Here is a 72,089-nt window from a genome sequence, read left to right on the forward strand (position 1 = left end):
GGGACTATATCTTGTCATTTATGATGGAGCATTATAATGTGAGAAAAAAGAATGTATACATTTCTGTGTGACTGGGTAACCTTGCTGTACAGTGGGAAAGTTGACAGAACACTGTAAACCAGCTATAATGGAAAAAATAAAAATCATTATAAAAATACAAATAAAATAAATAAATGAATTGTGTGGATACACACATTTCATCTCTCTTGAATGGGTTCCTTAAATGAATTGCTTGTTTACATGGTGAATTTATCATTAACTTCATAAGAAAGTGCCAAAACTTTTGCAAAGTGGCTGCATTATTTGACTTTCCCACCAGCGATAAAGGTGGGCTCCAGCGTCTCCACATCACCGCCTACCCTTTGGATTATTGCTCTTTCATGTTTCAGCCATTCTAATGAGTGTGGGGTGGTATCTAATGGTGATTTTTATTCGTATTTACCTAAATACTAAAAAGTTTATTTTCATATTGGCCCTGTGCTTATTTTTTGCACAATCTATATTCAAATAATTTTCTTCATTATTTCTAAGAAACTATCCATTTCATCTCATTTATCTTCTTTTTTTCTGCATGGCTACTATAAATTCCCTTATAATCTTTAAAATTTTCAGTAGTATTTGGTAGTAATGTTCACTCTTTCATTCCTGAATTTGATAACTTATGTTTTTAATTTTTTTCCCCTGTTAATCAGTTAAAGATTTGTCTATTTTGTTGATCTTTTGAAAGAACCATTTTCCTCCCATTACCTTCCCCTCCTTTTGTTCTATTTCATTTGTTTCTGCTCTAATTTTTAACATTTCTTTCCTTGTCTTGCTTTAGCTTTATTTAGCTCTTCTTTTACTCCTCCTTTAAGGTAGAAGCATAGGTTATTGATTTGAGAACTTTCTTATCTTCCAACATGTGTCTTAAAAGCTGTAAGCATCTCTCTATGCACTGCTTTAGCTGCATGGCATCAATTTTGATATTTGTGTTTCTGTTTTCATTCAAAGCAAAACATTCCTAATTTCTTTTGTGATTTCTTTTATGACCTGAATTTGGTAACTTGTGTCCTCTTTCTTTTTTATTGGCTAGTCTAGTTAAGATTTGTTAATTTTAGTTTCAAGTTAGTTTAAAACAACTTTTAGTTTGATTTTTTTAAAATTTAGATATGTGTTATTTAATTCCAAATATTAGAGGATGTCTCAGATATCATTCTATTGTTAATTCCCAAGTTCATTCCATCGTGGTTGAAAACATACTTCGTATGACTTCAGTCTTTTAAAATTCATTGAGATTTATTTCATGGCCTATTTTATGGTCTCATCTTGGGAAATGTTCCATGTGTACCTGAAGAGATGGTTCATTCCTCATTCATTAAATGGGAAATTCTACATAAGTGAGTTAATTTGAGTTGGTTGATAGTGTTGTGAAAGTCTTCTATAACCTTACTGATTTTTTTATGAAGTAGTCCTATCAATTACTGAAGCTTGGTTATTGAAATCTCCAGTTATTACTGTTGAATTGCCTATTCATTTTTCTGTTCTTTTATCACCTTCTTTCTTATTAAGAAAATATTTTTAGTGTATCCTTTTAATTCCTATGTTGTTTTTCTAAATTTTGTAAAGTTATTCTCTCAGTGGTTTCTCTAGGAATTATAAAATGCATCTTAATTTATCACAATCTCCTATAGATTAATACTAACTTAATTTTGGTGAAATATAGAAACTTTGCTCCAATATGGCTCTATTCGTTTTCTCTCCTTTAGCCTTTTATTGTTATATATACTACATCTATTGCTATCAGTCTGATAATACAGTGTTAATTATTGTAGCTTTATACAATTTTATAAAACAAAGGAGTTCCCATTGTGGTGCAGTGGAAACGAATCCTACTAGTAACCATGAGGTTGCAGTTTCGATCCCTGACCTTGTTCAGTGGATTAAGGATCTGGTGTTGCCATGAGTTGTGGTGTGGGCCAATGGCTGTAGCTCCAATTTGACCCCTAGCCTGGGAACCTCCATGAGCTGTGGGAGCAGCCCTAAAAACCAAAAAAAAAAAAAAAAAAAAAGTTAAGGCAAGAAATGTGAAGAAATGTGCTTGTGGAGTGTTTACTGTTTACCTCCCTAGTTACCATTCTGGCTCTTCATTTCTTCTTATAGATTTGAGTTACCATCTTGTGTCATTACACTTCAGGCTGAAGGATTTCCTTTCTCTCCTTTAAAAGCTTTTTTTTCCCTCTCCTCCCAAAAACTCCCAAAAACTCTTGACATGAATAAGCTTGTCAAGAACCTCTCATCAAGGGTAAATACAGACTTGGCCAAGAAGACTGGCCAGCTCTTAGCCTGGAAATCAAAGTCTCTCCCTAGGTTTAGGGGGAGCTTGATTACGACTAGATAGGAGAATTAAAGAACCCAAATACAAAGTAGGAACCTGATCAACAATCTATAACCTAGGTTTGGAAATGCTAAATTCATTGTAGAATCTTGTCATAATTCAAAAAGGGATATGTTTGCTTGTATAACTTGTTTTAAGAAAACAAATAATTCTCTGATTGATAACAATTCTGCCCTATTTGGTAACTATGAACAGACAGCCCATAGTTTATTGGATCAATTTGTACTGTACGTCAGAATCTCAAGCTCATGATGAAAATTTATACAAATATTGTCAAAGTATTTCATCCATACATCTAAGGCACCGAAACTGTATTTTGAAAAGCATACTTTGAAAATTGCCTATGTGAAGGTTTGAACTAAATTATGTATTAACCAAAAATAGACAAGACATTCAACAAAGAAAAGTGAAAGCTAAGTTTAATAGTGTGCTGCTTCATTTCTGCTTTGTTTATAATACATAAAACCAAGAATAAAAATGAGAGGATAATTGTCTTGATAAGACACAAGGTTCATTTCCCTGCATGGCTTTACTCGTAAAAAGAAGCATTCAGTGTTGTACCTTCACTTATCTGTGACTTTATCCATGAATGCCTTGCCTGGTACTCATTCTTTGAGTGCTGACTCTTATTATTAATCATTTTGAATATCACCATTACTGTTACCAAGGCATACAAAGGGTTTGTTTTTAAGTTTCAGGAGTTCTATTTTAAATCTTTTGCTCTACATTTTTCTTGGTGACACTTTCTTATTTCTTTGAAATTTATATTCCTCTCTCTGATTTTCTGAGAACTGTCATAAAGTATTTCATTTCTGCTAACTTTTCCATGAAGTTGGAGAGCTGTAAATATTTGTGAAGCTGAAGAGAATTCTTTCTTAATCATTTTAGACATTTCTATAATTACATGTATAGTGATTTCTCACTCACTTGACTCATTGTACTTAAGAAATATTTCTTTAAGGTTGGTGGCTGTGAGTCTCATTTTGTGGCAGGAGAAAAGAGTACACAGGAGTTTGACAGCTATTTTAAGAAATGCAAAAATTTTGTGTATGAGTCTGTGTGGGGTGAGCTTAAGGAAGGTTTTTCATGTATTCTGTTATATAAAGAGGCCAGGCCTTCCAAAACCGATGGATCATGGGTTGGCAACTTCTACCACACTTGTGGAAGAGGCTTCCAGAGCCCTGGGGTTGGATGGATATTTGTTGAGACAGACTTCCTTCTTTTCCTAGGGACTCCTTGGGATTTTGCACTAAGAGTACTCCAAAGTCTTAGTGCCCAGGTAGTCAGCTAAACTGATTCTTCCTGCCCATCTCAGTGCTTCATTCTGTCTTGTGGTAGATATTGCTACAGAAGTTTACAACCTACAGAACTGCTAATTCTATTCAGGCTCTGCTTGAAATAGGCCACTTAGAATCCTGACCCCAAGACCCCACCAATTATACATCATCAAACAAAGATACATTTAGCTAGGGAGATCAAGTTGTGTGTACATGATGTATTATTCACAGGGCTTCATAGACATTAATTTGTAGCCTGTACATTTTTTTTTTGCTAACAGCACTAGTTGGCTTCCTAGTTGGCAAAATGCCAGAGGATTGGTGACTTTTCTGAGAAATAAAAGATATGTATTCATTCAACAGATATTTATCGAACGTCTAGTATGTGCATCAAGTGCCATGTTAGATGCTGCATCTACGATCTTACACTAAACAGACATGTTCCACTTTCTCTTAAAGATTATAGACTTATGGGGGGAGATAATCAAATAATTACACAAGTAAATAATTGCATAATGTAGACATATATAGTTGTGTAAAGGTATAAAACCAGGGCCACTGGTCTGGTCTGGAGACCTAAGGAAGACTTCAACACCAGTGAGGGATCTGTGGTGGAGGCAGGTGTTCAGGAAGAGGGAATGTGGCAGAGGCCTCGCAGCAGAAGCCAGCATCAGATGAGCCAGGAACCCCCCAAAAGGGCTTTAAGAAAAACAAGGGACAGAGGTATAAGAAAAACAAGGGACAGAGGTATAAGAAAAACAAGGGACAGAGGTATAAGAAAAACAAGTGACAGAGGTGTAAGAAAGTGGGAGAAACAAGGGACAGATGTGTAAGAAATGAGGCTAAAAAGGCAGATAGATGAAGGGCACTAAAAGGTATAAAGGAGGTGGGTCTTGAGTAGAACCTTATAACTCAGGAAAAATAGTTTCAGAGTTCATATTTGTGGCTCAGCGGGTAAAGGATGCAATGCTGTCTCTGTGAGGTTGTAAGTCTGATTCCTGGCCTTGCTCAGTGGGTTGAGGATCCAGTGTTGCTGTGGCTGTGGTATAGGCCCCAGCTGCAGCTCTGATTTAGCCCCTAGAGCAGGAACTTCCATGTGTCACAGGCTCTAAACAGAAAAAAAAAGAAAAAAGAGAAATAGTTTGAATTTTGAATCATCAGGCAAATTCTCAGCAGAATTTCAATAATTGAGAGTCTCTTGAGGGAATACTAAAATTAGCAATTTGTGCATTTATGTATACGAATAAAGATATACCCCTAATATCCACAGCAAGGAAAAACAAAAAGAAAAACTTTGCTTTTTAATGTGGTGTTCTATTATCCATTTCCAAATGCAAAGCTAATTATTTGTCAAATTAAAGACTATTATTATCAGCAATATTATTACCACTTGAAAATAATCCATCACTTTGGTTGTAAAGCTCTGGTGTAACATTGGAGAGTACACTTTTTCAGATTCAAAAGTTGTGTGATAAAAACAGTTTGGTAGATTTAAACATTAGCTTTAGAAATATAAATATAAACAGAGCAAATACACTGCTTGTCCCTTGTTCTTTACTGCTATGGTTATTAGTTAGCACTAATGTTAGCAAAGTCTGAATACATATATTCTAGTAGGCATAGCTGTGTGATATCACCTTGGGATCCATAAGAACAGAAAAATTGGGAGTTCCTTTGTGGCTCAATGGGTTAAGGACCTGATATTGTCTCTGTGAATATGCAGGTTCAGTTCCTGGCTCAGCTCAGTGGGTTAAAGATCTGGTGTTGCAAGCTGTCACAGATGTATAGGTTGCTGACGGTGGCTTGGATCTTTTGTTGCCATAGCTGTGGCCATAGGCTGCAGCTGCAGCTCTGATTTGACCCTGTGTTGGAGGTAAAAAAATCAAAAACAAAAACAAAAACAAAAACAAAAGAAAAGTAGTAGAAATAAATTCTTGTCTTTAGCTGCAATGAAAGCTAAGGCAACTTCTATGGATGTCCTTGTTCTCATCTGTTGCCTAGACAAACTAGCTAAGGATGATTTTCTTTTAATGATTCAATGCAAGTAGTAAAGAAACTTCAATGTGACCCGTATTATTGCATCATTACATGGCAATTGGCCCTGATGTTTTTGATGAGTTTCTTTTGTCTTTAATGTGAATGCAAAATTTATCCTTCCTTTCTACCATTAGGGACATTGAGGACAAACCCCTTTCCTGTACCCCTACCCCCAATGCCACACTTGGAAGAATGACTTTGTAGTCATGGATGGGAGGACATGAAACGCCCTTTTCAGGAAGCCATAGCTAGTTGCAAGACTCTTGGTTTAATCTGGATGGAGGATGAACCAAGTGTCACATGAAAGCCTCTAATTTCCCCTGGTGGCCTGCATCCCACTGGTTTAGTTCAGACCCATTGGAGACTTTTGGACATTTGGGGGTAGTGTTTTGATGTGTCCCTTTTGTGGGTCACATACTTCCTCCAGGCGGCCTCAGGACACCGCCTGGAATGGCAAGATCTGATTCAAGCCCATAGTGAGCCTGTCTGAGATTGCCTTTCACTCTTGCATTTGCCCCCTCCCCCCACCTTGCCTTTCCAACCCCAACACAACCTTTGCCTTGTATTTAGTAACCAAGGAGCCTCATGTTCTGTCTTCGAATCCTGTGTATAAGGCACATGTATTTGTTGCATTCCACAAAATGCACTGTGCACACACTCCATGACAAAAAAGATTTTTGAGCATGTATCATGTGCCATGCACTTGGACAAGATTTTATATGACTTTTCAGTCAATTCTCTCAATAACCCACAAGGCAATATTACTATCCCTATTTTACAGATAAGGAAACTTAGGCAAGAAAGATGAAAGGAGCTGTCAGTTATGAGGAAGCAGGAGAACCCAAATTGAACCCAGGCAGGCTAAGTTCAGAGCCTCAACCCTTAACCACTTGACAATACTGCCCACTGAGCAAACTCTCTCTACTCCATCACTAATTAGTACTTACTGAGCATCTTAGCTTCTGCTTAATGGAAAACAGAACTCATGGAGCATAAAATCTTTCGGGAACTCACATTTGCACTTCTTTCAATAGACCCAAGGAGAAAGCAGGGATGACACAATGAAGGGGACTGCCTTTTCCAGTTTATAATTTCATGTGGTAAGAAAAGTGCAGAGCGGAGCAGGGTTGTGGAAAGGCCAATGAGAGGAATTGTGAGATAAAACAGCAAATATTGGCTCCAGATATATGCCCAGGAGTGGGATTGCTAGGTACTTTCATGTTTAGTTTTCTGAGGAATCTCCATACTGTTTTCCATAGTGGTTATACCAATTTACATTCCTACCAACAGTGTAGGAGGGGTCCCTTTTCTCCACACCCTCTCCAGTATTTGTTATTTGTAGACTTATTAATGATGGTCATTCTGACTGGGGTGAGGTAGTAACTAATTGTAGTTTTGATTGGCATTTCTCTAATGATTAGTGATGCTGAGCATCTTTTCATGTGACTATTGGCCATCTGCATGTCTTCTTTGGAGTATGTCTATTCAGATCCTCTGCCCATTTTTCAATTGGGTTGTTTGTTTTTTTGTAGTTGTATAATTCAAAAAGATACACACACCCCTATGTTCATAGTGGCACTATTCACAATGGCCAAGACATGGAAACAACCTAAATGTCCACCAGCAGATGAATGGATTAAGAAGATGTGGTACGTATATACAATGGAATACTACTCAGCCATAAAAAATAATGAAATAATGCCATTTGCAGCAACAAGAATGCAACTAGAGATTCTCATACTAAGTGAAGTAAGTCAGAAAGAGAAAGACAAATACCACATGCTATCACTTAGATATGGAATCTAAAATATGGCACAAATGAACCTTTCTGCAAAACAGAAATAGACTCATAGACATAGAGAACAGACTTGTGGTTGCCAAGGGAGAGAAGTGGTGGGATGGACTGGGAGTTTGGGGTTAGTAGATGTAAACTATTACATTTAAAGTGTATAAGCAATGAGGTCCTACTATGTATACGCAAGGAAATGTATTTAGTCTCTTAGGCTAGACCATGATGTAGGATGATATATATATATATCACTTTTTTGTACAGCAGAAATTGGCACAATATTATAAATAAACTATTTTTTATATGTATATATAAAATATATATATATATAGGCTCCATTTTTCCTTTCTCTGATGCTAAGATGTAGTACATAAGCAAACTGAGAAGAGAAAGTTTCAGAGTGAGTGGATTTTCTGTGGAGTTGTTCTAATGGAGAATCCATACGGGATGAAAGAAGGAGGAGGCCTGGGGTAAGGTCTCCATTGTGCTGGGCACCAGCACAGATTAGAGTAATTCAGGACCTCCTACATGCCACCTTTAGGTTGGGATCAAAAAAAACCAAGTGAGCAGCAAGAAGCTCATATCTGTTCCAGGCCAGATTTCAAGGCCCTTCTAAGTCTATGTGTCTATACAATTTAAAGACAGACAGGACAACCATTTGAACACATTCGTAAAGGCTAAAGACCAAGCCTGGTGAACAAAGGGCAGAGAGAACAGAGAGTTCCTGTTGTCCAATTCTACATAATTCCCTTTCCATATGCATGTACAATGAAAATGTGGGCAGTTATGAAAAATAGCATCCATCATTTTGGGAGAAATTGGGCACAGGAACTTCTGCTGGGGAGAGAGGTGGCAGGGGGGTAGGGAGCTGGCTGCAACTCATGAGGTAAAAGCTATGATTGTTCCTGGTGATATGCCTGCTCACTTGCCTGAATATTTCTCCTGTTATCTCCCTAGTGCTTATCTGCAATTTCAAATATCATTAAGATTTCCATGGTAAATTAGCTTCCAATTACTCTTGGTCTGTCTGAGGCCACAGCAATGTCTGCTCAAATGGGACTGTCAGCACCCTTTGTTGGAACAAGATGTAAACAAGCCATCAAATTGAATGTGGTTATCTTTGCCTTTCTTAGAAGCAAAACACAAAGATGGTGGAGATGGTATATTCTTACATGACTGTTATTGGCATCTGCCCAGAGGGCCCTTTCTGAGTAATGCTTTTGATGGCATTGTGCATTTCTGGGCTGGATACCCCAGGGTGAAGTCATCTTTTGATCTGATTACTGTTTACATCTCATGCTATTTTGTAAAGAATAACACTCAAGATATCTCTGGTCACTGTCCTAGTCATTTTCTCTAGTTTCTTCAAAGTAACTGAAAACAGTTTCAGGACTCCAGCAAGAAGAGTCATCAATGAATCTGAACTTGTTTCATGAGTAAGAGCAAGGAAACATCACAACCCTCTCTCAGGACAGCTGTATTAAGCTCCACATTTCACTCATGTTTCACCATGTTGTGGGACAGTTAGATGACCAAAGTTGCAGGAGACTGTGTTCCAACCAATGAGTGACTATAAGTACATCATTGACCAGGAGACACATTGTCATAAGCAAGAAGAGTGAAAGAAAGAAGAAAAAGGATAAAAGAAGGACTTTGTTAGTATGAAATAGAAACAAATGAGCATAGTGCTATTATAAAAGATTTATAAACCTACTCTTACAAATTTACTCTCAGTACTTTTTAAGGCTTGGACTTGAAATTTTACACAAAAACTTATACTATCATTCAATAATTTCATTCAGTATTAAAAGTGGAATTTATCCTTTTATCACATACTGGAAAACAAACATCACTATGTACACTTTTGGAATGTATCCTTATATATTCAGAATTTGTGATGAGGTAGGAGCTAGTCTCGAATTTTTCTCTCTGTCAAGGGACACACAGATTCCTCATTCTGTCTCTAAGCTCTTGAATATTACTTTCTCTGTTGGCCCAAGATCACTGGCAGTATTCTGAGGAAGTGGATGTGTTTGCTTGGGCTTCTTTGTAGTGAATAATCCATCTGTCAGCATCCTGGGGGATGAGGTGCTGAAAAGATGTGGAGAAAACAAGGTGAGATCAAAAAAGAGAAGAGGGTAGAAATGAGTCAGCTGTAGTGCAGCAGTAGACATAAGCAAGCCGTGGAGACCTCTGTCTTGTAAGGATCAGTGAGGTTTGCAGTATCACGAATTCTAGAGAGAGAAAAACAGGCACATATGAGCATTTGTTACAGGCCGGATGCTTTGTGTTTATCTTCCCACTTAATTTTATCACCAGAACATGAAAAGTAGTATTTTTAAAAATCCCATTTCATAGGACAGGAAATAAGCTCTGTGTAATTAGGTAACTTTCCAGGAGTTGCACACTTAGGAAGGGAAAGGAGAAGGTGGGATTTGAACTCACATCTCTCTGACTTTGACTCTGTACTCTTGTGGCAGGGGGTATTGTCCAAAGACGGACACCACAAAATCTCTCACCTCAGGACCTCTTCTACAATGGGAACTTGCAACTATTCCCTGGAGAAGGGGTGTCAAATTCCTCTTCTCTATAATTAGAGTTGGTGTCTAATTCCCTTCCTCTAGAATCCTCTAGAGATTCTAAAGGACTATTCTGCAACCAGTAGAGTAGGACAGAAATGATATTAAGAAACTGTCAAGGCTCAGTCAGAAAAGTCCCCAAATTTGGACAAAACTACAATTCAAAAAGATGCACACACCCATATTCACAATAGCCAAGACATGGAAAAAACCTAAATGTCCATTAAGAGAGGAATGGATTAAGAAGATATGGTACATATATGCAATGGGATACTATTAAGCCATGGCAAAGAATGAACTAATACCATTTGCAGCAACATGGATGCAACTAGAGATTATCATACTAAGTGAAGTAAATCAGAAAGATAAAGTCAAATACCGTATGATGTCACTTATATGGGGAATCTAAAATACAGCACAAATGAACTTATCTACAGAACAGAAATAGACTCCTGGACATAGAGAACAGACATATAGTTGCCAAGGGGTAGGAGAAGAGAGTGGGATGCACTGGGAGTTTGGGATTATTAGATGCAAACTATTACATTTAGCATGGAATGAGTTCCCACCATATAGCACAGGGAACTATATCCAATCTCTTGTGATAGACAATGATGGAAGATAATATAAGAAAGGGAATGTATATCTATGTATGATTGGATCATTTTGCTGTATGGAAGAAACTGGCACAACATTGTAAATCAACTATACATTAATTAAAAAAAAAAGAAAGAAAGAAAGAAAAAGAAAAAGTCCAAAGGCCATGCAGCTTCTGCCTGTCTCTTGGGACAGTCAGCTGCCATGGTAGAAGTCTGAGCTCCCTGTGGCACCATGTTGGAAAGGCTACCAGCCATGCCCCAAGGCACATGGGTGCATATTTGAAGCCATCTTGGATTGCCCAGACCAGCATAGCTTCCCCCCACCTCCCCTGCCAGGTACCACTGAGTGACCACAGTCAATACTCCCAGGAGCTGAATAGCCTAGCCAAGCCCTGCCCACATTCTTGACCCACAGAATCACGAGGTCTAATACATTTAAGCTACTTTTTTACAAAGCAGTAGTAACTATTTGCCCTAAAGTAAGGCAAATAGAGACATCGAAAAAAAGATCCCTACCTCAGTGCCTGGGGTAACTCTGACGGCCTCCTCCGAGGCTAGCTAGAAGCTGGTTGACAGTGATAAAAAAGAGTCTTCAGAAGGCTAAGTAAAAAGGACTTGGGCTGAGTACAAGCTGGTGGGGAGATTTAGACTAAAAGACAATGGTAAACAAAAGCTTACATCTTTGTAGTAACCTCAAATCTTGTCTCCAGTCACTTCTCACCTCAAATAATCTCCCCCAGTTCTAAATTTACACAATTACCTTAAATCAGCTCAGTCATTTCCCCCTTTACCTTAAAATACTCTGCTTACTCATCCATGTCAACAGAATACAGTCTAAATTTCTCACCTTGCCAGATTAGATTCTTCAGTCTAGTATAAAAGCTGTAAGCAAAGGGTTTGGAATCAGAGAGACTTGGGATGGTTAAGTTTCTAACCAGAAAGCCTTGTTGTCTCTTAATGTTTTGGCAGACATTAAGATATGCAGCATTTAATATGAACAAGATAATGTTTTCCGGAACAATGTGATTTTTCTATGAAAGGCATCCTTTTAGAAAGATAATTCATGTTGATACTTTATAAATTTTTCTTGAAATTTCCAAGTCTATTTTACTATTGATCACTTTTTTTGTATAATTTAAGGCCTAGCTGAGATCCCAAACAGTTATTTATAGAATTTGCTCCGCCAAAAATGGTATCTGATATCAGGGAGGTGTATATGCATTAAAAAATGCTACATGATTTAGGGTTATATTGCTCTTCCAAGTTCTTTGGAGAAGTGCATTATCCAAAGCACCTGGAAAAGTCCTCAGGCCAATAAATGCTCTGATATTTGTAAGAGTGGGGGATATTTCCCCCCAAATTGTTATTACAGACTTATTATTGGTAGAGAATGAAAAGGCAGTTGTATAGTTTGTCAGGGAACAAACTCATCTTTCACCATAGCAGGAAAGTCCACCTGGGGAGTTCCCTGGTGGTCTCATAGATTGCATTTGGTGCTTTCACCACTGCAGCCCAGGTTCATCCCTGGTCTGGGAACTGATATCCTGCATTAAGACACTGCATGCCATGACCAAAAGGAAAAAGAAAAGTCCATCTGTGCCCCACTGTGGTGAGCATCACTGCTAAGGAAGACATGGTGGTCACTTCAGAGCTTGCTCAATGGCAATATCATAAGGTGAAACACTGGTGTTGAGAAATTGTGGGTTTATCAGATGTGGGCAGGAATGCTCAGCCTTGGGGATGATTTGAGATACACGCTCAGGTTAGTACTATAGATCTTCTGAAGGTACCCTATCGGAGGACATTCATCCAAGAAAAATTGTCTGGACATTTGGCTTGATGTTCACCTTACTCTTTCCCCAAATTAAGTCATTATAATTTTTGATTAGCTTTCAGTATCTGATTTATTATTCTCAACCACACTTGAATTTGGCATCTTCTTTTTACTTATTACAGGTGACTTTGGCCCAAAGTTTACTTTTCTCTCACCTTATGCCAGATTCTAAGAGGCTAACATATCATGGCATTTGAGAGATTTGTGTTTGGGTTAGACCAACTGGGTTTGAGAGCAGCCAATATTGGCCCATCTTCTATTTTCAACTTGGCCATTCTAACTCTGCCTTCCAATCTCAGGTTCTCCCAGCTTGCTTCCCTGCTAATTGCTCAAGATGGGATAGGTTTAATAATGATGCATTAGTGCAAATATATTTTTCAATGAAATACAAGGATTTATAGAAGAACTTTCTCATAAAAGAAAAGGGTAGTACAAAATAAAAGCTCTGGGAGAAGTAAAGTAGTGCTAAAAAATATTTGAAATGATTTCATCATACATTGAAGGCTAATCACCTGGACTGTTGTTATTCTGTATGTTTCCTGAAGACAAAGGTCATGTTTTCTGGTTCATTCCAGTGTTCTTAACATCTCATTCAATGGCTTGCATGCAGAACGCCCTCAGTAAATATTTACTGAGTGAAGGAACAAATCATAGGTGTGTTGGATGGGTTGTTCCGATATCAGCTGTATTATCAAAGAAAACAGCTCTAGTGATCCAATTCAGTTTTCCTTTCCTCTGTCCATCCCTCCCTCCATCTTTTCCTCTTTTTCCTTTCTGAGACAGCTGAAAAACAGTTTAAAGTCTTTCCTTCTGTTCCTTCTCTGTTATTCCCACACTCAGGACATCCTCAAAAACACAGTATCAGTTTTGATATTCTTTTTTAAAAATACTATGGCCATTGGACTATTTAAGCGGTAATAGAAATTTCTAACTGAAGTGCTGAGCCTTTGGGTATGTGAGATAACATCCTTTTTCCAAACAGCAGTGGAGAAGCTTGATTGAAGTTCAGATTTGCAAATCTATTTCCATTCACATGAAGAATAATGTGGTGATAGATTGGAGATGCTTAGAAACAAGTGGGGAACAATAATCACTATACATTAAAATTATGACAATGGGCAAAGGAAACTATAGGAAAATAATGCAGAGAATGTTTATTTTTGCACCATTTTTTTTAATACCGAAATGAGAGACCCCTTTTATCTTGCACAGCAGGATTTTTTTTTTTTTTTTTGCCATACCTGACTCATCTGAAGTTCTGTGCCAGGGGTCAAACCAGTGCCACAGAGATGACAACCGCCAGAGCCTTAAACATTAGGACACTGGGAAATACTATAAGGAAGTGTTATTTGAACTCAAGACCTGTGTTATCTTTCCCCAGATAAAGTGGGATATTCCTTCACCATCACAGGAAGACTCACAATTGTAGGATGTCTTATGAGGGAGGGCTAAGGAATCTTCAATTCTCACTCTCTCTCTCTCCTTTTTTTTTTTTTTCCTAGGGCTGCACCTGCAGCATATGAAAGTATCCTGGCTAGGAGCTGAATTGGAGCTGCAGCTGCTGGCCTATCCCTCAGCCATAGAAAAACTGAATTCTTAACCCACTGAGTGAGACCAGGGATTGAACATGCATTCACATGAATACTATGTTGGGTTCCTAACCCGCTGAGCCATGACGGGAACTCCTTTAATTCTCTTTTTAAAATTTTGATTGTACAGTCTTTCAATATGACCCTGCTTCTTGTACAACCTCAGTCTGCATTCTAGAATTAGCATGTAGACCATGGATGTTGGCCTTCTTGGCCTAAGCGTAGCTATGGATGTGAGGGCTATGAATTGTCCACGGACTGTTGGCCCATGCTCTCTACTTCTGTATCATGGTATCTACCCCCATCTATCCTAAGTCATGCTGTTGACTAAGTATCACAGATGGATCCTTCTTCATCAGTACAGATTAGGTGACACTGTCATCCTGCTAATGTCTTCTCTTAGACCTTCACAACTGTCAATGCCACTAAAAGACTGCCAGCAACTGGACATGCTGGAATCCCACAGTATATTACCCAATAAATCCCAGACTTTGTGTGCTGAGTAAACTGATGTAGCTTTAGGTAGAAACAGAAAAGTTGTTGATTGCACTTATGTCTTTTACATCTCTGATTAGTGCTGCTGAGAAGTACATGTTCAGAGATCCTAAACGTTTATCCAACATCTCAGTCTAAGCTGAAATGAGCCTGAATCTTTCCCCACCCTCCTTGTTATTTTCTCATCTCCTTAGGGTTATTTGGTGCAATGGGTCTGGAAGCCAGAATAGGTATGTTTTATCAGAGAGCTAGGTAATGCTGGGGCCCTAAGAACAAGGGAATCAGACACCCTGTAGGAAAGCTGAAGTCCTAAGGAAGAGAAAGGAAGGAAAAGGCAGAAGTTTTCACAGTTGGGATGAAGTTCAAATGCAGGTTTGGACCCTAGTGTGGTGATTCTGGACCCTGGGGTAACTGTGTGGACCTCACAGTAGTGGGTCTGGACCCCAAAGTGTAGCTGGTCTGGGGCCAGATTGCTTGAGGTTGAATCCTGACTCTGTCCTTTGTTGTGTGGTTTTGTTCATATTATTTAATTAATTTATTTTTTGGCTGCATATGCAGCATATGGAAGTTCCTGGGCCAGGAACTGAATGCAAGCCACAGGGGTGACCTAGGCCACAATTGTGGCAATGCTGGATCCTTAACCCACTGTGCCACAGCAGGAACTCCAGTTTTGGTCATATTACTAGTCTCTCTTTACACCAATTTCCTCATTGATGGAGAAAATAAAAAATTAAGTGATACAGATATATGTAATATATGTGCTAGCTGTAAGTGTTATTTTTGCCATTATTATTATTATTATTAATATTATTGGACCCAGGAGTAAAATCAGACACTTGTGATTCAGTTCTAGCCCCTTTGCTACTCAAGTGTGGCTCATCTACCAGCAGCCTTACCTGGCAGCTTTTTGGAAATGCAGAATACCAGATTCCACTCCATTCTCCTAATCAGAATCTGCTTTAACTTTCTCTCTAGCTGATTCATGTGCACACTGAGGTTTGCAAAGCCCTGGTCAAAATCCAGATGAGAGGACCGGTAGAAGAAGGGAATAAGTGTGGGTTGGTTAAAAAATTTACATCAGTACCCTGGTTGGTTTATCTTTCTGGCTGACAGGAACTGGTGGAGGGGTGGTTTGCCATGATTTTCCTGCAGGGAGAGGCATGGGGGCGGTGATGAAGGCTCTTAGAGCAAATATTGGTCTCCAAGGCTTGGCTTTCTCTTCAAGATGCTCATGTTTGCTTAGAAGATCCATGAGAAGGGATAGACCTCCACCCCTTCAGCATCCTACTCATTCCCTTTGAGATGTAGCTGATAGGTACCCAGATGAAGATCAATGCTGACTGCCTACAATCCTCCTTGAGAACAAAATTTTACTTTGTCTTAAATTCTCCACCTTTTCCTTCTGAGCTCACTAGAGGATTCATGATTAGAAAAGATGCAATGCCAGCTGGAAAATCTTTACTGCTGCAAAATAGATCCCTGCCCAGACCAGAAAATGCTGCAGCACTTACTAACACAGAATGCCCTTATATGTGGAATCTAATTTAAAAGTATACAAAAGAACTCATTTATAAAATGGAAACAAACTCACAGATTTGGAAATAAAAATTACAGTTTCCAAAGGGGAAAATATAAGGGGAGGGGGGGAAATTAGGAGAATGGGATTATCACATACATGGTACTGTGTATTAAAATAGGTAAGTAACAAGGACCTAGTGTATAGCTCAGGGAAAACTACTCAACAATCTGTAATAACCTATATGGGGAAAAAAGAATGGAGATATATACAGATATATATATATATAAACTGATTCACTTTGTTGTACACCTGAAACTAATACATCATTCTAAGTCAACAATACTCCAATAAAATTAAAAAAAAAAGAGCATAGAAAGTAAAATATTAACCTTGAGCTGTGACCTGCCTCTCATTTTTTGTGCAAGGATCTCACCAGTGGAGAAATGGGAGCAGAGGACAAGCAATCTGAATCTTCCTCCGCCCCCCCCCCACCAATTTTCTGAAAGAAGAAAGACATTGTTCAGCAAATTAAACAGGTAAACAAGATTTTTAGAAGAATGTTTAAACTGCTTAATGGAACAAATTGTTTTTTAACACCCTTAAGCAGCTGTTGGAATAATCAATTTACATACAAATAATGAATATGCTAATTGCAAACCTTTCTCTCCTAGTCCTTAAAAATAGGTCTCCCTTGGGCCTCCTAAAAGACAGCTCATTGTCATTCTGGTTGTAGTTACTATGTATACTTGAATACTCATTTAAAAATCTTTACAATATACGTGTTTTTTCCTAATTGGAGTAGGTCTTCCACACGCATGTCCTTGAGTTTATAAGATTCTAGTACCTGAAAGCAAGCACAAAGTGGCAGGTAAATTTTAAAATCCATTATTCTGAAAAATAATTTAACCAGTGTATGATTTTTTTTTTCACTTGGCTTCTCACATTTACCTAGTTCATCCTAGTTATGATGTGCCATGTAGAAGGGAATATTAAGAACCCAGAGAATTACAATATTATTGCTTTGGGTCATAATTTCAATTACTACTGATATTCCTAGACCCTCAGAGTGTAATTTATTTTAGGTGTAGCCAGTTTCTTTTGGATTCTGAATCTGTGGGTCTTATTAATCTGTATGGTTAATTTACATTCATAGGAATGGGAATACTGATTATTTCTCAAATATTCATCACTTATAAATGTTAATCTTAGTACAGTGGCTTCCTTGACAACATCAAACATAGCATTTCTTCTGTTTGCTTTGTGCATGAGGCAGTTCATACACTGAAATATAACAATTCAAAGTAAACCCAAGGAAATTCAAGAAAACTGAGGGTAACATGCATCTGAGGTAGGGAGGTATTGAGGAGGAGAGGCAATTTTTTTACCCTTCAGGGCTTTTTTTTTTTCAGCTGGCCTAATAATCAAATCAACAGAAGACAGAGTAACAGGAGAAAAACCAACTTAACATCATATGTACAGAATCCCACATACATGAGGTGCAATGACAGAAGGTAATGTGAGATACGTGTGCCATCATGAGCTAAGGGATGGGAAAGGAGGCCTGGAGCTTCTCAGGGAAGAAGGGCAAGTGACAGAAGAACAGATGCTGGGTAATTAGATGTTTGCTTTGTCATACAGGTGGGTACCCCAGATAAAATGCATCTTTAGCGATAGCTCTCAATGGGGAAATATCCCCAATTTAAATGTTTCTCTTAAACTGACAGGGTCTCGATTGCTTTTAGCTCAAAATAATCCACATGCAAAAATGACACATTTGGGAGGTTTATTCTTTTTTTTTTCCAGAAAAGAAGTAAAGCCTTTATTTATCATCAACATAATTCATGTATATAAAACTATAAGGGATCTGAAAAAAACCTACTAGAACTAATGCATGATTTTAGAAAGGTCTCAGAATACAGGTCAACATTTAGCTATATACTATAGACTAGCAACATACAATTGAAAAGTTTTTTTTAATTTGAAATACCATCTATAACAGCATCAAAACTTTTGCATAAAATAATTAAGGATAATAATACTAATGCAAACATGTTGAAGGTTCATGGCAACATGACATACCAGACTAAAGCCAATAAAATCTTCCAGTGGGGAGGTTCATTCTGAACCCAGTCAATAGTTACCTCAGTTAGGCACTGAATATGCTGTAAATTCAAAGTGGCTAAAGAAATAAAATGAAATCATCTTCGATTACATGGTTATATTATCATCCATTTTTAATCCTTGATTTAGAGCTTTGAGTAAAAAAAACTCCACAAGTGCTAATAATTTATGTTTTTAGAAACTTGATGTGGCCTGATTTTAAAAATTCAACCAAGAATGCTACCAAATGACCATGTTGACAAAATTCTGATCTGTGACGGAAAATTTAGAAGAAATCAACTTTTAGAAATAATTCAAAGTAATCATTATGATATCAGCCAGTTATACACAAACTCTAATCATTTATTTATAATTTCAAAATGTTATCTTATATATTAATAAATAATAAGCTGATTTATTCAGATGAAAGAATACAAAATATGAATAAATTAAAATTGTTTCTTACTTCATTTACACTAAAATTTTTCTCCAAATTTGACTCTATAGTCAACAGAGCTAGCCCCTTGCAATTCTGTTAATGAGCTCTCCTGCCCCTTTTTTGGGGGTTAAGATTAGAGAAATTTCCACTGAGTTTCATTTTTCCCTTAAACCATTAAATATCTCTTTAGAGTGTGAGCTAAACATGCTTTCTTTGAATCCTCAGTAATTTATAATCTGCAGATTATATTTCTTGCAAACTAACTTTTTTATGACTTTATTTACAGCTTTCTCTAAATCCCCACTTTAAATGTTTTTTTTTCTTTTTTCTTTTTTTCCCCCACCTTGGCTCCTTATTTAGAAAATAAGCTTTCAGAGTTGTCTTAAGTTTCAAGCAATTAGGGATATTTTAGTAACAAGCCACACTCTCCTCATTTGTCCTTAAAAGACTCTTTCTTTTTCTTCATTTTCCCTTTCCTTTTTTTTCTTTCTTTTGTAACTCTATTTGCACATGTGTTTTACAATCACACACATTTATTGAAATTGAATATGAAAAACTAATGTTTCATAACCTTGGAAAGTGTTGCATAATATTAATAAACATTGAGACTAAGCAGAAAGATTTATCATACAGATACCGGTATAAAGGGTATTGGGTAACTTAGTGAGTGATAGCTTGATTTAAAATTTGTCAAAGATGGAGTTCCCATCGTGGCTCAGCAGAGGTGAGTCTGACTAGGAACCGTGGGGTTTTGCGGGTTCGATCCCTGGCCTTGCTCCGTGGGTTGAGGATCCGGTGTTGCCGTGAGCTGTGGTGTAGGTCGCAGATGCGGCTTGGATCTGGCGTTGCTGTGGGTCTGGTGTAGGCTGGCAGCAACAGCTTCGATTAGACCCCTGGCTTAGGAACTTCCATATGCCACGGGTGTAGCCCTAAAAAGATAAAAGACCAGAAAAAAAAATTTGTCGAAGATATGAAAATGGTGTTCAAAAAACTCTTTGTTCTAGTGATCTTATAAAAACATAGGTCATACCTACGTATACCATTAAATATTAGCCCGGTAAAGTATTTTAGGTATGGCTGGTGGTCTAATTTAATAGATGAGTGAGACTTGAAAAATCTACAGGAGTCTAGAAAAGTATACATCTTAAGCAGATATTCAGCAATTGAGTGAAATCGTAATCAAGTTTTCTAATAAGTGTCTTAAGAGCCACAGCAGATTATCTAATTGATCTTAGAATCACTTCTGAAATTAACAGAAAAGTATGCACGTTCCCATTGTGGCTCAGTGGGTTAAGAACTGGACATAGTGTCTGTGAGGATGTGGGCTCGATCCCTGGCCTTGCTCAGTGGGTTAAAGATCTAGTGTTGCAGCAAGTTGTGGCATAGGTCACAGAAATGCCTGGGATCTGGCATTGCTGTGACTGTGGTGTAAGCCTGCAGCTGCAGCTCTGATTTAACCCCTAGCCTGTGAACTTCCATATGCCACAGCTGAGGCCATAACGAGGAAAAAAAGTATGATGTGCTGCTACTAACACAGTCTTAGTCTCTGGGAACTTACATCATGTGTACATGCACGTGTAGGCAGTCTGAATATAAACATACATAAACTGCAGTGTGGTGTATATATGTGTACGTCTGTCAAAATTACTATGACAAAGTCTTTCCTTGCAACTGAAGATGAGGACAAAATACTGGGAGGAAAAATTTAATTCTCCCTGGCAGGCTGAGATTAATAATGGGGCAGTAAGAAGAACAGGAAGACATTTTCAAAAAAGCAGCAGGAAGCCTAAGCAGCCTAGACTTGGGCTGCTGATGACTTATCTTTTGTGTTCTTTTGTCCTTCATCTACCTGCAAAACAGACTCCTACAACTTCCTTCCAGTGTTCAAGTCAGCCAGAGAACTCCATGACGCCTTTTGACACAATAGAATTTTCTCCTCTTCCTTCTCTACGGGGATCACCAATTGAGAAAACACTTATGAATCTTAAGGTGAAAACAGAATATCCATGCAGAGCTGGGCATTTTTTTTTTAACCTCTGGGGATTATTGATTTATGCAGTAACTTTTGTCCTTAGTAAATCTCAATTTTCAATGGCATGCAATTGTGTAGCTAGAAGCCAAACTCCTGGGGACTTTTTTCAATTAATACCTACTTTGTTGGGAATTTGTCTTTCTCAATAGGACTTCGACGTAGACAAAATGAAATTGAAAAAAGTATACCAAAATGATGGGCTGATGTCAAGGTCTAACTTGCTTTAGAGTAGCTCACAATTAGTTTTCTTTTATTTTAAATAAACACACATACTGGCTTTTATTATTTTGTTTGTTTATTTTTTGCCATGCCTGTGGCATGTGGAGGTTCCCGAGCCAGAGATCCAACCCATGCCACAGCAGCACCCTAAGTTGTGACACCGCTGGATCCTTAGCCTGCTGCACTGCTGAGGAAATCCCACAATTAGTGTTTATTAAAATTGGAAACCAAGTTTTTATTATGGGCAGTCACATAATACTCTAAAACAGTTTCTCAGTCTTGATACAATCAATCTTCTGAGTTGGATTATTTTTTCCCATGAGGAGCTGTCCTGAAAATCGTAGGGCATTTAGGAGCGTTCCTAGGCTACACCTACTAAATGCCAATAGCACCCCAGCTGCCAGTTGTGACAACCAAACACAATCTCCAGAGACTGTCAGGTATCTGCTGGGGGCAACCACTGCTAGAAAATATTGTGACCTCTCTTGCAAGTCACACAGAAAATTTTGGGTCATTACTGGCTGGAGATCCTGTTAATCTGATCCAGAATCCCTCATTGGCAAGTTTTTTTTTAAAATACCAAGCCCCAGTTTCCCCATTTGTACAACACCTAAGTGATCTTTCATTCTTCTGGCTCAATAGGCCTGCATGTCTGTCTTCTGATGCTGAAGTTCTGTGGGATTATATGACAGTTCCTTCAGGACAACCACTAGCAGGGGTCTCACAAGCAGGGCTACATGCTTTTAGAGTGATTCTATACCAGCGTCCCTCTGCCTCTAGTTACCCAAATCTGGCTCTCCTTTCCTCAGCCTCTATCTCTAAATCTGCTGATTCTCCCAGTGAGTGAACAGGGATCACCAGTAATTCAGTAAACAGTATATTGTATATACTGAACTATTGGTATATAGAGAATTACTAGTAAATAACGCTAGTTGCTGTGATAAATAAAACTTCAAATTTCAGGGATGTCTTATTAAAATTGAAGTTTGTTTTTCATGCACATCATTGTCCATTCACATGTATGTTTCTGGTTGGACACTTGCCATGTGATTCAGGGAACTATATCCAGTCTCTTGGATAGATCACGATGGAAGATAGTATAAGAAAGGAAATGTATATATATATATGTATGACTGAGTCACTTTGCTGTACAGCAGAAATTGGCACAACACTGTAAAACAACTATACTCCAATGAAAAATTTTTTGCAAATGATGAATGAGCAACAAGACCATGAGGAAGGTAAGGTCCCATCTCAACCATCTCGGCTCCAAAGTGGCATATAAAGCCCTCATTTCTAGAACTCAGTCACTGACCACACCTAACTGTAAGTCAGGTTTGGAAATGGAGTTCAGCTGTGTAGCCATTTGAAAAGGAAAACTGATTTTGGTCATAGGTTCTGCCAGATGCAACTCTTCCAATTCATCTGGTCATCCTGCTTGCTTCTGGCTTTGCCTTGTTCTTGGCTAGTCTGGAAACCAAAGTGGGCTCCCTTGAAGCTCTTCTCCTTGATGTCCCAGATTCCACTTGCTCCAAGGAGTAGCTTCTGTACTTGCTCATTAGTTTTGGCTGGTCTAAACTGGAGTCATTTCCAGGGTTCCCTTTCCCTCATTGTCCCCAGACTGCAGAACAAAGTGATGGCAGCTGGACATGGTGGCTCTTGCCCCATTTCGTGCTCAGCAGTGTGAGTTGGCCTCCCAGTGCCACCTGATAACCTGCATCCGTTGTGGTCTGTGGCTGGGAATCCTTCCATTGCTCTGGCATCATTCTTACAAATGCATTTTCCCACCTTCTTTCATCTCCTTAAGCCCAAGTCCTCCTGGCCTTGGGTCTCTTGATAGATGATATCTCACCCTACTTTACCTTCAAGCCAAAGATTATTAAAAGGAATATTTTTACCCACTCTTTACTTCAAAGATTTGTTGAAGCTCTTCCACCCTTTCTTCTTTTATTCTTTGTTGGAGAAAGAGGTGATGCTCTTTTATGAGACTGTACTTTATAAAATTGACATATCACTGACTATCTGCTAGGACAACTTCCCTCATTTGACCCTGCTCTCTCAGGCTTCCAATTGTTCTTCCACATATGCTTGTGGTTTGAATAAACAGGGATGTGAGTGGCAAACTTCTAGAGTGAGAAATATACCTGGTTTTTCTTTTTACACCTGATTTTTGCTGAAATTCCTGGCATTGCAGTCTTCTTCCAGGTTCACAAAAACTACGCTCTTTAGGATCCCAGGACCTCGTAAAAGATATATGACTTTTCAAATCTAGAAACTTTTCCTCAGTTCATGCACATCTTCCTATAGTATTGGCTCTATTGTCTAATTCTCGTTTCTTGAAATTCCTGTATCTCTCAACTCAGCCATCATCCTATCCTCAAGATGAAGATGTTTTTCCTCATGTATTTCTTTTTTTTTTTTTCCTGATTTTGGACATTTCCCAGAGTCTCAGTCTTTAGTTCTCCATTTCTTTTCTTTTCTTTTTGCTTTTAAAATTTCCTTCTCAAAGAATACTTTTACAGCAAAATATCTATGCCAAGGTCATTCAGATTTGGACTTGAGCTTCCTACCAGGGCCCAGCACCATTTTTCACTGCTGATAATCTGCCTCCATGGAAAACAAGTGAATCTATAATGAATTATAGAGCACTGCCTTCCATTCTGACTTCTAGTCACCCTAGGACCCAACTTTAGAATTTTATACTTTACTATTTTGTGAAGAATAATTTTAATTTTAACTATCATCTGTTAATATACAATTATCAGGAAATAAACATTAGAAAATCAATATTCACCTCTAAGACCATCAGCTAGGTAAAGCTAAGATGTATGCTTTCTTGTACAAAGTGGACATTACATGTGTTTATTTTGGTAACGTTTTGCATATTGTTTGTAAACCTGTATTTTTAGTTCATATTTTCCTTTTCCATAGATAAAATTTATATCCTTTTTAGTGGCTTCATAATTTTCCATAATTTAAATAACCATTGCCTAAGGAATACTGCAATTCACAAATATGTAGACAAATCCATGCTCACATTTTTAGTTTTTCTATAGGATACTTTCCTAGAAGCGAAAGTGATGATTCAAAGGGCTCGTAGATATTTAATGAATCTGGCCAGTCAGAATTTCTCAGAGGTTGTCTCCTTGGCTTTGTGCACCAGCTCAGTAAGTAACCAAGAAGTTCCAAGCCCTGTACTACTGTTTCTCCAGTCTCTCTCCTCCCTAATCCATTTTCCATTCTGCTAGGTTAGACTTGCTTAAACCTTGTTTGCATCTGTCATCTCCCTGCTTAGAAACTTCTCAAATATACTCAGGCCTTATGGCTAAAGCTAACTAGCCATAGCCATAAACTCTTTAGACTGTCAGTCAAGTCTGACCCTTTCCACACATGTGTTCACTTGGGCACACGCACACATGCACACTTAGCCCTCTTTTCCAACCCCTTCTGTACCCTGCAGTCCTGATTCCTTATTTTTCCATCCCACCCACCACCCTTTCAAAGAGCCATGAAGGCACTACAAGTGTCCTACTGCAAAAGTACTCTATCCTAGGGGTGCCTCCTCTTCAAACCTGATCAGTCCTATCTTTGCCACCGATTTCCCACCTATTTAATCACAACGTAGCATCATCCTGGGATTCAAATAGACTCAGCTACTTCTAGATGGGATTGAAATGATTGTCACCTCTCACTCTCCTGAACAGAATGCCGTGCACTCTATATTATAGCCTATAAATGTATCCCATGTTTATTGAGCATCTACTGTGCTCTAGCCACTGTATTTGGTTCTGGGTATACAATGATAACTAAATCAGCTGTGATCTCTATCTTCATCACAGGGACAATCTTAGAGTTTGCTAAGTTTCTGCTTTCCTGACCTTCCCATTTAAACCAAAATATTCTAAATATCTATATCTTCCCCATAGGCTCACTTAGGGGCTATTGTCACTCTACACCTTTCTCAAAGCTGTTTTCTGATAAACTTGTTTCACAAACAGGTGAGAACCCGGAAGGTTAATGAATAAGCACTACTCAATCCATGAATGATGAAAAGGAACTCTGCTTTATCTGGCCTATCCAGTGTAATAAATAAAACTGCAGTATATTCCAAAAAAAAAAAAATAGCAGGGATGGTAGAGCCTGCTTTAACAGACTGCTTCTCCAAGTCAGTTCTGTGGCTGTCCATGGCAAGGGTTATTGTATTTTGAAGAAAAATACAAACAACATCTTCTTATAATCTAATTTTCGAGTGGCAAATGAGATTTCCTAAAAGAAAGTAAACATATTTTGTGAAAAACATGTGCAAGTAAATGGAACTAGAATACAGCTGTGAAGGATAACATACACTGAAAAGCAAAAGCAATGCAAATGTGAGAGTCTATTTTTAGTCCCCCACATATTGAAATGGATTCAATTTGGAGGGTTTCTCAGCTCTGGAAAATTCTTAATGAAGAAAACTGGAAATCCCCAGCCTTTGATGGGTGCTGTAAGAGTCTATCTTGCACTCTGAAATAGGTATTTTTTGTTGATCTTAAATCTAAATTTTAAGACGATATCTTTATATTTAAGAGAATACCTTGGAGTTCCTGTTGTGGCACAGTGGAAACCAATCTGAATAGGAACCATGAGGTTGCCCAGTGGGTTAGGGATCCAGTGTTGCTGTGTGAGCTGTGGTGTTGGTTGCAGGCACAGCTTGGATCCACCATTGCTGTGGCTGTTGTGTAGGCTGGCAGCTCTAGCTCCGATTTGACCCCTAGCCTGAGAACCTCCATATGCTGCAGGTGTGGCCCTAAAAAGCAACAATAAACAGATTAAAAAATAAAATAAATTAAAAGAATACCTTAATGAAGGTGTGAGAATGGAAGTCTCTTTGTGTCAATAATTTCCCTCCAAGAATATAATCTCCAAGAATATAAGCAGGAAGAGTTGGGAGGTGATTAGGGAGATTTTATCCTTTCATTTGCAGCAATTCACAGGGAAAGCAAAGGGAACGCTCACAAGTAAAAGGATTTGCCAGAAATCCAACTAAGGATATAAATGATCAAGATGTTTCCTTTAGCTAATCTAATAGTAAACTCAGGTGAAGAAATTAGGAAATAGAAAACACCTACACCGTTAATAAAAGAAGAAAGGAAAGAAGAAACGATGCAATTATTCACAAGTTCCCAGGGACTTAATGAAAATTTTTCTTGGGTGTAATGAGATGATCTTTCTAATCAAGATAATCTAAGGAAAAACATGAGAACCAAGACAATTAATGATTTTTTTTTTTTTTAGTTTCAATGCTAGATCTGAAATTTTAAATGATAATTTAAACTGGGGAAGACAGATTTTTCAAGGTAGGATTGTTATTTCTTTTTTATTTAATTCACAGGAAAGAGAAAATCTGATAATTTAGAGGAGAGTCACAGAGGCAACATTTAATAATATATAATTATAATAGATAGCCATATATATGTGTGTGTGTGTGTGTGTATAGTAAATTCGCACACATGTTTACTATTTACCAAGAGTAGGCATAAGAAAAATCATGCACTGATATAATTTGCTGCATCTCTGTTTCCTCTCTCCTGGCTTCACAAAGGCTAGAAAATTCCACAGTATTCTGAAGTTTTCAGAGGTTTCTGTACCACTTTTATCCTTACACTCCTTGAGCACTGGTTTCACTTCATCTTCCCATTTCATGTGTTTCCCAGAATCAATACAGCTTCCTTCACGATTTTGTTTGTTCTTTGTCTCCTTCTTGTCCTCTTGTTCATGTCAGTTTGTCTGTCCTTCTCAACTACTCTTTTCCACCTCCTCTGAATAGCCATTTCTAGTCTGGTATAATGAGAAATCACTTAAGTAAGCTTTTAGAAACTGGCTCCAAGGTGCACAGTTCTGCCTGAAAGCCTTGGTGCCTCTGGAATAAATTGTGCAGTGTGCAGTGCTTTGATTTCATGGAAGTTCTTTGGGAGTCTCAGAGTTTTTTCCACTTACTTTCTGGTTCTTATCTCTCTCTTGGACTGTATGAGTTTAGATGAAGGGGTGGGGGTGGAGGCTGTGTTTGCCTTTGTAGGAAGCACATATTTGGGAACTTAGGCTTTATTGTTCTGCCTTCCTTTCATTGGGATCAATTTGACTTGAGGAGTCAGATATTTTCTGAGTCACTAAATCATTTGGGTTTACTGAAGTAGTCTAGCTGATTCCTGAATAGGTCTCAGATTTACTCCAGGACATTGCTTCTCTTGTGACAACTAAAAAAATCTAAGCATAAGAGGTCTATCTTTCCTCATTGGTCCAAATCTATGGAGATATTTGGTTGTTTTGTTGTTAATACCAAGTATACTAAATAAACACTGTTCAGTGGGTGAATAAAGACTTGATGACTTTATAATGCTGTGAGATCGAATTTACCTATTATCAGTATTTTTAATAATGGTGGAGTCAGTGAAACCTAATAGATATCTTACTGGTAGGTCTTCTTCTTCTCCTTCTCCTCCTCCTCCTCACTTGTCCTCCTCCTCCTCCTTCTTCTTTTTGGCTGTGCCTATGACATGTAGAAGTTCCCAGGCCAGGGTTTGAATTGAACCCGTGTCACAGTAGCAACCGAGCTGCCACAATGACAAGCCGGATCCTTAACCTGCTGTGCTACAAGGGATTTGCCTGAATTCTGTTCCATCTTAGAGAACATGGTTCAAAGTACAATACATCTCAGTGCAAGAGAACATATATCCTGTGTGTTAGTGGGACTCCATCATAGTCCTTTAAATAACAACCTGCAAGGTCTAAAAGAAAAGATGTTCATTCATATCAGTGTTCTTAAGATCCAGCTAAAATATGGTAATGCTAACATGAAATCATCAGCATTCAGAGTGCTGTTCACTCTTTTTTTTCTCCTGACCTGAGTCAACAACCATGGGTTTCACAGAGCCCCTGCCCCCTGTTGTTTTGCTAGTGCATCTTCTTTCCATTTCTGAACTGTTTGTTGTTCTACTTTGCTTTGCAGCCCTTTATGGATTCTCTTCTGGGGTAAGGTATTGGAATAAAAAAGCAAGAGGCCAGTTTTCTCCATAATTCCCATCAGAAAGGGAGAAACATGAGACGGTGTAAACTGCTGAAGTAGTTTAGAAAGGACAAGCAAGGTGGAAACATCTATACCATGTAAGAGTCATGATACAGCTTAAGTGAAAAATGACGACTGCAAAAAAGAATTATTATTGCGTATTTTGCACAACAGCAACAAGACATAAGAATGACGATGCAATGATGCCAATGCAAGAAAAATTACCTACTATCTAAAGTGCTACCATTGGGGAAGGGGGGAGCCAGAAGGGATGGGTTGGAGAGATATGTAGTTCTACATGGTATGACTTTATGAAACAACCAGGCATTACATTTTCAGTAAAATAGTGCCATTTGGGGTTATTTTAGAGACAAGCCTGGAGAGGCTATGATGGATTCCTCTGGATGCATAAAGAGGGATGACAGGGAGAGGACAGGTTTTCCCTGCAAGGTCACATGCCAGGAACACTGATTCCATAGGTCAGAACTAGGATTAGGTCCAGCTGCCAGCAGTTAAATGAGGATTGAAGGAGAAACTTTCTGTCACCCTTCACATCACTGGAAATAAATGGACTGACCCTCTGATTGACTCAAAAGAAATTCTCACAGAGGTGTGTTGACCCAGTTCTCTAGAGTCATTTTATGACAGCGGTTGGGTTGTTTATATTTAATTGGATTGGAGAGATGAAAGGACTGCGGTTATATATTTAGAACCATGTCTGCCTTGAGATGCACTCCCCACCGGCCAGTGTGGGCCCGGGCTAGCCTTGGGCTAACCGCTGGGAAATGATCCAGAGTCAGTTTTCAAACATTGCTTTGGAATATTATGTTCTGAAAACTTGGGATCCCTGATGACCAGACATTGTACTCATAGTTTTGAGTATAAAAAGCTCTCTAGCTCATTTGTTTAGGAAGGCAGGAAAGTCCACCTGACCCTGTCTGTTGAGCACAAGAGAATAAACAAGCAATACCTCCTCATTACAAATGGAAATTACTAAAGTGTTTTTGACTTTAGATCAAAGTTAAATGACCAGCTTAAGAAAAATGCCCTTTTCATTTTCTTAGTGTAAAACAATGGGGTTTAGGCACACAGGAATTTTCATCTGCAGAGGTAGGAGAGTAATAAATGGTACAGCCATCTTGGATCTCAACTGGGGAGCCCTGATTAAAAATAAAAATTAACAGGGAGTTCCCCTTGTGGATCAGCAGTAATGAACCCACCTAGGATTCATGAGGATGCAGGTTAGATCCCTGGCCTCGCCCAGTAGGTTAAGGATCTGTGTTGCCATGAGCTGTGGTGTAGGTTGCAGATGTGGCTCAGATCCTGCCATTGCTGTGGCTGTGCTGTAGTCTGGCAGCTGTAGTTCCGATTCAACCCCTAGCCTAGGAATTTCCATATGTGGTAAGTGTGGCCCTAAAAAGCAAAAATAAATAAATAAAATAAAATAAAAAAAATTAGCATTCTTCATTGTTTCAGAAAAAACATTAAAAAAATTAAAAACTTTAGTGGTTCAAAGTTCACTCTTTTTTTCTCATGGCTTTTTGGATTGGCTGGGCTCAGCCAAATGGTTCTTGTTGGGGTCTTTCATGTGACTGCCGTCAGAGGCCAGCTGGGGCTGTAGTTATTCAAAATTCAGGCAACTGTAGGTGAAAGGTGAAAGGGTTTTCATCCTGCTTTCTCCTTCTTCTTCCCCCTTGAACCCTGCCGGGACATTTAACCAGGGATGTCTACAGGGAAGTGCTTTCAGGGTCTGATAAAACTTCATATATGCCCAGGAATGGGGTTGCTGGGTCATATGGTAATTCTATCTTTAGTTTTTTTAAGGAATCTTCAAAATGTCCTCCATAGTTGTTGCATCAATTTACATTCCCACCAACATGTAGGAGGTTTCCCTTTTCTCCACACCTTCTTCAGCGTTTGTCGTTTTTAGACCTGATAATGACCATTCTGACTAATGTGAGATGATACCTCATTGTAGTTTTGATGTGCATTTCTCTAATAATTAAGTATGTTGAACATCCTTTCATGTGATTTTTGGCCATCTGTATGTCTTTTTTGGAGAAATGTCCATTTAGATATTCTGACCTTTTTTTTTTTTTTGATCAGGTTGCTTTTTTGATATAAAGCTGTGTGAGATGTTTGCATATTTTGGAGATTAATCCCTTGTTGGTTGCTTCATTTGCAAAGATTTTCTCTCATTGTGTATCAAATTGTGGAAATGCCTACAGAAGATGCTAAAACCATTAATATCTTTACAATATTATGAGCTTATACTACTTAACTCCACAGGGAAAAAAAGGGGGGGTGGGGGAATACAAAAAGATAAAACACTGACTACTTATAAAAGGGAAATTTAAAATAATGGTATTTATAAATGATCACTAATTAATAAACATGAAAACTTAAAAAAAAATGAAGATGCCAGGCTCCTTGAGTTGGTATTTCTGTAACTGTCTTAGCTTTCCCTTCATGGTAAGAGATAGATACCACAGCTCATAAAACAATGTCTGTGGAAGACAAAAGGAGACAGTATTTTTCCTCCTGAGCCTCTCTTTTGTCAAAGAGAAAAATCCAAGAAACCCCCGGAGTTTGGTTAACTGAGTCTTCAGCCCACTCCTAAATCTGTCCTTGTCAAAAGAGTTCCCCACCTGGGCATGAATGCTGGGCTCCTTTTCTCTGAAAACACTGCCATTCCATTCTGGTGGAAAATCTAACATTTATTAGCAAGAGGGATGGTTTGGGGACAGGCAATCGGCATTGTCTGCAACAACTCCTTTTATGGGCCAGGCATGCTGATAAGCATTTAATTTTTCACCCCATCCACAATCCAAAAAGGCCTATGCTATTAGCCATGTATGAGGACATTGAGGCATTAGAAGACTACATAACTTACCCAGGGTCACAGAGCTAGTGAGTAATGGAGTGGAGACTCTTTCATTTGCCAGGGATTTTTTATTTTATTGCTGCTCCTGCAGCATGTGAAACTTCCTGGGCTAGGGGTTGAATTGGAGCCACATTTGTGACCTACGCTGCAGCTTGCAGCAATGCTGGATCCTTAACTAACTGAGCGAGGCCAGGAACCAAACCCACATCCTCATGGATACTAGTTGGCCGCATAACTTGCTGAGCTACCATGGGAATTCCTCACCAAGCATTTATTAAACTCTCTCTGAGTGCAGTGGGAATATGAAAATACATCCAGGGTAATAATACCTGCTCTCCCAGTGCTCATATGTGTCAGTGAGGTAGCAACAGCACTGCAGATGGGAGAGGCAGTAAAGACTCCATCAGTGGTCTCAAGGAGGTCATGGACATTCCAGGAGTGGGTCTGGAGAGGATTCTCAGGAAGGCTGACTCTACCAGGGTAGATCAACTAAAGCTGACACAGAAACATGGGCCAGCAGAGAAAGGGCACTTCAGGATGAGGAACCATGCTGAGAAGCTGTTGCTTGCTGTGGGAAAGAATATTCCTTTCTATTTGTCAAGATTTCCAATGTTAATTGAGAATTTTGTAAAATTTTATTGAAGTATAGTTGATTTACAACATTGTGTTAATTTCTGCTGTATAGCAAAGTGACTGTTACACATATATATTATTTTCATATTTTTTTCCATTGTGGTTTCTCGCAGGATATTGAATATCGTTCCTTGAGCTATAAGTAGGACCTTGATGTTCATCCATCCTGTATGTAATAATTCTCCTGTGCTCATTCCAAACTCCTCATCCACCTCATACCTTGGCAACAAGTCTGTTCTCTATATCTTAAATTTGTGTTTCTCAAGAAATTAGAGCAGATGTAAGATACAATGATCCTAATCCAATTTAAAAATGCACTCTTGCACCTTGAGTGAAATGATTGCTTTCAACCCCATTCAAAGGTAACCTTCCTCACATTCACATTTAAACAAAGTCAAAGAAAGGGAATATTTCTCTCTTAGATAAACTTTAGACAGCTCCAGTCTATCTTCAGAGAGCAAAATAATTAGTTGTAAACTCCAAATGGCACAAAATTTTATCATTTCTTCTATGGAGTAGATTTCCTTGAAGAGGAAATTCTGATTTTTTTTTCACCCATTGATTTGAGGGGGTCTGAGTAGGGACTGTGATTAGGAAGTTGGAGTAGAGATAAAGGGAAAGATTAATTTAAGAAAACCAAGAAGACATTTTCAACTTAGATAATTTCAAGAGCATTAAATAAACCTTATTCAGCAGGATTTAAAGGACTATTGTAATTCTTTCATATGAGGTAATACTGCTCAGTGATGAAAATCGCTCAGTTAAATGCTACAAATTACTACAAGGAACAATAGCATTTCCCTTCTTACCTTCATGTTCTACAGAATGTTTGGTGTGATAACCTTTGCATTTTCTACACTAGAGGTAATGACTTCTAAATTACTTCCTTATCACTCTCTTCCCCTGGCCAGCCCTTCCTACCATTTTCTCGTCCCAACCTATCCTGTAGATGGGCCAAAACATCTCTTGTGTGTTGGTTGGCAGCCTTCACTTGGAGAGTTTGATCTTTAAGCACAAATGACTTCAAGAATCCAAGAGCAATTGGTGGTTGGGTGGAAAAAGACCAGGGATTAGAACTCTGTCAGGCATTTTATATCATAATCAACAAAATATAACTCAGCTGTTAGTTCACTGGTAAACCAACTTTGTCATGCCTTGTTTTTTGTGTGTTTTGGGGATAACAGATTTGGAGCTGGCCAATGAAAATTAATTCTGACTTTCCTGAGTGCTCTGTCCTTACTGAGATGCCCATTAGCCAAGGAGGCCTGAAGACATCACCAAATGAGTACACTGATTTCCTGTCTCAAATCATTACTAACATTATCTAGATGAAATTGACATGATTTAAATCCAACTGGAAAATAGCCAGTCATGAAAGATAGTCTAAAGATTATCTTGAGAGGAGGGGAGAATTATGAGCTGTAGTTTCAGTGTATCCCAACCTCATGGAGATGCAAATTATTTGAGATCATTCATAATTTAATAGCAATATAGTTGGAGGATCTTGAGAAAATAAATTCTATTTCCTTCATTGAAATGACCATAACAAGTATATAATGGTTGAAACACCACAATCAAAAAACAATATTAATCACGCAGATATTTGTAATTGGAAGAAGGCATTGCTCCATATACCGATCCAGATTCCCTTCATTTCACATCTCTGCCACCTCCTAGGACCTCTCTTCCTCTCTAGTCAATGCTGATGGAGAAGAAAGTATGGGGAGGGCAACTTGCTTCTTAGTCTGGTGCATGTTGCTTCTTGCACATCAGTGAGGACAAGTCAGATGGCCTTGCTTAGCACAAGAGAATCTGGGAGATGTAGTCCCTGGATAGGCAACCACCCCCTTATACTATGATAAAGCTCAGATTTTTGCTGGAAAGTTAGCAATTTCTTTTCTTTTTTTTTCTTTCCATTTCTTTCTTTTTTCCTTCCCTTCCTTCCTTCTTCCTTTTTACCATTCCCATGACATGTGGAAGTTCTCTGGCCAGGGATACAACCTGTACCAACAGGAAAGAATCGAGCCCCATTGCAGTGATGACACCAGGTCCCCAACCTGCTGCACCACAGGAGAATCCACAGCAATTCCTATTAAACTTAGTAAGAGGAATGAAACTGAATCAGAATTCAGATCTCTCCTGACTCTGAAATCTAGACTTTTAACTACTATGCTGCTTTGAGGCTAAGAGCTTAGGAGTCTCCCTACAGTTTACAAATGTTTAATGGGTTCGAACAAAGCCCTTTTAAACCATTAGCTTTATTGCCTTAGGTGATGGTGTAATTCAGTAGAAACCTGGTGCCAGTGCCTTCTGAGTAACACACTTCCCCTAGCTCCTGAGCAGTCTGCGGTGCTAGTGAAAGCCCAGAGGTCCTACCCAGAGCCCCTCCATGGGTGGAGTGATGGAGGAGACTTGGGTCCTGTAAGTAAAAATCTCACAGCTGTGAGGGTCTCAGATCTCATGTCAAGGAATTAGGAGCCGTTCTTGAGGGTCGGGTGAGATGATGATTGAATTCATTGAGATGATGATCAAATGTGCGCAAGACTTTGCCCAGTCTTATGAGTAGCACCTCAACCTTTCCTTGACGGTCAACATGCTCAAGTTCCATCCCTTATGTAGGAAGATATCCAGACATATCACCTTTATCCCCAAAGCACGGAGATTTCTTTTTCTTAGACCCAATATTAGAATGAAGGCTTTTAGCGGGTTCCTGACCTTTCTTTTTTTTGCCTAAAGTATCCTCCAGGATGTTTCTATTGAAGTCATGAGTTTTTAAAGAGCAATATTATAATGAGGAAAGAGGTCGTTGCATCAGATAGCGCCCACTTCTTCTGGAAATACTGAGAAACATGCTGCTGGTACTGATGGTCCATGTCTACTTTGTTGTAATTTCTAAAGATGTTTGTATGCATTATTTTGTTTTTTAATCTTTAGAAGAATTCTACAAAGCCAATATTATTTCCATCATCATCATCATTATCATTTATAGGTTTAAGAGCTGAAATTTGAAGGGAGGAAGTAATTTGCTCAAGGTCACACACTTAATAAATGGATTCTGTCTAACTTCAAAGTCCATGCTCTTTTGCTAGATTATGTTTCACTGTAATTTTTTCAGAGTCCATCCTCATTTCTCTTAATATTCCAGCTCCTTTAGGAACTGACCTGTCTAATATCTTCTTAGAGTAAGACTGCTCCTTTCCCAGTATGAAAAGGAAGGGAGCTAATCATTCCATTCCTTCTTGCCCTCTGTATACTCCACTATGAGAATGTGATCCAAATAAAGAACACAAGAACGAGGAGAGAGCCATTTAATTGGGACTATAACCCTGGTGACACTCTTAAGATTTTCTAAATCACGGCTCTCTTTAACTGATAAGGTTTAGATTAGTTTCCTAATATGCTCTCTCAGACTTCATTTAGTCCTATGACCCTCAGGGATCTAACATATTTTATTCTGGTTAAATGATCAAGGGTTGTACACTGTCACTTTCCTTGAAAAAGACACATGCACCCGCAGTTTCAATGCAGCACTATTCGCAACAGCCAAGACAGGGAAACAACCTAAATGGTGTTGACAGATGATTGGATTAAGAAGATGTGGTACCTACACACAATGGAATACTACTCAGCCATAAAAAGAACAAAATAATGCAGCAGCAAGGGTGGAACTTGAGACTCTTATACTAAGTGAAGTAAGTCAGAGAGAGAAAGACAAATACCATATGATATCACTTATATCTGGAGTCTAATATATGGCACAAATGAACCTTTCCACAGAAAATAAAATCATGGTCATGAAGACCAGACTGTGGTTGCCAAGGAGGAGGGGAGGGAGTGGGATGGACTGGGAATTTGGGGTTAATAGATGCAAACTATTGCCAGTGGAATGGATAAGCAATGAAATCCTGCTGTATAGCATTGGGAACTATATCTGGTCACTTGTGATAGAGCATGATAATGTGAGAAAAAAGAATGTATACATGTATGTGTTCCTGGGTCACCTTGCTATGCAATAGAAAATTGACAGAACACTGTAAATCACCTATAATGGAAAAAATAAAAATTATTATAGAAGAAGTGAAAAAAAGAGTTGCATACTGTTGCTTTTAAGTAAAAACACTATTATTATATATTTGGATGCTATTGACTACAAGTAACAGGAATCCCATACTTGGCTTAGACCAAAAAGACAATGCAATATCTCTCATAAAGGAAGACAGAGAAGACCTTGGGGTTTTCTCCAATCCTAGTAGAATAACCCCCATCCACTATTGTCCAAAATACTGATTATAAATTTCTTCTCCTTGGTCTTCTTATTTTCTTGTCTTAAAACTTGCTGGAATGATGAGTCATAGTTGGAGTCAATGTTAAAAATTAAGTCATAATATGGAACACATATCATTTTAATGAGAAGTTGACTTATACTGTCTTTTCAAGTAATAATAGGCCCTATAAAACCTGCATGGCACATTTTTTACTGTTGAATTTCACAGGGGGGAGTGGCATTTAGGGTTTAGGGTTGGAGATGTTTGAAAGAAGTTTTATACTAATGCTTTTTCTAAAATGCTGCAGTATAAAAGTTCAGTAGAAGAGCATATATTCAAAAATGCAGAAAAAGAAAAGAACTAGTCCTATAGAGTCAGTAAAATAAAACTCTAACTTTTTAATTAGCCAAATATGTGTAAATGGCCCTCATGCCCTAGATTTTCCCAGCAAGGGGTGCCTGATGACAGCCTGATCTTTTCCCCCTTAAGGAACTAAATGTGATTGATTGTATTCTCTCCTGGGGAGCCTTTCAGTAGAGGGGGAGGAGATTCCTTTTTTCTTTTTCCATTGCAGTAAAGGCCTCTGGGAAGGAAATATTTAAAATCATGCAAGCGAAATTATTATTTCTTTCTTTAAATTTTTTTTTTTAAATTTTACTTTTGTTTTCTTTTGATGCTCGCATCTGTGGAGTATGGAAGTTCCCAGGCTAGGGGGTCAAATCAGAGCTGCAGCTGCCAGCCTATGCCACAGTCACAGCAACATGGGATCTGAACTGAGTTTGAGACCTACACCACAGCTCACACCAACTCTGGATCATTAACCCACTGATCAAGGCCAGAGATCAAGCCCACATCTTCATGGATACTAGTCAGCCCTTTGAGCCACAACAGGAACTGCTTTTTTTTTTTTAAAAAACTATAAAGCAGTCTTCACTTTCCAAGAGACGGAAACATAAATACAAAGTGGGAAATACAGTGTTCCTATTTGAAAGTTCAATTAGTTACAGCGAGAAGTAGAGGAATGTGGGAGGGAAAATGACACCAAGAGGAAGTGACAGCCAAAGCAGCAGGCTGCAGGGTGAGGTGCATTCATGTAGAGGCACAACCACGGTGACCCATATGGGTGGACAAGAAAGGTCCTTTGGAGTAACAGTTGCCATTTTTAGGCTGTTGCTAATATTTACTTGGAAAATTGCACCGTATTTTTGCAACCCTGCATGTACATGGCAGCAAGGACGGCGAATTTCATGCTTTGTGAGTATTTATGTGAAGTCTAGAGGAACTCATTAAAAAATTAACACTTTCTTTATCCACTTCTGGATATTAGAATTCATGAATGAGAAGAAGAGAATAATATCTCACTTATGATGGACAATTTGACAAGAGTATTTATAAACAACTAGGTTAAAATAGGTTCCAATGTTCTGCAAAACAAAAAATTTTTTTTCTTTGAAGACCAGAAGTTTTGGTTGAAACAGCAAAAGAATAAGTTATAGCTATTTGATAGTAATCCAGTAGGGCAAAAAAGTAGAATACAGTTTAATATCAGGACCAAATAGTGACTTATAATTGATTTGCAAGATAGAGCAATTTTACTTTCTTCAGTGTGTTTTGCTTAAGATATGAGTAGAATCTGTTAGAGATGTGACAAGGTCCTGAAACATATTCAGGGTGTCAGGAAATTAATTCTCCCTTAGAAGAAATCACTGTCAAAGAAACAAAAGTGGGTAATTTACCCAACAGTGATTGAAAACCATAGACTTTTCCCATGTTGGTCTTTCCTTTTCTTATTTCTCTATTATTTAAGCCAACTAAGATAATTTTTGGATCTGTAACAGAAGATGAATGTCTTTTTTTCATTGTAAGGGGAGCATAAAATGAACTGTTTCTTAAGCAACAGAATTCTGTTTTATAATAAATACACAGCTCTTAGCACCAAAAAGTGTCCATCTGCTACCTCTGGGCTTGCCTTGCACAAAGCAGGCTTTGCAAAAACAGCATTATATCAATAATTTAGACATGCTGTGGATGTGAATGCTTATAAGCAATTGGTTCTACTCTAATCGATGCAGGGGAAACATATCTTAATTAATGGAAAAGGCCAAAAGGAGTGACTTTAGGTAACAGCAGTCACATGACAGATTAATGGAAGATGTTTTAGTGGAGACTTTTAGTTGGCACTGAAACAATTAGTTGGCTCCAATTATCAGCACTCACTTCTCCTCCTAATCAGCACAAATGAGAGAGGGAAATTTTATTCCACAGTGACCTCTCCTATCCACTTAACCCAACAAAAGTAAAAGAATTTAGGAATCCTAACTTTACAATGACATTCCCAAAATGAGCAGGATCATTTTAAGAATTCTATAATATAGAATCCAGAACGCAGGTTATTGTTCATTATCCACCAAAAGAATAAAGTTTAACATGAATTGTGGTGTTACTGTTTCCTGAAACACATAAGAAAGTCTTAGGAGAAGCTTAAAGAATTAGATTTATTTAGAAAGGAAATTGTCAAGAGACGGCTTAATAAGTTCTCACTGACCAGGGTATAGTGGGAGAGCAAGATAAGCCTTGCAAGTGGACGTAGTTTATCTGGTGTTATTTCAGAAAATGTTTGAAAAAAAGAACTCACCCCTCTTGGCCAGGAACTTCTTCAAATGTCCATCCTTTTAGATGTTGAAGCTTTTTCATTTTCTCAGATGTATCTTAGTTGCAGTAGATCTTTTTTTCATCAGATCATCTTTCTACTACTAAGATTTTACATGTATAATATTTGGTTTTTTAAAAGTACATTTTGGTAACATATTTTACTTCTACAACAATTGCATAATTACCATTTCACAGCTGAGAAGACTGAGTCTCAGCATGGCTGGGAGTTGCTTTCAGTCCAAACTTGATATAAGGACCCAGGTCTTTTGGCTCTGGCCTTGGTGCCTTTCTCTCCAAAATTCATGGTCAAGGTCTCCATGCAGGAGACTTGACATCGACACAGGGAATTAATGAGAGCAAGAAGCAGAAAAAGGAGGGGGACTGAGAGGATAGAGAGAGCAGAGGTGGAAAGCAGAAGGTAACCTTCATTTCCCATGTGAGCCCTCAGCCAGCTATGCATTTGTATTTGTTGTGGCTATTGTTCATTTAGGAAAAACTGATTTTTTTTTTTTGTCTTTAGTTTGTAGTTCCCGATAATTGTAAGTTGAAGTCTTAGGTCTTCATTCCCTAGTGGGTGACCTTGTGCAAGTCACCTAATCTTTTTTAGCTTCAGTTTCCTCATTAATAAATGAGGATAAAGCTAAAAGATAGGACCTAGAGTCCAATCAATGAGATAAAGTATAAAAAGCAATTCAATAGTAACAGTGCCTGGAACATGGGAACTGCTCAATAAATGTTATCTTTCATTAATGTCATAGACGTGTGTCAGTTTTTGACTGCCTAATGTCTGAATCTCCTTCATATACCTTGACTGCTATTTATTTATTCACTTGTTTATTACTTTTTAGGGCCGCACCCACAACATATGGAGGTTCCCAGGCTAGGGGTCAAATTGGAGCTATAGCTGCTGGCCTATACCACTGCCACAGCAATGCAGGATCTGAGCCATGTCTGCGACCTACACCACATCTCATGGCAAGATGGATCCTTAACCCACTGAGCAAGGCCAGGGATCGAACCCACATCCTTGTGGATGCTAGTCAGATTCATTAATCACTGAGCCATGATGGGAACTCCATTAACTGCTATTTATTTAGTGCTGTCCATCAAGTATTTCTGGTTCTTTTACTGAGCAAATTGTAGCATTGTACATCTCTGGACTTTCTCTTCCTTTTGAACTTTGATATGGCCAGGTAACTAAGTTTGGCCACTAAAGTATAAACAGGAAGGGCATATGTTATTTCCAATTAGAAGCTTTAAGTTCATGTATATTTCACTATGTTCTTCCTTGACTATGAAGATCCACAGCTATACACAGAAGCTGTGTTGTCAGCCTATGTTCTTGAGTGAGAATGAGAGAGTGACACACAGCAGGGTTCCCAGCTAATTAGTTATAGATATGCAGTGTGGACTGAGAGAAAAAAGAAACAAACATAAGAAAATGTTTTACGTTTTTTTAATTTAATTTTATTGATCTATAGTTGATGTACAATGTAGTGATCATTTCTGCTGTACAATGAAGTGATTCAGTTATACATATCCATTTTTTTCTAGATTCTTTTCCCATATAGGTTATCGCAGAACATTGGGTAGAGTTCCCTGTGCTCTACAGCAGGTCCCGGTTGTTCACCCATTCCATATACAAAAGCATGCCTTTGCCATTGGCAAACCCCCATTCCATCCACCCCTATTTCCCCTTTGGTAACCATAAATTTGTTTTCAAATCTGTGAGTCTGTTTCTGTTTTGCAAATACGTTCTTTTGTATCATTCTTTTAAATTCCACATATAAGTGATTTCATATGGTATTTGTCTTTCTCTGTTTGACCTACTTCATTTAGCATAATCGTCTCTAGGTCTAAAAAATGTTTTATGTTAAAACCACTATAAGTTTGGGGGGGTTGTAGGTTATCATAGCATAACTTGGCTCATCTGGACCTCACCCTCACCCTCTGAGTCCTGGTAGGAGGAAGAATCACATTCACATAACAGCAGTACAAAAGGGTAGACAGTTGCTTTCCTTCCTCTCTTGTAGCCACTTGGTCAAACAGTAGATCCATCTATGTCTGTAGAGCTAGAAATGCCAAGAAGTAGGAATAGTGTATAATTCATTCCTGTTTATTCTGGAGACAGCAGCAATGCAGGAAATACACATCTCTGAAACAATCACAGGCAGCAGGTATGGTAGCATCATCTGGGGTCTGGGGCCATGGGTGGACATTTTTATAAATATTTGGTTTGTTTTTCAAGGACATTGGAAGCAGAGTCTCCATTGGAAAAGTTTTGTGGTATCACTCTAGCCCTGGTTGGGATGTAGTCTAATATCCCCTGTTCCTGACTGATTTCCAGCCTTCCTAGCAACTCCACTCTGCAAGCAGCTGATATAATTTCAATTCATTCATTTTCTGATTAAATCAGCCAGAGTGTATTGCTCGAAAATAAGATTACTGAGTAACACAATATATAAATTAATTTTAGAATTTTCTTTGTTAACATGCAGGGTTCTTTTAGTCTCTTTCTGGCAGTTTGAATTAGTTGCTCTGAATGCCATTGCTTGTCCATGCCAACAGTACACTTATTTTAGAAATGCCCACACTTTCTTTCAGTGATTTTTTTTCAAGGTATGAAGTTTTTGGTTCTTTAAAAAATTCTTAATGAGTTAAAGTACAAATTTCACTTAGGGTTTAAATTATATTAAAAATCTGATAGTCAAAACCATTTCTTTTCCTCTTTTCCTTGGACAAATAGAAGTGAATGAATTTTCTATATGAGTCTACTGAGATAAGCATTGCATTACTGAGAAAGACTAATGAATCTTTGACTGTTTTCAGTAAAGATCCCTTTGTTCTCTTTCTTCTGAACTTGGTTCAATCTGTACATGAAGATGCCTAGAATATCTCTTAAGTCTTTTTCCAGCTGCATGGTCCCTAAGACCATGGCTTAGCTACGAGAGTCAAAATTCCCACTGAGGCAAGATTTATGCAGTTAGTTGGGTAAGATGATTACTCTTCTAAAGGGTTATTAATCTTGATGTGTCTTGACAACTAAATTGAACTGGAACCAGTGTACTGGGGATTGAGAAGAAATAGATTCATTACAGGTACCCAGCAGAGATGTAATTTTGCATATTCTGGGTTTACTTTTTGAACCTGTCAGGGAAAAAATAGGAAGGGCAAATTTATTCCTAGTGGGTACACCAACACTGTAATTTCCTTGCTCAAGTTCAAACCCTAGAGTAACTCTGATTTGTCTCTCTCTACACCCTTTTAATCTGCAGTTCAACAAGCCTAAAAAAAATTAAAAACAACAACACATTTGGAAATTCCAATCCACATGATTCAAAGCAGAGAAGAGATTAATGATTATTTCCTCTGTTCTGAACTATTTGTTTCTGGAAAAGTGGAGAAGAAAACAATGTGTGTGTGTGTGGGGGGGGGTTCCCAGGAGTTGTTTCTATTGAAAGCTTAAACAAGAAAAAGTAAAATCTTGTGAGGCTACGCGACTTGAAGCAGCAGTGTAAGCAGGCTAGGTACCAAAGTGTGGGGTACGGTGACTGCACTACGTGAAAACGAAGGCTTTTGATTTCTAGAATAATCAGTTGACTGTGTTTCACAATATTCTAACTTGTGGGACATGAAGCAAAAGGAACAAAAATAGCAACAACAACAATAGAAAGCCTAACAAATATGTGACATGTGAATGTAGAAAGTTCAGGTTGAGAGCTGCCTTTGGTGTAGGAGAACACACGTTCCAGTGCCAACTGCTGAGACATGACTACTTGTCTACTTTTTCTAGAGTTTGTTCTGTGCATATAAAGGAGAGGGCTTGCAAATTAGCAGATCTCCATGAAGATTCCAGCAATGTGAGAATAATTGCAGATTTTTTTTTTCCCCTTAGGAAAGGGATCTTCCCTAATTTACAGACTGACTAAGGTCTGGCAATGTAAAGTGGCTTTCCCAAGATCACACAGCTTTTCCAGGACAGAATCTGGGGTGGTGCTCAGGCTCTGGTGTTCAGCCTTGAGACCCTGAAGTCATGGGTCTATCTTGATTCCATTTGCCTTTGTCACTGATGGGGACATGGATGTGCTTCCAATCACAGTGTCTGAGGATTCAAGTCAGGGACCCCTTCTTTGCCTGTGGGAGGATGCAACAGCCCAGAAGTGTCACTGTCAGGAGCAGGTAAATCCTAACCAGGCTTCCTAAAACTCATTTATATCTCAAAATGACCACTGAGGGATGCAATGTATTGGAGGATTAAGCACCTGGCTCTGGACTGGGCCACTCCTGGATCTGGGTTCCAACTCTGCCACTTACTCTTTCTGTCATCCTGGGACTGTTAATTAATGTCCCTAAGCCTCCATTTTCTTACTGTAGATGGAGATAATAGTGGCACCTACTTCATATAGTTGTTGAGAGAACTTATTCACGAAAGTGAAGAATGGTGCCAAGTGTGAAATAAGAATTTATTTAACAGTAAGAGAAATGAGAGCTTCAGTTATGAAAAAACTAATGATAATTTATTATATTATATATATATTATATACCTACTATTATACATATGTTTAATACATATTAAGAGAGACTATTTCTCTTAATATGCATTAACCTCTGTTTTTGTTTTAATATTTATTAGACTATTTCCTTTCCTTATTCCATTGCTGAAATGCCCTTTTCTTATATATGCTTACCCTGATTACTTTTTCTGTAGGCACTAGTTGTACACCCAGTTCAAAAGTAAAGGCTTTGAAAGGTGTTTTACTCCATAGAAGTTTGTCCTAAGGAAAGTCAGTGGAGAACATGCACCCAGAGATTAAGAAGTGGTGATGAGACCCTCAGGGACTCAGTACGTCTAAGACAGGATCAGCACAGACTGCAGTAAGAGGAACTATGACATTTTAGAGCTGGAGTTGGCATTGGAGGCCATCCAGTTGACACATTCATTTTAAAGCAGAAAAAATTGCAGTCCAGAGAGGTCACTTAGGTAGGTCCCCAAAGTCTCACAGCACTTCCACTAAGAGAACATCACTCTTGACTCTCCACTTGTATATTCATTATCCTCATTTCCTTTTTATTTGATGTCCTCTTGAATGTGTCCCATCCACAGCTGGTAGGGAGTATTGGAGCTTTTCCATGAATTGGTTCCCACCCAGCCAACCACTGCACAAATGAGGGCAGAGATGAGAACCACAGCATCCCTTATCCATGCACCAGGGAGTGATGCATTTGGAGGTGAGGATTTGACCTGGCTCTTTAAGGCCTTAAGGCTGCAGTGAAAAGACCCCTGTAACTCAAGATTTACCAGGTCCTTTTGCCTTATAACACCTGGTGTTTAGAGAATGGCAACAGCCATTCACCTGCTGGGGGCAGGATCTTATGGAAGTCATACCTCAGACCAGAGGCTCTCACACTTTAGCATTTGTTAGCATCACCTGGAGGGCTTGCTAAACCAGAGATTACTGGGTCTATATCCTTGGAGGCCAGGGGTAGAACCCAAGGATTTGCATTTCTAACAAGCTCTCAGGCAATGCTGATGCTGCTGGCCAGGGACCACACTTTGAGAACCAGAGCTACAAAAGAAACAGACCTGTCTTTCCTGACCTTCCTGCCTCAGCCACACTTCTTTTTACTTCAGGTGCTCATACCTTCCTTCTATGGCAAATCTGCTTGCAAATTTTCCTTGCACACTCAGACAAATTGTCATTTCTGATGATTTTGTCTCCCTCCCAACACATTTTTTTTATAATGGGATATTTGATGACCTCCTCTATTCCTTAGACACTGCTGGTACAGAGCTCATCTCCAGCACACTTGCCAGCATCCCTTTGCACATGTAGATGTGCTTGGGGTCCCCTCATCTGTGTGAGTGAAACAGGTGGACAGGGGTGACACTTATTGCAGGTGGGCTTCTCAAGGGGAAGAAGGTGTGCTATGGAGAGTGGCATTTTCTCTCTTCTCCAGCCGGCTCTTGGGACTGGATTTGAGCCCCCATGCTTAAAAGAAGGCTGAAAGAACTGGTGAATGAAAATCTCTGTGGAATTCCAGGCACACACTAACTCATCTTGGAGCCCTCGCCAAGGTCTTTCATATGGTGGCATCTGGAAGTGTGGGTTCCTCAAGGACCTCAAGAACTAGGTGCTTCAGGCTCTCCCTTCTCTTAGACTAAAGGCAAATTGAAAACACTTGCCAGCTTTTGAAATGTAAAACGTACCAAAGGGAGGAGGGGCAAGCATGAAGGAGGTCAAAGGACATTGTGGGGGACTCTGAGTGGAGACCTGACATTGCCTAATTCACCAGGGAGACTTTAAGCAAGTGGATAAGCATTTGACTAGGAGGTGCAGGAGAATGCTGGGAGCCATGTGCTTATTTGACTGTGATGATAACACATCCCACTTGCCCTTGGAAACTGTATTCATGGTGGAGGGGACTGTCTGGTCTAGAACTGTCCTCTTAGGAAGCTCCTTTATCCGTGACTGTCAGTGGCATGGGATGCCTGGCTTCTTTGCCAAGCCCGAGGATCTTAGCACCACCAACACAAGGCTCCCACAGGCTGAGGTCAGCCACTGAGTATTGAAATCATCTTGCTAAGTTGCCTGATTCTTTCAGGCTAGGTGCCCAAGAGTGGTGTGTGTGGGACCTCCTGCCAACTTCTTCTCGTCCTTACCTTCCTCTATCTCGGGTAGCCAGGTGCCGCCCTAAAGCTGCAGGCTGGGAGTTCAGATGCATCCATAGTCCTGAATTTTGCAGCCTCATTAGCATGTTTAAACTTCCTCTGCTTCTCTTATTCTCAGACAGATGCGGGCAAAGTCATTTCCGTAGAAATTTCCATGCTGCTGCACAAAGCTGGGATGTGATGAAATAAAGAATTGTTAGGACTATTGAGTTTTATCCTCCTGGGTCTCTTTTAAGAAGGACATTTTGAACAACTGTGTTATAAAGACATTTTGTCAGTGAATATATCTTGGACTCTTATTTCACCCACGACTCAAGGACCATATTATGGTTTATATTCTGCATTTATACAGAAGTACTGAAAGTATGCTTTTCAATTCTGTGGGAACAACCCTGGCAATGAAATCAGAAGCCCTGGCCTTCAATTGCGGCCTCCCACTTACAAACTAGTGATCTCCCCTGTGCCTGGGCTGGTTTTGTCTAGTCACTGTGGCCACTGTGAGGCTCAAAAGGAGATGAACCTGTTTGTGGGACTGTTAGGAGCAATACAAAATAATGAATTTATAGGGTAGAAGGTGATAGGGATGGAGTAGGCACAGGTAGTTGTACAAGTCCCAATAAAGGATCATAGACAAGGAAACCTAGGGGAGGTTGGGAGATCACTGTAAATTAATAATTGCTCAAGAAAGCCATCAGGACAAGGCAGGCTTGCTTGACTAGTAGAGGTGCAAGAATTGCCTCAAGTTATTGGGTGGGAGATGGGATGAAGCCTGCGTTCAGATTCAGACCAAGGGCAGGAGTTTGATGACTGCCCTTCGGCCCTTTTGCTGATTTGAAGACACGCCTTACTGGATACTAAAGAGGAGCTACTACTCAAAGAGAAAGGAAGGGGCAGCCTTTTCCAACCCCCTCTCCCCTTGGATGATAAAACTGTAGCCCACCAGATCCTGGGAGCAGAGCCTCCTTGCCTGCCTGCTTGCATCTCTTACAAGTCCTATCTTAGTAAGTCTATTTCTTGCATATCATTTTGTCTCTCGCTGAATTCCTTCTGCGTGGAGGCATGAAGAACATGAACCTCAGTGAGTCCAGACACTGGGTGAGTAATTTAATTTAAAAGCATGGGTTCAAGTCCCAGTCTGGGTTCTGGCTAGATTCAGGCCATTAGTGCTGCCAGTACTGAAAGTACTATGTAATTATTGATTATAATATATATAATATAGTCTATTACTGATTACACTAGGCCATTGTGATCATTATCGGCACACTCATCTGAGGGATCACCCTCTGCTCTCTAGGTTTCTGTCTAGATTTTTGTGCTAGGTAGACCTGGGCTCAAATCTAGCCAATTGCCCTAACAAACTAGTTAATCCAAAGAAAGGTATTGCAACTCCTCATCTGAATTTTCACATATTTGCCTTTGAGGACTTGGTGAAGATTATAGCTAACATATATATGGAAGAGTTCCAGCCATGAGATCAATGATATTTTATCATCATTTTATTTTTTTTAACTTTTGATAACTTTAAAAGAACACTTTGGTACTAAAAAAGAACAAACTCTTGTCTGGCAGAGAGTGCTATTATCAAGAAATAAGATTCAATTATGGAACCTCTTTGGCTCAAGTACTATAAATACATAAACACATACATCTTGATATTTATTTCTTTTTGTGTGCCTACTGACCTCTCCAGATACATACCGAGTACTTTCTGGGTGTGGGCCATATTTTTTCAACCCCCTAGTATTAATGCAGAACTGACAGCCCAGTTGGGGGTAGGGGGACACAAAGTAGGTATTTGGTGTGAATTTATTGTCTGATGGGAAGGCAGCAATGTTTTTTGTGGTATCTGCCAGTTCATGCTATAAGCTGCTGCTAAAAATTTAGAGGGTTTTCTTATCTGATGGATCAATTGCTTTGCCCCACTGAATACTTTTCAAGGATTTGATTAATGACAGCATCCCAGGAGAACAGAGACCACCAGATGGGCATTCATGTATCACAAGTGCTAATCTTGAAATATACTACCAGACACAAAAGAGCAAAGGTAACATTATTTCTTTTATAAGGGCCAACAAGAGGCAAAACCATGCCCTTGCCCTGACCCTGGGAGATGCAGTGACTGGAAGGGTGCAAGAGGTGGTTGTTGGGGTACTGGGATATTTTGTGTCTAGAGCTGGAGGATAGTTAAAGAGGTCTGCTCAATTTTGTGAAAATTCACCCAGCTGAGTACTCACCTGCGCACTTGTTTCTTCATTTATTCATTAATAAAAGAAAAAAAATTCCTGTTTACATTTGTATTTTTGTAGAGCAAGAGTAAAGGCAACCTCAATTTGGGATCCAATAAAGATGACATTATCGTGAAATCTCCTAAATGCATCTGCCCCTCCAAATCTTGGAAAAGAGAAATTCTGCTTGTGTGGGGTTGTCTCTGGGTCTAAGAAGTAAGGTTTATAGGAAAGTGAGAGTCATCTGCCTCTCTGAGGTAGACAACCTAGAACGTATCTTGCCCGGACAACACAGGCACCTGAACTAACATGACAGGTGACTTTTCCATCATCCACAGTGGAGACGGCCATCAGTGGATAGGACAGTTCAGCCACCAGCCCAGGGCTGCCAGGGCCCAGCTGTCTCACTGGGCTTGCAGATGGAGAGAGTGTTTATAGACAATGTTGGCAAGGCATTTGCAAGTAATATTCAAATCTCATAGTTTATTAAAGGAGACAAAATATATACTTGGGGCCTGACTTTTATTTTTGAGAAAGGAAATCTTAATACAGAAACTAAAGCTTGATAGTCTAATAGTATATTCTTACTCAGCATATATTTTCTGGGAAGCATTTTATACATTTCTTCTCTTTCTGGAAGGGTTTGCATACAGGTTTTGGTAACACAATTTTATGTTGCTTAAGAGCTGATTCTGTCCCTGGAGTGGGAGAGAAATACAGAATGTCGTGATAAAATAAATTTTTTGCCCACGTGACCAGGACCCAGGATTAGGATTTGCCTAGTTTCGCCCTCAGACACTTAGGATGGTGTTTTCTCAACCATATGTCATTTGTGTTGCTTGTGAATTTCCCGGCCCCAGCCCACACACAGTAAATCTCTGGTGGACAGGTTCCAGGATGCTCCATCTGAAATAAACTTTCCTGATGATTTTCAAGCACAGCAAAGTTTGAAAAACATTGGCCCAGTGGCTACCAGCAGGTGTCAAACAGGACCTAGGAAGCTTCCTAAGAATTTCTAGGAAAGGGATTGTGGTGGGAACTTTTACAAAGTTGGAATCACAGTGTCACAAAGAGGATAGAAATTCCTTTGAACTTCCTCTGAACTTTTTTTGGCTGCACCTGCAGCATGCAGAAATTCTGGGGCCAGGGATCAAACTTGCAACATAGCAGTGACTCGAGCCATAGCAGTGACAAGGATTCTTAACCTTCTGAGCACCTGGGGAACCCCAAGATCCTCTGAACCTCAGTGAGAAAGATATGCGGTTTGTCCTCCAGGAAGGATGGGCATGAAGCTCTTTGTGCAGGAGACAGGGAGCCTGGCAGCCATGCCCTCCTGGTGTTCTGTTCTCCAGTCCTTCTGCCTTGGCAGGAATTCTGACTTTTGCATTCCCTTTGAATCACAACACTGTCCTTTTCTGTGTGCTCCTTTTTGCCACAGCAGCCTGTTTCCAAAGGAACAGGGTTGCCTTTCTTTTTGTGGAGTGTTTCCTTCCTTTCCAAAAGACTTTTGAAAACATTCTCCCCTCTGGGTTTTGCCTAGTTGACTTTATTATAAGGACACACCACCAAAAGTACATCTAGTGATGTGTTAGTTAAGATTAAAAACAAAACAAAACAAAACCACTTTGCTGGAAAAGTAACTAGCAATAAACCATGAGGAGAAAGATGAATGCTGGCATAAATCAGAATTTTTTGGAAAGTACAAGTGAGGAAGAGTCGAGGCAAACTGGTTGGTTTCTTCCATCCCAGAATCTGTGTGGGTGTTGGAATTAGAAGCATTGAGAACTTCAGGGTATTGCCTTATGATTTCCCTCTAACCTTGCTATCTGAGACACTCTAGGGGGAGAAGGTGTTTGACTTTTTCTTTGGCGGGTAAATAATGGCAGACTTGCCAATGAAATAGGGGAGATGTGAGATTCCAGAGACAGTTTCTAAGAGCTGTAGAGCTAGGGGTCTTGGTCCCCCAAGGAGGGGCGTCTGCCCACTTCCTACATAGAGGCGTTAGCAACAAATATAAGTATAAAACAGCCTAGAGGCACCCAGGGGCACTTGCCAAGAAGAGTTATATTAGAATCTAAATGTTTTGACATATGATTCTGATATATAATTTCTCTAAGCTAGCCTCTCAACTGTGGCAATGTCTGCAGCCATCTTCAACCTGTCAGGACTAGGGCATGTGGTGCATGTGCCATTGGCATCTAGTGGGCGGAGGACAAGGATACTGTTAAATACAGGACAGTCCCTCTACCCTCTGACAAAGAATAATCTGGCCTTAAATGTCAAATGATGGAGGTTGAGTTTGAAAACAGGGCACAGGATTGTAACAATAAATTTGGAAAGGACCTTCCCAGAATTTCAGTGGCTTGGAAAACTGTTCAGTTATCTTTGGAGTAAGAGGTACCTCCCATCAGAGGAAGTATTAAGCTTGAAACCTGAAAAAAAAAAAAGATTTGTGTGTTAACATGATGGAGAGAAAGAACTCACAATTTCTATGTTTGTTTCCATTATCAAGAAATGAAAGGCATTTCCCAAGAAAAAAAGAAAGAAAAAAACCCACTAAAAATAAAATATGAAACCTAAGAAACAAGAGTCAGTAAAAGAAGACTTGGTAGATTTAAAAGGTTCAACTATCTGAGAGTAATAGGAAGCAGGCCTCTCAAATGCTGACAGAAGTTAGAGATGTGGTTTCTGAGTCCCAGCATCCTTGTCAGGAACCTCTGAGGGCTCATAATGAAGTTCCAGAAAAAATGGAGACAGTTGAATCCAGACATTCCCTTATTCTCACAAGGCTAGCATCTGGTTGATATAAACTGGTAACCTTGACTTTACAACTTTGCAACATTCTGAAGTAGATCATTAAGTTGTTTATGTATGTTTAGGAAAGGCAAAGATCTATAGCCGCTCATTCCTAAACTCAGCCAGCTCGCTATACCTGTGTGTTGGGCAACCATGGATTCAACCCATTGTGGATGGGGAATTCTCAGGTGGGAGGGCAACTGTACGACTCCATTTTATACGGAGGACATAAGCATCTGTGCATTTTGGTATCTGCCTGGGTCTTGGAAAAATTCCCCCATGGATATTGAGAGACAATTGTACTCATTAAGAGGAAGACATCTGAAACTGACTTCAGTTCCTTTCTAAATACCTTCATGAGGTTGGTAGATCCAAGGAGTTCTCCAGTTAAATTTTTCTTTTGGTTTGCAAAGCATTTGATAGTGGTAGACTTTTAGCTCCTTTGTGCAGGTGTAGGCCCATCCAGGTGAAGGTCTCAGGTGGAGTTTTATAGACTTTAGCCCTTGGTCCTGCATTTTATTTTTTAAGTCAATGACTGAATTAAGGACACAAAGCAGGGAGGAATTATGCATATGTTGATTATAATAAAAATTCTGCTCATCATCTCAACAAGTTGGAATGATGATTCCAAAGTCTCCAGAACCAAATTTAAGAGTGGTGAAGAGATGGCCCTTAATTTGCTTTAAAAAGTTAAACAGGGATGTAAAAATAAGGAAGACTTGGTTTGTTAGCTGTTTCTGAAGAACATCAGTGATTGGGATAGACCAGAGCCTGAATAGTGTTAGAGAGCTGTCAGAAGATAGATGCTGCTAATAAGACCTTGAACTGCTTAGTAAGAGATCCTGGAAATGACCACTTGTGCTAATTAGGCCACAGAGAGAATTTTGGTGTGCTCTAGTGTGGTCTTCTATGGAGGACTATTGTAAATGATATAGAGTTAAGATGAGGAGGAAGAGGGTGGTGAGTTGCTTAGAAACCATGTCCTAGGAGAAATGGTTTAAGGAATTTGAGAATAAAAAAGATATACAGCAGGTTTGGTGAATGGTCTCCCTTAAGATTTTAGAAAAGTTACCATATAGGAAGGGTTGTTCCTTACTAAGAAATAAGATAAGAATGTAGAAATTATAAGATTTTTGGAGCTCATAGAAAAACACTGTTGAACAACTAGATTTACACAGCAGAAGTTCGTCTTTACTGAACAGGCTGGAACAGGGATGTTGAAGAGGGGATTTCTTTGTTTGAAGGAGAGAGGATGATATCAGAAGGGAGCATCCCTGGTGTCTTACCAGAATCACTTTGGGGCTATTTTTTAAACATACTAGCATCAGGAACCCATTCCAGTGATTCTAATTGAATAGCTGTGGAAAAGGACCCCCCCAAATCTAGATTTTTAAAATAGAAATCTCCTGAGTTGGATGACATGTGCAAGCACATTTAAGAAGCACATGGTCCCTAAGCTCTTCCTTTAGCTCCATGATTCAATAAGGACCACACGGGGACCGTCCTGACAGCACCACCATGAACTTGACCTGCTCTTTGGTTCCTTACATTTGTTCCAGGTCCATTAAAATCAGGGACTGTGGTGAGATATTTACACAGGTTATCTCACTTAATTCTCACTGAAGGCCTTCTTCACAGAATCATGCTATACTCATGGAAACTGAGGTTCAGAGATATTAGCTAATAACTTAGCAGTGGAAAGAGGATTCAAGTCTGGATTGTCTTATGCCTAAGTTGTTCTCTCCATGGATTCACTCTTCTGTCTTCTACTCTGCTATTTTGCAAACAAAAGAGCATTAGGACTTATGATACATAAAGGGGTGTATCTTGGAAAAGGTAGAAAGATGATGATTGTGAGAGATACTTCCTGTTTTTTCATTCCTTATCAGCCCTCTCCTCAGACCCATGCCAATTCTGCACATTCCTGCTCCCTCCTGACACATAGCAAAGCATATTTTTCTTTCGCTGGGCTTCACCCGCAGCATGTGGAAGTTCCTGGGGCTAGGGGTTCAATTGGAGCTGCAGCTGCTGGCCTACATCGAAGCCACAGCAACTCAGGATCTGAGCCTCATCTGCAAACTACAGCTCACACCAATACCTGATCCTTGACCCACTGAGCAAGGCCAGGGATCGAACATGCCTCTTCATGGATACTAGTCGAGTTTTTTACCACTGAGCCATGACGGGAATTCCTATTTCTTTCATTCTTAAGACAGGATTCCTTTATTTCTTAAACTGTCAAAACCTCCCTGGATCTTTGGTTTTGTTTGGCTTTCAAATTAACACTAACAATATTTTTGTGGTCTTTTGAGAGCTTAATTTGTTTGTGCAGAACCTACTTGAATGTGTTGAAGGAAAGAAGTTGTTTCAAGGAATAGCCCCAGTAGGCAGGATCACCATATCTTTATCCTCAGAAACATCCTATTACAGAGAATAATCCAAAATAATTTGCATGTCACATGAATGCAGTTAGGAATGTATAAGAACACCCCCCCACACACCACCTCCTGCCAGCCAGTCACCACCATAATATGAACATTCCTTTGGAAATTCCTCTACAAATTAAGCACAGTTTTCCTGGATGCATAGCCTCTCTCTGAGCTTTGGAATAATACATGATCTGCATCATCAGGTGACTGCTCAGAAAAATGCCTTTCAGCTATAACAATACCATATCTATCTATCTATATAGCTAGCTAGCTATTATTTCTATGGACTTGAAACCACTTGAGTTGGGATTCTAATTTCTTTGAGCATAAGGGTTAGAGAAGCAGATATTCTGAAAAGATCTATAATCAATATGCTTTTGAATAGAGATTCATCGAACGCAGAGGGAAGACTGCCCTGTTATTTGTCAGTTCTTAACCCTTCTCATCACAGTGCCTGCAGACCAAGTTCCACAGAACTGTTGATCTTTGAAACACAAATTATACAAATCAAATGGCTCCCTCATTCCAAACACAGGTTGAATTTTTTTTAAGCATCTTTAAAATACATTCAATTTAAATCAGATCTCCAGGCAGGCTGTTCGGTTATGCCTGACCTTTTGTAAACATGAGGAATTGAGTTCCAAAGTAAACCCTGCACCCTGGTTAAAAGCTCTGCTGTGTGGAATGGTAGGTCTCCAGGCAGAGGCAGATTGGTTTTACTGAACTGTTTCAAAGGGACACTGAAAGGTACAAACCAGATGTCAATCTGGTGAAGCCTTGCCAGGGTTTTTAATAAGCCATTATTAGGCTGTAGAATTCTTTGCAGGCTTTTGACTCTGCTCACATTTAACTGAGCACTTTCCCTCTTCACAGCTGCTTCTCGCATAACATCTTCAGGCACTTGCTGGAGACAGAGTAAGGTTTGAATCTTATCCAAGCATTGGATTTCCATTAAATTAAACAAGGAGCAAAAGGCAGGAGGGGAAAGGAATATTTGATGAGATTGGGCAAGCCAATTTCCATGTTTTCTGGGATGTCCTGCTTCTTTCTAGTCACTTAACCAACATCTGTTGAGCTGTGACTTGGGGAAGAGTATGGCACAGCCCAGGGGCTTCAGAGGCCAGTCCTAAAGCCTGTGAGACATGGGAGAGGCAGTTATTTTCCTTCTCTGGGCATTGGTTTCCTTATCTTTATAATCAAGATGCTGAAGAGGAGATTTTCCTGGCTGTGTTGGGTTCCATGATTCTAGCATAGAGGTTGATAAATTTTTTTTCTATGAAGGGTGAGATAGTAAATATTTTTGGCTTTTGCGGGCCAAGAAGCAAAATCAAGGATCTTGCATAGGTATTTATATAACAAGAAAGCAGAGAAATGCCCATAAATTTTTACTGAGATAATTTAAATTATACTATTAGCTATTGAGTATAAGTTTTTTATGCAGGTCTTCTAATGAGGGGACTAGAGTTCTTTTATTTCCTTGTTTGCTTGTTTGTTGAGGGTGGATAACACCTTGATCAACTGAGGTTTAAGTTTAGTATTCTCTGTCATCATACTCTTTGCAAATATTCATCCACAGAAACCATTCTCAGCTCATGGGCCGTGCAGGAACCAGGAGTGTGTCAGTTTTGGCCCATGGGGTGTAGTGTGCCAACCCATGTCTGGTGATGGAGAAAGACCCTTGAAGAAGTTAACAAAGGAATTGAATTAGAAATAGGCATCGAAGAGTTCCCGTTGTGGTGTGGTATGCTAAGGATCCAGCATTATCTCTGCAATGGTGAGATTTTGATCCCTAGCCTGGTGCAGTGTGTTAAGGATACAACTTTACTGCAGCTGTGGTGTAGGTCACAGCTTTGGCTTGAATTTGATCGATCCCTGGCCTGGGAGCTTCCATATGCCAAGGGTGTGGCAAAAAAAAAAAAAAAAAAGAATAAGCATCAGGCAACCAGAATAGGAAAGGTGTTCTAAGCAGATGGAAAAAATCAGCACAAACATGGCAGCAGCTAATGGTAAATATAACAGGTCATAAGGGAAATGGGAACTCAGGAAAGTGAGGGAGTGGGTGCTAGGTGAACAAGTCCTCAGGCAAATTTCACACAAGAAAATAATGCAGTCTTCTAACAACGACCAGTTACAAATTATTTTTGCCCAATGAGTCAAAATTTCCACCTTTGTCACATTCTGTCTTATGCTTATTTTTATGATTATTTTATTATTAGTCATGATGTATGGCCAATTTATTTTTTAGTTGATTTTTTTGCTTCTAAAATTATATGTAACCTGCTATCAGAATTTAGTCACTGAGTTCTGGTGGATAATATAAACAAATAACTCCAGGGCTCAAGGTACTTCTGAAGTAAAATGCCTCCTGATTTGTTTAAATGTGAGTCAGTCATCCAGTGATGAACTTATTCAAGAAGATCTGGATGTTGCCTCTACAGTGAAGTCATGTTATAAGCTTTATAGGTTTTACACATTATAGAATAGCTTTACATCTTTATAAGTAAATATTTGTGTCCAGTTTAATTAATTATGCTTTGATATGTCCCCAAACAAAATCAACACTTCCTTCCTAAATAGCCTGCCAATACATACCCATTTTTATTATCTAGTTTATGCAAGCTTCACTGGTGGGCTTGAAGCAGTACTGCCCGAGTGGCAGATCAGGTGTCCCTCTGCTTTCTCATGAATCTGTCGTAGCCTGAGTTCTAGAAAGCAGAGTCTCAGGCAAGGCTTGAAGTTCCGAGGCTTTATTGGGGAGATGCGGTCTAGGGCACAAGCTTGAGGAAAAGAGAAAGCAAGAAAGATGGGAACCAAGTCCTGCTTTGCCACACTGGCAGTTGCCACACTAGAACTCTTGGTTGGTACATTTACTGAGCCTAAGGGGCCTCTCCAGACACTTTGGTAGAGCTCTGGTTTAGGGAAATCCATGAGAGGGATAAAGGAGGGGAAATTCATCTGCCCAACTCCCTCCCATCTCCTGTTTTTCACTGGTCCAGATTCATGCCATGGAAAGTTAACTCCCCCACACTGCTGGATCATATCATGTGTCCCTTTTGGTGTCTTCTTGGAATGCCATACTTTATTACCTGCTATGGTGTGATGTTTCATTTAAGTCCAGAAGAGTGGGGAGAGCCCGATACTCCAGGTCTGTGGCTACTTGGGCCAAATGCATGGCAGTGTAATATGGGCGAGGTTAACATTCCCAGAGCAAGCAACTGACCAGCTTCTGGGGGTGGCCACGTGGTCTGAGAAGTGGGAAGCCGGTGAAGTTTGTGTCTGATTAGAGTCTTTAGTCAGATGCTAAGTTAGCCTTCAGGGAGTCACCTCAAGAAAGAGAGAGGTCACTAGCCTTGAGGTGAGATTGAAATGAACCTAAAAATTTGGGTGAAATTCATATTTCTAGATAAATTGAAAGTGGCCATTTATCAGAAAGTGATACATAATAGAAAGATACAAAGACGCAGATCTTAGAGGCAAAAGTTTGGGAACATTAATGGGCTAGTCTGGCTGGAGTGATCTTGGACGAACTTCTTTTGTATCGTGTATGTAGCACTATTATTGTTTGCCTATCCACCCTTCCTCTCACCGTCATCACCATCATTTATGAGTGATGACCCAACATTTAGCTCAAGTTTTATGCCTTTTCCACATGCTTCAAGGAGATCCCATGGCTCTTGCTGGTCACTGGTTGAGAAATTGGCATATGACCCAATTTGATGAGTGAAAGTATACTGAAGGCTTCTGGGAGCATTTCCTTGTTACCCTGGAAGAAAAGTGGGCATATGTGCTGTCAGGTCTTGCTGTGATGTTTGGATTAACTGTAACCATGCTGTGGTGATGAGAGAAACCAGAATGCAGGCAGAGGAAAGGCAGTAGAGACGGCAAGTGGAAGAGAAGTGAAGAATTTTGGTCTTAAATTAGATTTGGTTCATCATGTCAACCAAATGAGAACCTGCCTTACTCCTGGATTTCAAGGTGTATGAGACAATACTTTTTCCTTAGTGTTTAAGAAACTTTGAGGAGTTCCCGTTGTGGCTCAGTGGAAATGAACCTGACTAGGATCCATGAGGATGTAGTTTTGATCCCTGGCCTTGATCAGAGGTTTAAGGATCCAGTGTTGCCATGAGCTGTGGTGTAGTTCCCACATGTGGCTTGGATCCCACGTTGCTATGGCTGTAGCGTAGGCTGGCAGTTGCAGCTCTGATTTTACCCCTAGCTTGGGAACTTTCATATGCCACAGATGTGGCCCTAAAAAAAAAAAAAAAAAAAAAGGAAACTTTGTGTCAGATCTTGAGGACTTGCCCCCAAGATATTCTGAAAAAGAACTAAATACCCAGCAGATGGTAAATCATCATAAGGACCAAAAGAACTGTCCTTTGTTCAAAAGGCTGTGATGGAATAAATACAGGTAGGTCTTTATCCTCACAGGTTGGAAGCATAGAGGGACTTCTATATACCAACTGGATACAGAGGAAGCAGAGTCAAATGGCAGGATAATGTTTTTAATCCCCAGGCTCTATCTTTTCCCGTTGCCAATTTTTCTTTTCCTACTGCAGCAGAGGTAATGTAAAGACCCCAAAGGTTTGTTGTAAAGACACAATGAGGTGTTTTATATGAGGCCCCTGAACTGTGCAACCAACAAATATCTCCTTTTCTCTGTCAACAGCATGCTTGTGGATATCCTTTACATTGACAAGAAAGTACTTTTTTCTACAGTGGAAGAACTGTTGACTTTTTCTAACTGCCCATATGTGAGGGTGTTATAGAGAAGATGCTAACTTTCCCTGGTGTGACCACACTTATTGGAAAGTAAAGTGCTTTACAACCATGAGATTCTATGATTTTGTGATCATTTTAATTTAACTGTAATAAAGACATGTGTTCAGTTTTCTGAGGCCTCTTCATATTTATATTATAAAACTTTTGCCTTAGATGAAGATGAATATCCAGACTATGGATAATTCTATTGGGGATATGTCTACTTATATGATCCTAGAGTTAACTATTAGTTATCTTCTTCCATCAAAATTTAATTTTAAGACATGCACCAAACTATGTGAACATGGGCTTCAATAATTTACATGCAACACCTTGGTGCCTCTTAGATCAAACTGTTTAAAGGTTTGGGCAGCCCTTGGCTTAATCAGCCTGGCTGGGCTTACTCTGTGCTGGGTATGACTTCATGGTAATACTCCCTAAACCAACACTCTGTATAGCTCCTCTCTTTTATGATAATCCTTGAGGCTCCCCCATCACCATTCTCCCTTGCTTTCTTCCCTCTAGTGTAAAAGCCCATTTACATCTCCCCGCAGGGCCTGGGCTATGCAGACCCTGATGGCCTGGTCAGACAGATGGGCACCCTGTGGTTGCTGATAAGAGCAAGCCACCAGTTCCGTGCATTTGAAAATAACTTCTTATTTTTTAAAAAAAAAAAACCAAAATAATGTATTGTCATTGCAGGTCTTTTAGAAAAAGTGGGGATGGGAAGAAAGAAACACCTCATTGGGAAAAAATCATTAAAAAAATTTGTTTGTGTAACTGTCAAAACCTATTTTCTCCCTTTCCTTCCTCCCTCCCTCCTGCCTGCCTGCCTTTCTTCCTTCCTTCCTTCCTTCCTTCTTTACACAAAAGTACATACACGAAGAGATTTTTGCAAGAATGAGGAAATTGGATCAAAATATTTCTGCTATCTGATATCCTTTTTTCTCCTTTTACGTATGGATTCTTTCTACTTATGTTTATTCTTCAAGTTTGCAATGGGCCCTGTCATTAGTACGCATCATAACTTATTTCATCTACTTCTTATTTTCCTATTGATGGAGATTCATATTATTTTCTGTCGGACCCATGCCTCAGCAGCGACCAGAGCCACCGCAGAGACAATGCCAGATCCTTATCCTGCTGCACCACAGCAGGGACTCCAATGTTTCCTCCATTATAAACAATATTAAATGAAAATACTGATCCACAACCGCATATCATTTTATGATCATCTCCCTGGCCAGCCTATGAGAATCAATGGAAAAACTATTAGAAAAAACAAACATGCTGAGCAAGGGGGTCAGTTACAAAATAAATATATCAAAATCAACAGCTTTTCTAATATACCAACAGAAATTGATTAGAAATTTTAATGGAAAAGGAGATTCCATTCACACTAGCAACAAAAGCATAAACTACCTAGGAATAAATAATAAAAAAGTATCTTGTGACCTGTGTGAACAGAATTATAACATTCTATAGAGAAAATACATGAAGAGAAAGACAAGTGTATGTTGATATATTGGAAAAATCAGTATTGTAAGGATGTAAATTCTCCTTCATATGATCTATTTTGCCAGCCTAATGCCTGTGAAAATCGTGGCTTATTTTTGGAGGAAGGTGGGGAAGGGGACTGAACTCTGTTTCCACAAAGTACTTCAGGACTCAATCATGAGTGAGCTGAACACACTCCCTTGCCTCCCCTTCCCACTACAAGGCCCTGGAAGTGAAACAGAGCATGGTACTTTTGAAAAGATCAATAAGGAGTTCCCTGGTGGCCTAGTGGTGATGGATCTGGCATTGTCACTGTTGTGGCTTAGGTTCAACCCCTGGCCTGGGAACTTCCGCACGCTGCAGGCTCGGCCAAAAAGAGAAAAAGTAATAAACAAACAAGCAAACAAACAAACAAATAAGTCTATAACTATGCTTGAAAACCAGAAGGGATCCTCTGGAAGAACCTACATGATAAAAATCCCTGAAATAGTCAAGGGTGGATTGAAATGGGAAACCGGATATTGAAGAATTCTTGCATCTCTGGGATAAATCCCACTTGATCATTGTATATGATCCTTTTAATATATATTTGGATTCAGTTTGCTAGTATTTTGTTGAAGATTTTTGCAGCTATGTTCATTAGTGATATTGATGTGAAATTTTCTTTTTTTGGTATCAAGTTGATGGTGGCCTCAATAAAAAAACTAAATAAATAAAACAATTATTAATTAAAAAAAATAGTGCTCCTACCTCCTCACACACTACTCCCTTATCCACCTTATTATACATTTATTTCTTTGTTTACATGTTTGTTGTCCATGTCTCCCAGTAAAATGTAATCTACACAAGAAGGAACTTGGTCTGTTCAGATACCTGTCTAAAAGGTACTAGCACATTTCAGATGCCTAATAATATTTGTTTAATAAATACTTATTTAGGAGTTCCCGTTGTGGCACAGCAGAAATGAATCCGACTGGGAACTGTGAGGTTGTGGGTTTGACCCCTGGCCTTGATCAGTGGGTTAAGGATCCAGCATTGCTGTCAGCTATAGTGTAGGTTCCGGATGTGGCTTGAATCTGGCATTGCTGCTGCTGTGGCATAGGCTGGCAGCTGTAGCTCCAATTCGACCCCTAGCCTGGGAACCTCCATATGCTATGGGTGTGGCCCTAAAAAGCAAATAATAAATAATTTTTTACATTAAAATAAAAATAACGTATTTAATTTTAAAAAAGAAATGGGAAACCGCAGCTTATAACGCAGAGTAGTTTTTCTTCACATAATAGGAACAGTTTCAGAAGAGGTTCAAACTAGGGAGAGGCAGATGGGGAGGAGGAAGAGGACCTGGAAAAACTCGGCCTGACTGTGTGAGGTGCCACAGGAGAAGCTGGGACACATGGTAATAGCCCTTTCCCCAACTTTGCCAAACAGCAGGCAGCAGAAATACCTTCCTGTCCTACCCTTGGCAGAAACCTAAGCAGGGACACAGAGAGAAAGGGTGGTGTCCCAGGTACACGGAGGGGAATGTTCCAAGGCTCTTAGGACAAGACGCCTTACTCCTGTCCCCAGAATGAATGATGACAGGTATTTACAGGCAAAGATGCATGCACCACTAAGAATCACTAGTTTCAAAAAGCTAACAATGTGAAAGAAAGCCACAGAATCAGCAAAAGAAGAATGAACACAAATGGTCAGAATTAATAGAAAAAATAGAAAAAAGAAAGCAAGTATGTGTTTAGAGTTTTCTCATAAGAGGTTACTTATTTAAAGTTACTTAACTCTACTTTGTTATTTTTTATTTTTTTATAATGGTTTTTATTTTTTCCATTGTAGCTGATTTACAGTGTTCTATCAAGTTTCTGCTGCACAGCAAGGTGACCTAGTCACACATACATGTATACGTTCTTTTTATCATATTATCATGCTCCATTACAAGTGACCAAACATAGTCCCCAGTGCTATACAGCAGGATCCCATTGCTTATCCATTACAAAGGCAATAATTTGCATCTATTAACCCCAAATTCATAAGTGTAGTATTCAGGAGGTGCCCCACCTTATCTAACCATGACCTGATCAAAGACATTGGAGCAATTCCAGTTTTCCATTACTGTACACAGTGTGCAGAGACAACCAAAGTACAAGCCTCTTTGAATATAGGGGTATGTTCACTACATTTTCAGGGAAATTGATAAGATATTGCAACCATTAAAAAGTTAACTAGCTAAATATATTAAAGGAGATGTATTAACTTCTTTTCTAGAATTTATTTTATTGAAAATATACAATTTTGTGTTAGTTTCTGGTGTACAGCAAAGTGATTTGATTACAGTTTTTTTTTCATTCTCTTTTCCATTATAGTTTATTACATGATGTTGAATATAGTTTCCTGTGCTATATAGTGGGAACTTATTTTTATCCATTCTATATTTACTAGTTTTCATCTACTAATCCCAAACTCCCAATCCATCCCTCCCTAACCCCTGCCCCCTTGGCAACCACAAGTTTACTTTCTATCCCTGTGAGTCTCTTTCTGTTTAATAGATAATTTCATTTGCGTCATATTTTTGATACCACTTACAAGTGATATCATATGATATCTGTCTTTCCCTTCCTGAGTTATTTCCTTAGTATGCTAATCTCTAGATCCATCCATGTTGCTATAAATGGCATTATTTCATTCTTTTTTATGGCTGAGTAATATTCCATTGTATTTATATACCACCTCTTCTTTATCCATTCCTCTATAGATGGACATTTAGGTTGCTTCCATGTCTTGGCTATGGTATATAGCATTGCAATGAATATTGGGGTACATGTGTCTTTTTAAATTAAAGTTGTGTGATTTTATAAGCCCAGAAGTGGGGTTGCTGGATCATATGGCAACTCAACTTCCAGTTTTTTGAGGAATTTCCATATGGTTCTCCGTAGTGACTGTACCAACTTACATTCCCACCAAAAGTGTAGGAGTGTTGCCTTTTCTCCACACCCTCTCTAGCATTTATTGTTTGTGGACTTCTTAATGACAGCCATTCTGACAGGTGTGAGGTGATATCTTCTTATAGTTTGGACTTGCATTTCTCTAATAGTTAGTGGAGACATGTCAACAATGCTGTGATAAAAAATGTATTTGGGGATGATATTTCTTAAATTTTGATTATTTATTAGATTCTAATCTCATAAAATAGTGACCTAATCAAATAACTTCAGGAGGCATGTGAAAATAATTTTTTCTTGGAAGAATTAATATTACTCTAAGTTAGGCACTCTTATTATTAGACTCTTTCTTACTTGCTTTTAGGCCCACGTCTGCATCATATGGATATTCCCAGGCTAGGCGTCAAATCAGAACTAGAGCTGTGGGCCTATGCTGCAGTCACAGCAACATCAGATCCAAGCCATGTCTGCAACCTATACCACAGCTCATGGATATGCTGAATCCTTAACCCACTGAGTGAGGCCAAGGATCAAACCCACCTCCTCATGGATACTAGTCAGATTCGGTTCCCCTGTGCCACAGTGGGAACTCCAGGCACTCTTATTTTCAAATCTTATTTTGATAAAGGCACGTGTCATGTCATACATGCTTCAACATTTTAAAAACTGTGAGTATTGTAGCCATATTTCATGGGGTAATTCAATGTGGAACAGGATTTGGGTCCTTGTTCACTCAGTCACTTGTGACATAGAATCAATTCAAAACTATTTTCTTAGGAAAAGCTTGACCAGCCTGGCCTGTGGGCTAATGGGAAAAAGGAAATGCTGTAAGTTACACAATTCTTCCTGGGCAGTTGAGCTGCTTCCTTTCCTCTGGACATTTGAATTGTGTAGCTGACCTGGCTGTCCTTTTCCCACTGGCTGCCAGCCACACAGTGGGTCACAAGTTCACGTTAAACTTCATTCCTGTTCTCTGTTTATATCTTGGATGTGTTTCTTTTTAATTTTTCTTTTGCTTCACTTGTAATTTTGGCATTTCTTGTATTCTGAGGGCTCCCATTTAAATTCTTTCTGAAACAAAATATGAGAAAGATGAGTAAGTCAAAGTATGAGAAAGATGGCTAAATAAAAAATAATAAACAAGCATGTAACATATAAGCCATAAGTTGTATTTCCTCACGAATATCAACCTGTTCAAAATATCTTGAGAGACAATAAACTTGTTGCAGTTGATGTACTCACTGATGAAAACATCTTTGAACCTTCCATTTTAGAATTTCCTCCTAAGCTCTTGGCACAATATGAAAACATTTTCCATGGCTGTAAGACATTTTGGTTTTGGGGAAAAGCCCAGTGTTTCATGGTGTAGCCTGCTGACCTAGATGGCTCATCAAGCTGGATAATCAAATACAAGGTACAATATAAAGTGATACTCTCTTGTGATAGACCATGATGGAAGATAAAAAGAATATATATATATATTTGTGTGTGTGTGTGTGTGTGTGTGTGTGCAGTGACTGGGTCACCTTGCTTGCTGTACAGCAGAAATTAGCACATTATAAATCAAATTCACTTTAATAAAGACTTTTTTAAAAAATTAAAAAGAATAAAGTAATAAAATTACTTTTTTAAATGTAGTCAATAAACTGGCATTAGAACTTTATCTCAAAGAATACCTTCTGAAGAATTTACATTGTTATGAGAAGGGCATGCCCTTTGAGCAAGTACATTAACTAATACATGTCTTTCAATTTAAACCAATGATCCAAGTTTACCATAATATTATGAAAAATGTATAAATCATTTCTTTAATAATAATGCATAATGAGGTTAAGTACACAGGCAGTAAACACTATTCATTGCTATTGGTGACTCTTTTAGCTATCTCTTTACAGTTTGGTCTGAGTGAATAGTTTTTTTTGTTGTTGTTTGTTTGTTTTTAGTAGGGGTGTCATCTGGGCTGGGGTCAGAGTCAGGTCTACCAATTATGTACCAGAAAAGTCCATGATGAAGTAGCTGATTCTAGAGCAGTAATTTTTGGAATATTTTTCAGAATCGTTTTGGAGCTTCTGCGCAGCATGGGAACATCAGTGTCACCATACTGAGTACACATCATTCAAGGTAAACCAAAGAAAGTCAGTTGTACAATTTGTCTTCCATAGTCTTATTATGAGAAAATTCTCAGAAGATCACTACAAATACTGAAACTTCGAAGCCTGCACTTTCCTCATGCACTAACCTGGAACCTTAGGCTGAAAATCACTGGTTTAGCAGAAGGAAGGAAACAAAAAAAATTGAAAACTGTGGTGTTCCCAGCCCAGTTATTAATAACCTGGGAATCTATGGTGTTCCTTCCACCCTTTGAGCAAATTAAGTTCCATTAAATGTAAATAAATGAAGGCCCTGAACTGAATGACATCACTGAGTCACTCCTAGCAATGACTCCCCCCCACTTTTTTTCAATTGAAGTATAGTTGATTTACTATGTTGTGTTAGTTTCTGCTGTACAGGAAAATGATGAAGTTATATACATAACCATTCTTTTTCAGATTCCTTTCCATATAAGTTATCACATAATATTAAGTGCAGCTTCCTGTGCTAAATAGCAGGTCCCCATTTAGCATCCATTCCTAATACAATAGTGTGCATGTATTAATCCCAAACCTCCAATCCATCCCTCACCCTGCCTCTCCCCTCTGGTAACCATAAATTTGTTTTTGAAGTCTGTAAGTCTGCTTCTGTTTTGTAAATCAGTTCATTTGTATACATTTTTTAAAATTCTACACATAAGTGATACCATATGATGTTTATGTTTAGCTGTCTTAGTATAATAATCTGTAAGTCCATCCATGTTGCTGCAAATGACATTGTTCTTTCTTATGACTGGGTAATATTCCACTGTATATGTGTACCACACTTTCTTTTTTTTCATTTTATAAAGCTTTATTTAAATATAGTTGATTTACAAGGTTGTGATAATTTCTGCTATACAGCAAAGTGATTCCATTATACACATCCATTCTCCTTCAGATTCTTTTCCCATGGAGATTATCACAAATTATTGGGTAGCATTCTCTGTGCTATATAGCAGGTCCCTATAGACCATCCATTCCTTATACAATAGTGTGCATATTCCAACCCCAAACCCTCAGTCATCCCTCCCTCAGCACTGTCCCCTTTGGGAACCATGAGTTTTTCAAAGTATGTGAATCTGTTTCTGTTCTGAAAATAAGTTCATTTTTTTGATTCTACAAATAAGTGATATCATATGATATTTGGTTTTCATTGACTAACTTCACTTAGTATGATAATTTCTAGGTCCATCCATGTTGCTGCAAATTACATTATTTCATTCTTCTGGCTGAGTAATATTCCATTGTATATATGTACCAAATCTTCTTTATCCATTCCTCTCCTCTTATACTGTTTGTGGGAATGTAAATTGGTACAAACAGTACAAAGGTTCCTCAAAAAACCAAAAATAGAACTACCATATGATCCAGCAGTCCTACTCCTGGGCATGTGCCACACCTCTATCCATTCCTCTGAATGACTTCCTTTCTATGAGGTTGTATCTGGGCCTGTAAATCCATCCTGAAAGCACTCAAGTTTTTTTTTTCCTAACCTGTTATTTACCTTTCATAGGTATTTTCCTGATTCCAGATTATCCTCATTTATTTCACCGTATTATGGAAAAATGATAAAAAAGAGGACATGTCCCAAATTCCTTAAACTAGATATAAGAGGAGAAATTTCCTTTCTTAGAAATAGTATATCCCAAATTAATCCATTTTCATTTACATTGTTAATCTCTTTGGAAATGGCAATTTATGGAGTCCAGTTAGGATTTGTTGACATAGTTACAAATATTGTTTTTCTATTTTTTAAACATTGAAGATCATGGCTTATATTGCTTTTATTTTTTTCTCAAAATATAGGCTATCTGCTTCAGAATAACCCAGAGAAATCAAAAAATGCATATTCCTCAATGCCACTGAATTAGATGTTTGGGGACTTTTATTTCCACTGACTTATCACTAAAAGACTGAAAAATGAGAATTGAACTCATTTTTGTTTCTTGAAACTGTTTTTGGTGCAATATAATATAATCAGTATTTACTATTGAAAGGATTGGTACATAGTGGTACAACTCTTGGGGATAGTATGCAGATGGAAGAGAAAAAAAATTCACTAATTTTTCAATAAATACTTATTATCTGCCCCTAGTGTGGTAAAAACTTACAATATAAAAGCTCACAAAATGATTTGGTGTTGTCACTGCTGTGGCCCAGGTGATTACTGTGGTTCAGGTTAGACCCCCTGGCCTAGGAACTATTGCATGCCATGGATGTGACTAAAAAATACCTTTAGCTACTGTTTATAAACTTTTGTTACTTGCTAAGCATCATGTTACTTGCTCAGTATACATTACTTCCATTTTGTTGTCTCAACAACACCAAGGGATATGTATTATTAATTTCTCCATTTTATAGATGAGGAGACTGAGGTTAATGTAGGGTAATCAGGGTGATTTGCAAAGCTCCTCACAGCTAATGAAGTAATGGGGGCCAGTACTTATTCCTTTAGTAGCATCAAGACTTGAATCCAGATTCTATTTTATTACATACCTTGTAGAGTCATCACTCTGTATCTGCAGGTTCTGCATCCATGGATTTCAACCACAGATTGAAAATACTTGGGAAAAAACTCCAAATCCCAGAAAGTTCCAAAAAGCAAAACTTGAATTTTTTGCATGCTGTCAAACTATTTACATTGTACTTACAATGATTTGCATTGTATTTACAATTATTTACATATATTAGATATTATAAATAATGTAAAGATGATTTAAAGTATCCAGGAAAATATGCAGGTTAAATCTAAATGCTATGCCATTTTATATCAGGATGTGAACATTTGTGGATTTTTGGTCTCCACAGACTCTCCTCGAACTGCATATACTGAAAGGATGATTATATTGTATTCTGCTTATCTGTGGTGGGAAGACTAATAAATAATCACTGTGTCTTGATTTCCCATTGATCATGCAGTGACAGTGACCACCTTTAGAACCTCCTGTGGTGGTGAGGATGGTGGTGGAAATCAGCCTCTGGACAGCCCCATGCTGCTTCTGCCCTGTCTATTGCTCCTGTAGCTTTCATAGTGTTTGACCTGACTTTTATATTTTCTACAATATTAATGTTTATCCCTGTCATCCATACTTTCTCTAACCCCACTCTGTCTCTCATACCAAAGTCGTTTGGGGGCTGGTTGTTTGTTCCTTGAATCATCTTCACACAAACTCTGCCACCTGAGCACCAGTAAAGGAGGAGAGTAATGGGAACAGAGGGTGTTTTAAAAATGTGAGCAAAATAGTTCAGGTTTATAAGGGACCGAAGTAAATTCAGTGGTCGTGAAAAAATCTGAAAATTGACTTTAAATGTTGGAGAAAAAGGTATTTTGCTTATCTGCCTTTCATAAGTTCTTCTATTTATACACAAATCAGAGCCTGGATGGAGATTCCTTGGAGTTAGTTACATGCAGGATAATTGGCCTGGATGCAAAAGATGTGATTTAATACTTAATGAGAAATTTATAGCAATAATTCTCATCTCAAGCTAAGTAAATGAACATGATTCAGATGAGGTATCTGCATTGCTTGCATTACCCAGGTCACAACATAACTGAAATGCCCTCCTGCATTTCTCTTCATAACAAACCTCATTTGTGTTTTGTTAACTTTACTTTAGGAAGCATTTTTTTTTGGCTTTTTTTGTTGTTGTTGTTGTTGTTGTTGCTATTTCTTGGGCCGCTCCCGTGGCATATGGAGGTTCCCAGGCTAGGGGTTGAATCGGAGCTGTAGCCACCGGCCTATGCCAGAGCCACAGCAACGCGGGATCCGAGCCGCGTCTGCAACCTACACCACAGCTCACGGCAACGCCGGATCGTCAACCCACTGAGCAAGGGCAGGGACCGAACCCGCAACCTCATGGTTCCTAGTCGGATTCGTTAACCACTGTGCCACGACGGGAACTCCAGGAAGCATATTTTTTATTTAATGCTCCTAGTCTGTTTATATTTGTAGTAGATTGAATTACTGACCCTAATTTTTCTTCTCCTTAACTTTGAACCTGGCCATGTGACATATCTTGGCCAGTGGGAAGTTGATTACATTCAACCCAAGGGCTTTAAATATACCTGTGCAGTTGGGTCATCTTTTTTTTTTTTTTTTTGCACCTTTGCCATTTCCATGAGAAGAACATTCTACTTGCCAAGGAAGCTGAGACACAAGTGGAGTAGCGCCACAAAGCTGCCAACCCACAGATTTATGGGGATAAATCTGAAGCAGAGCCATTCCAGCCAACCTACAGATTTACAGAGATAAATAATTTTAAGACATTGACTTTTGAAGTGGTTTGTTACACAGCAACAGCTGACTGATACAATATTTTTCTAATCTATTTCATGATGAACTCAGCAGAGCATTGGATAAAGAAATTAGAGTTTTGAACTTTTATCATTGTTTTGCCACTCCTGTGGCAGTGTTATGCAAGTTACCTTTTTTAATTTCAATGTATCTTCATCAGTGAAACAATTGCACTGAGACAGGGTCGGGAAACACAGCCCTAGTCAGTTCAGAAAACCTCTGATATGGAAATATCCAATATCAATGGTATTGGAGTAAAATTTCTAAAATAAGAAACTGGCACACATAAATCAATGGAAACTACCCTTCTGATAATAAGGGATTTGTATATTCTTTTGGTAGGAAAAACTGAGGCATTTGGAAGATTTTATTGACATAAAAAGAGAGATTGGAAATGTTGCTGCCATTTTACCTCTTATCACTCTGGCAAGTCAGATTCATTGAATGATGTGATTATGGAAATCACCAGCCATGGATGATATTTTTCTGCATGCCTTATTCCATTTGCTCTTTATGATATATTCAGTATTAGAAGAATCTAAATAAAATGAATTATTAATTTCTTAGTCATGGATAGAAGAGCCTTCTTCACTGTCATTTATTACTTTAATTCTGCCAATTCTACATTTCTGTTGTCAAAATCTGAAATGCCAAGTGTTTTTAGTTCAAGCTAATTAACAAATTTGATTCCTGAGATGGAGCAGCCTTTGGGCATAAACTAAGGTCCTGATCTGTTTCTCAGTAATTCTCTTTGCCTGGCCCTCCACATGTGTTGGATTAATCCTCAGACTTGCTTCCTCATGGTCACATGATGGCTGCCAGCCAGAACTCAGAATATACTCAAGCATCTACAAATTCTCCATCCTCTTCTCTTTACATCTCTTAACTCAAACATTCTGGCAAGAGGTGTGGGGTTTTCTTAATTGCTGTGGACCAACTGGGATCCATTCTGGAGCTTAGGGAAGGTCAATCCAATACAAAATCACACTGCTGTTGGACAGAGGAAATAGCATGGAATGGAAGTTGGAGAGATAACCACGCTGTGTTCTACAAAGCAAAATATGTATATCTAATTTCTTTCAATGTGCGAAATAGCTAAACATATGTTGTAGACATTTATTGAGATGGTCAACTGAGCAAAGCTTTCATGTAAGAACATCTTGGAATCTAAGGGCTGTAAACGTCCACATTTGCTGTATTTCCTAGGACTCTATAAGGCTGAACCTTGACACCAAACTTGAAAATGCAGAAAGTCATGAAAAATATTAGTAATTTATTCAACAGAGTGCAGGACAGAAGCTGTTCTCATTTCCCTTCAGCAAATTATTCTCAGGGCAAATAAATCCTAGAATTTTGAAGAGTAGAGTAACAGTTGGTTGAAAAGGCATTCATTGTTCCTGAAGACATTTACTCATTTAACAAAGCCTTATACAGCATTTACTATTTGCCAGCCATTCTTCTAAGCACTTTGCAAATGTTAGCTCACAGATTTCTGTTTTGCTAGCTGCTTCAGGGTGGATCTAAATTATTAAGCCTCTAGATTTAAGAGGGCCTGGTGTAAAGCACACCATGCCCACAGAATAAATGTGCTTTCCCTGGGACTTTAGAAGTGAGAATTCATACAGTTGCTTTACTATGTGGGAAAGTTTTTAGTAAGGCCCAAGCTCATCTGACTCTGCGGAAGTACATCCCCTCTCAGAGCACCACTGAGATGGATGAAGAGTCAACATCAGTGACCTGACCATTGAATTAGAACAGAGAAAAGCCCAAGGAATAATTTCAAGTTTTTTGAGAAAAATTTAGTCTGCTCTATGAGCATCCTCTTTAAATACACACTTTTACACATACCTAAGACACTATTTAAAAATAAATTATGTCAAACTTATCTTGTTCTTTTTAATTCTAATTTTAATTGTTTGGGCCTGAAACTGGATGAATTAAAATCCTTCATTGATTACCCACTATAAACATTGAAACACATACATCATATTTATTTATATATTTATTTAATAATATAATAAATACCTACAAAACTGACATTGAACCTAAAACCAATTCATTAACAACTTAAATCTACCTATGTTTTCCTTCTCCCTGGCAGCCCCCTGATTTCTTCCTGGAGGTGATCACTTCTTGATTTTGAGTTTACTATGTCCATTGTTTTTTTAAATATATGGTTTGGATATATATATATATATATATATATATATATATATATATATATTCCCTCTATATTTAAATGTTGTTTCTTCATTTTAGAAAAAGAATCAGAGGCGGCCTGAATGCCACGTTGCTGTGGCTGTGGTGCAGGCCAGCAGCTACAGTTCTGATTTTACCCCTAGCCTGGGAACCTCCATATGCCGTGGGTGCGGCCTTAAAAAAAGACAAAAAAAGACAAAAAAAAACCAAAACCAAAACCAAAAAAACAGAATCATACACTTTGTGATATTCTAGGACTAGGTATTATGGCCTTGGATTTTAAAATGTTTAAAATATACTAATATGGGTACACTTAAATTGTATAAAAGTTTGAATAAATGTGTTTGTGTAAAGGTAATTCCATAAGTTTGCCTCATTCACAGGCAGTCTTGGGCTTCTGAACCCTTTTTTGTTTGTTTGTTTTGTTTTTTTTTTTATTTTACTTTATTTTATTTTTTATTTTTTTGCTTTTTAGGGCCATGCCCACTGCTTATGGAAGTTCCCAGGCTAGGGGAACAGAGCTGCAGCTGCCAGCCTATACCATAGCCATAGCAACACAGGATCTGAGCCGCATCTGCGACCTACACTACAGCTCGCGGCAACACGAGATCCTTAACCCACTGAGTGATGCCAGGAATCTTACCAGCCACCTCATGGTTACTAGTCATATTCATTTCTGCTGCGCCACAACAGGAACTCCCCTGTTGGGTTTTATGATAGCAGTCAACATCACCATTATTATCATCACAGTAGCAGTTCTTTTTTATGGGCACCAACTAAATCCCATACTCTGTGTTAAGATGACTCACCTGTATGTGTATTTGATTCTTCCATCTCGTCAGGAAGAGATTATATTTATTCCTGTCTGTTGACAGAAAAACTATGACTTCGTGACAGTGTGTAACTTTCCCAATGCTGTAACAACTAGCAAATGAAGGATCCAGGGTTCAAACCTAGGCAGTCTAAACAAGACATGGTTTGCAGAGGACAGATAAACACACATGCCACGAATGAGGATGACTTGCCAGGGAAACTATCCAAGTGGAAGTCTTCTTATTCATTTGGCATGGGAGTGGAGCACAGCAGAGAAAGCACTGGACAGAGTCTTGAGGCCTGGATTCTGGTCCCAAGTCACTAATCAGCCTTAAGAATTGGAATAAGCAATTAAACCCCTTGAAATCCCTAAAATAGGGTTGAAGATATCCATCCTGCCCAATTTTAGTGGGTAATAACTAGGATCAGTTGATATAATGTGTGTGTACTTATGTTATGAAACATACAGGTCTCTACAAATATTAGCTTCAGAGGGGCTTGGGGCATAAATTATGTTGAAAATAACTAAGCTCTTTATTTACAAAGGAAGATGTTCAGTGACCTTCTTTCTCATCCATTCTAGTTTTCATCCTCTTGCCTTTTAATCTGACCAATTCATCATTAAAGGATGTTTTTATGTATATAGGAAAAGAATGCTCTGAGAATATTAACAAAGAAAGGGAAGAATTGAGATAATGGATTCATATCAGAATGAAAGGTTGTATAAAATCATTTACCAGTCAGCATCTTCAGTAATTTACTTTTAGCAAAAAGTAAAGACACTGAAATTTAGAGTGCTTTTTAGACCCTCAGATGCCTATAAAGGTTTCCAGCTGTCTTCAAATCATATCATGTAGGACTTGGAATTTCAAGTGCTTTCCTGGAACCTCCTACCTTGAAAACTCTGGGCAGCCTCCTCTTGGCACCATGTTTGTGTGATTGTATATTCTGATCTCCTGGCACCTGGGGGTGAACGAAGAA

This window comes from Phacochoerus africanus, chromosome 1 (genome assembly GCF_016906955.1).
Source record: "Phacochoerus africanus isolate WHEZ1 chromosome 1, ROS_Pafr_v1, whole genome shotgun sequence".
In the NCBI taxonomy this organism is placed as follows: domain Eukaryota; kingdom Metazoa; phylum Chordata; class Mammalia; order Artiodactyla; family Suidae; genus Phacochoerus; species Phacochoerus africanus.